Consider the following 72,089-nt stretch of genomic DNA (forward strand, 5'->3'; position numbering starts at 1 on the left):
ATCTTGAGAATAAAGACATTTTAGTTAGCATTGCTTCATGAACAATCACTGAATGATTAGACCAAAGATGCTACGATAAGTTAACAGAGAAATTATTCAAATTTTCCATTCTAACAAATAGAAGCAAGCCTGTACAAAGATGATTTGTAATGTTTTGTGATAAAATGGAAAAGGTGGCCACTAAAGAAAAGACATGAAGGAGGAATTATTCAAAGAGGAGAAATAGAATTTCTGCCACACTTCCAACGAGAGGCATGGCAGCAGAGTGAGAGCCGCACTGAGAAAATTCTTGATCTTTGGGATTCACCAAGGGTACAGTAGCATTTTGGTATGTCACTGGAATAGTTGTCCAGAGAAGATCAGCTGACGTTTCCAGCCGCTGGTGAGGCCATTGTTCCAGTCTCCTGGACAGACTCCAAGGTTTCTCCTCTGGCAGCCTTCAGGGAGCTGCCTCTGCCAGTTTTAAAGTGACCGCCGAGTCGCCATTGGACCCGGCGCCCGACAGGCTCCCACTCCCGCTCGGACTTTCCCGACCATCGAGGGGGCGCGTTTCATGCTGGGTGGACCTTAATTGGCCATCCAACATGAAATCGCGTTTGCAACGCGATCGCGGCCAGAAGCGGATTCCACATCCACTTCCGCTCCTGCCGACTTGGCGCACACGCCAAGCGTGAAATTCAGGCCATAGCATCGAAGAGGTACTCAAGGACAGAGGGAAATATGAAGTGACTCCCGCAAGTCGACGAAGCTTATGGCACTAAGTACAGCCCCAATTGTTGGTGCACTGACTAGCACACCCAAACCTAGCAAGACATGTGGAAGGTCTGGCCTTCTACATGCACCAAGGAAATGCCTGACTTTTCATCAATTCCGTATTGCATGTGGCAGAAAGGGCCACTGGCAGTTGCGATGCACTAGAGCAAAGGTTGATGCAGCTACAAAAACATATATATGAGATGATTGACAAACCAGAAAATGACAATAATGTGCATGATGAGACGAAGAGTGGTGGACACATGTTTCACACCGTCAATCTCATGGAAAACATAGATACCATCTCATTGTCCGAAGTGTTTGCCAAGATTCAAACTATCTACCCTAAGAAAGTTGGTAACTACTCCTTATTGGCCAAGATTGGCACAGGGCAGGTGCTAACAGATTGGCCCTGTGAATTCTAAAAGACATGTATCCACAGACATGGATGGCCATGGCGAAACCTACTTTTGCGCAACTTAGTGTATAACAGTTCACTGATTCCATCTGCAGGATCTATAGCCCTGGAATGCAAGTGTAATCAATCCTCCTGGGTGCCACAGATGTTCTATATTGTGGAGACTAAAGTCCTAGCGATTGCAGGCCTACCAGTATGCCGTGGCCTAGCACGAGTGACAATCCATGGAATCAGTCAGGCATCATTTGGCCGATGAACCTCAAAAACCACTCCTATCACCTCAGTTCATGACCTAACATAAAAATATCTAGAATGCTTCGACAAAATTGCCACAGTTTCCAGGGCGCTGCAATGCTACACTTGCAGGAGAATGCAAGTCCATCAATTGACCCGTACATTTTGCACAAAGCAAACGTCAGCAGTTACATGAAGAAACGGCAAAAGATTCCACACTTCAAAATCTGTATAAAACTATCACTGAAGGATGGCCTGATTCAGTTCAGCATGTCCACAAACACGTAAACCCATTTTGGCCTTTACTGGGATCAGCTAGGAAGCACCCAGGGAATAATTTTTAAAGACAGGCAGGCCATCACACCGGAATCTTTACAATGCGATATCCTTCAACAACTTCGTCACTCACACATGGGCACAGAATGGATTGGCTGTATATGAATAATGACATTGAAGTTGTCATCAAAAAGGTGCGAGACATGTCAAGGGCATATACCCAGTCAGTGCAAAGAACCACTAATTCCACATGAACTGTCCGAACTTGTACCTTTCATGTCAGTAGCAGTGATTTCATCGTCATTGTTGACTACTTTACCAAGTACCCCATTTCCCATTATTCGACAATTGTGCAACATGCAGAGGACGACTGTCGCGCACGTTCTAAGTGCTATTTTCAGTTTATTTGGTGTGCTTAGAGAGATCATTACGGATAATGGTCCGTAATTTATTGGTAATCCATTCGAGGATAAGTGTGAGAATTGGAATATCAATCATACTACTCCTTCTCCTCATTACCCAAGACCTAATGGCCTCGCTGTACAAATGATTCACATGGTGAAACCCATAATTCCCAAATGCAGGCAGACCAAGCAAGATCTACATATTGCAGTGTTACATCTGGGAGTGACACATTTAACTGCAACTATTCCATCACTGGCCGAACTCATGGTTGGCAGGCCAGTGTGTACCAATTTACTCACTCTTGCCCATACTGATCTCTCAAACACTAGAAAGCCATTTTTAAAGCTGCAAGACAAGATGACCAACATGCACAATAAAATTTCAGGTACAGAATTGCCAAGTTGACAGTTGGGAGAAGTTCACATCCAGAATCCCATATAAGGTACATGGCAACCAGACAAGGTGACGAGGATTTGTTCAGACCAAGGTCCCATGAAGCCATTACACACAAAGGTGCAACAGTGAGGTGTAACTGAGGGCAAATCAGATTCATTCCAGCTCCTCAACCACCGTACAGTCCTATTGCATCAAGGACAAGGTCCAAAATGCAACTAGGAACAATCTAAGAATTACAACTCTACAGATCACTGAGTGACTAAAGAAACCTCCAGACAAGGTTACCATTACAAGATCTGCGTGTACCAACAGATTACCTTCATGCTTTAGAGACTCATAGTTCTAGAGTATAGTCCTATACACTCATGTAATGGTAACTAAACATGTAAATGTATTGGTCTTTGGAAGAGAGAAATTATCTTTAAAAAGAAAGGGGAATGTTGTAATATGTGTTTAAGGGGTAGCAGCATTGCCACCACTGGAAGGGAAGTGTGTCATGTGATCCAGGCTCAGTTTCACTTTGGCATGTGAGCAGAGCACAGCACACACAACTCTGCTGCTGATTTCTTCTATCTATGATTAACTGTTCTTATGTGCCTAGTTTTAAAAAAAATGACCCCAAAACGCATTTACCCAACCCATTATGAGTGCTTAGTGCTATTTATATCATTATAAAAACGTGACAGTGGAGTGAGTGGATTCCATGCTTCTACTCAGCCCTGAAATTGTTGCTGCTTCACTGGTGTCGCTTGTTACTTAGGGTCTGTGGTCACTGCTGTACGGACTCTGGGTCTGTGTCTCAACTTGCACCCGCTGCACTCGCGATGTTCTGATGGCTTGGTGAGCTTGAATCAGTTCTTTTCATCCTTCTTTCAAGGATCTTTTTACTTGCCTTGCCTGTAGCTGCTTCTTAAAGTATTCTGGGGCCTTTTACTCACTGTCTCTGTTATGTTTGCCGTGTTTTTGGGGTCTAGACACAGTTCTTTGATGTTTGTCTATTCTCCCAAAGTAAGCTGCTTGAGACTGTAATTTGCTAAAACCATTACTCTTTATTTACAGATACTATATCCATACCAGGACCTCTGCATGACATTGGAACTTCTGCTCCTTCCAGATGTCTGTTACTCAATCATGTGAAATTACATCATCACTAAATCAGAGCAGGCTCGGGGGTCCGTATGGTCTCCTCCTGCTCCTATTTTGTATGTTCTATGTCCTCAAAGTACGTACAATATGCTGATGGAGGCCATGGTCTGATTTTCATTGAGCCTCGAGGCTTCTGCACTCAGGAGCATAAACCCGCTTTCCAGGCTAAAGCTTAGGGTTGTCAATCTTCCAGGACTTCCCTGGAGCCTCCAGCAACACAGGATTCATCTCCGGGTCACTGCTACAATCAACCTTCGAGAAAGTCCTCAGGGACATTGAGGGCGAATAGTGTTTTTTCCCCATTTTCTTTCAATACATCTGTTTATCAATTATAAAAGTATTTGAGATGGGGGGGAATAGCTGGCAGCTATGAAACATCCCGCTGGTTAATGAGGAGTTATTTTTGCATCCCAATTGATGTTGGAAGGTGGGGCATCACTATGATAGACATGTCAAGCAACTAATGGCAGGAATGTAGGGGCAGGGCATTGAAGCCAGGAGAGCATGTGATGGAATCTCCAGGAATACATTACTCAAGATGTTTACAGTAAAGTCACAATGAACATGAGGTGTCTGACAGAATCGGGACAATTCAAATGGGGCTGGATAAAGGTCACTAGGAATTCTTCAATATTCACAACGTACGGGATGTTGCAGAACAAAATCACCCCCAGTAATGTTGATCTTTTACACAAAATTCCTTTGTTCATGTTGAATCCTCGTCGCCAGTTTGTTGGGTGGGTCCTGTTCGCATGCTTGGTGTAAGGGGTGGCCGATTTGGAACTAATGATGGAGTTGAGAAGAGGACACTTCATAGGTAGAAACTCTGGGCAGAATTTTGCCGTCGGCAAGCAGGGGGCGGGGCCCACTCGCTGAAACAGGATGGCGTTGGGTGGAACCCCTGACGTCACCCCGCCCCATTTAAATTTTCAGGAAGGCGGGGGCTCAGCAAAATCAGCTGTGTGCCCGCCGACCTGTCAACGGCCAATTGAGGCCATTGACAGGATCATTTAAACAATTAAAGGACCTGCCTGTCCAACCTTAATGTTGGCGGGCAGGCCAGGAGCCCCGGCAGCAAATAAAGAAAACATGAAACCTCATCCAGCGGCAGGATGAGGTTTCATGCAGGGTGTTAAAAATTTTAATAAAGTTATTCTGTGAATTATGAACATGTCCCAACTCATGTGACATTGTCATATGAGGGGGACATGTTAGGGAATTTTCTTTCCTATTTTTAATATTTTTCAAAGTGGAAGCGATCTCCCTGAGGCTACACTTAGCCTCAGGGAGATATGCGTTCTTCCATGTGCATGCGTGAAAGAGCGCATTCTCGCTTTTAGGAATTACCCCCCCTGCCCACACAGGAAGCGCATAGCGCTTGCCGCCGGATGTCACACTGGGCGGGCCTTAATTGGCCCGCCCACGTAAAATGGCAGTGCGGCCGGCTTCGCTGGCGGGGACCGGCTCCTTGCCCGCTGGAGATTGGGTTGGGCCCGCCGGCCCGACAGGCAGAAAATTCTGCCCTCTGTATTTATTTACGAAGGTGCTCAGCAGCAGCTAAACATGTGCTAACACTTCAAACTCTATCTCTACATTACTGCTGCTACTAACTACTGACTACAGACTACTAACTATAGAGGTAGCCTCCACTACTCTGCTATTGGGCACTAAGATCCTGTGATCTTCCATTATAACATTCTTCTTAAAGGTATTTTGCACACCAGATTACCACAGTTTACCATGTAAAAAGGCCCCAACCTATTTGTATATAAAGATCAAGAAGAATATGTTCAGTTCACTGGCTAATTGAGGGGCATAGTGTTGTAATGTGCCTTTAAGGGGTAGCAGCATGACATCCATCGATGAGAAGTATGTCATACAATCCAGTTTTAGTTTTACTTTTGCCTGCAAGCAGAGCACAGCACACATAGCTCTGCTGCTGATGTCTACCTATGTATAAATGTTCCCATATGCCTAGTCTAAATAAATTAATCCACAATGTGTTTACACAATCCCTTCTGAGCGATTGTGTCTCATTATCATTACAACAACACGATGGTGTTCAGCGGTCAAAAAGCCTGGCAGCAAGATTAAGTAAAGGTACGACATGGTGAACAGCCTTAGATTGTGCTACATGTGTGAGACGACCCTTGATGTTTTGGTCAGACCATTACAAAGTCACAGCATCGGAGAGTGTTGCAACATAGTGTACTGACTGTCCAGGAAAGCTTTGAAGGCACAGCGCCGAGCTAGTGCTCAAATAAAAAGCTGGTAAGCAGATGGATCCCTTGTGGTGAGATTGCAGTGCATAGCCTGTTCGTTCTGTGAGTGGGACAGCGCATCGAGAGGACCAGCACTGGGTTAGCTCAGTTGGGAAAATCGAGTGACCAGGGTGTGGGCTGGATCGATAGCGAGCGAGGGAGAGTCAAACAAAAACAATAAAAAGTCGTAAAATCGGGCCAGAGAAGGTTGCAATTAGAACAGCCAGAGCTTCAGAAAAACACACAAAAGCAACTACAGCGACACTCATCCCAGATACCATAGGAGAAGGAAGGTCAAAGGGATATTGTCAAAATGTCCACTAAATTCCCCAGTTTGTATGGGGATGCAGTTGAACTACTATCAGGATTCGAAATGATTATACAGTGTACAGAGCTCTGGTTTCTCGATTCAGGCGTGTCTGAACCAGTCCAGCAAGAGCCCTGTTTAATTCTCTTTCATTCTGAAGAGGGGGTCACACGGACTCAAAACGCGAACTCTGCCATTCTCTCCACAGTTCTTTTTTTGAAGCCCATTTTCAGCACTATATTAACAAAATTAGTTACAAAAAGAAAAATAAAAGGAAAACGTGTATTTATATAGCCCTTTTCATGACCTCTGGATGGCTCAACATGGTTTTACAGCCAATGAGATAGAACTAGGGGTCACTGTTTAAAAATAAGGAGTCGCTCATTTAAGGCAAAGATGGGGAGAAATTTTTGCTCTAAGAGGGCTGTGAGTCTTTGGAACTCTCTTCCTCAAAAGGCGGTGGAAGCAGAGTCTTTGATTATTTTTAAGGCAGAGCTAGATAGATTCTTGATTACCAAGGGGGTGAAAGGTTATCAGGGGGAGGCAGGAATGTGGGGCTGAGGTTACAGTCAGATCAGCCATGACCTTATTGAATGGCGGAGCAGGCTCGAAGGGCCAAGTGGCCTACTCCTGCTCCTGATTCACATGTCCATCATGCCAGGCACCACATTTAAAGTGCAGTTGCGCGCGCACCTCCCTATGCTTCCAGCCCAGGACTGCCACATGGAAGACAGAACGGCCCTGAAAGGCAAAAAGACTGCAGCCCCCGCTTCAGTGAAGTGCCCCTCAAGCGCCTTCTGAACGCCGTGGAGGCCCGTCATGATGCCCTCTACCCCCGCTATTGGCCTCAGGCTGGGCAACTGCATCAGCAATCCAGCCTGGGAGCCAGTGGCAGCGTTGGTCAGCGCAAATGCCCTGCAAAAGAGGACAGCCACCCAGTGCCCGCTACAGGATGTATGGTCAAATCCATTCCACCAGGGTAACTCACTCTTCTCATCACTCTCAGCTCACACACTCACAAACCCATCCCACATCCACAGGGATCAAACACCTCAAGGAGCAACACCACTAACTCTCACACACACCCTCACATCTCCATCAGGCTCATATCCTCTGGGTCTCGCGCCCTCATCCCGTCCATGTCTCCGCTCGCCACACAAACATCCCACGCAGTGCCATGTGTCCTGCTCATGCCCTCGCCATCTGTTTCCATGCAGCAGAATGTCCTTTAGGGAAGGGCATCTGCCGTCCTTACCTGGGCTGGCCTACATGTGACTCCAGACCCATAGCAATGTGGTTGACTCTTAAATGCCCCTGAATGAGGGCAACTAGGGATGGGCAATAAATGCTGGCCTGGCCAGCGAAGTCCCCGTCCCGTGAGTGAATTAAAAAAAGAAGCCTGCTCACATCAGCAGGGAGAGGTCCCAGACCGGGGGTGGAGTGGCCCATATTAGGCCCCTCACTCACTTTGAGGAGCGTGCCATTGCACTGACCAGTGAGGACGTGGGCCATGCCTGCGGTGACGGTGAGGTTGGTGGTGAACACCCTCACGAGGTTCCTGCACCACATCATCCCACTCTCAACCCAACTGTGAGTGCTCTCTCTCCTGCTTTTGACTCTGCTGCCATGCACTAATTATCTCTACTTTGGTTCACAGGGAGCTCTGCCAAGTGTCTGACACCCTCAGCCAGTCATTCCCTCAACTCCATCCAGATCCTCACCTCCAGCCATGAGGACACCCCCTCCATTGACGAGCTGGAAATAAGCAGCCTGGAAGACGCGTCACAGCGTTTACCCACACCCTGCACAAGCGCAGAGACGCACACCTCGATGGGGCTTAGATCTAGAGCAGGCTCAGGTTCACAATCTGGTGGTCACTGCAGGGACACGCGTCCGAAACAGCAGGAGGCAAGTTCGTGCAAGCTCCCCGCCACTTGGAGGACTGTTGGGGAAGAGGCATCTGTGAGTCAGATAATGAGCCTCTGGATTTGGCCTTCCAAGTCATCGTGGGGAGTAAGCAGAAGGCAGGGGAACATCACGCACAATGTTGGAAGCCCTCAACAGAGTGGCACGCAAATCGGAGGAGTGCGTCCACCTGCTCTCTGATGAAGTGATGCCCACATGTGTGTATATGGAGGTCTCCATGGGGAGGATGGCAGACATCACGGATACCCTGATCCAGAAGAACGTGGAGATGTGCGCAGACCTGCACTCCATTGTGGGAGCCATGGGTGATTTCATGCAGTGGCAACGCAAGAGGGAAACGGGGCACCTCGATGTCGTTCCAGGTGCTCCTTCCCTGATAGAGTCAGGCCAGGCCACCTGGGCAACCAAAGGGAGGAGGAGTGGCATCTGGACACCCCCTGAGTCATCCACTCAGGAATCTCAGATGCTGTCCTCTCCCTCCAAGTGCCCTTTGTGACCTACTCAACCACATCCTCTGTCCCCACAGAGGGAGCAGCTGGCCAACGAGTGATTCTGGAGGGAGAAGTGTGTGTGTGGCAGGGCCTCTCTGAGTCTCATGCCACGTACACAGATCCTTCATGTATCATACGCACCTCAATGTCCTGAGCATTTCCAATGCTATCTGCTGGGGTTCACTTTCAGTTGCCCATCTGAACTGATCTGCATCTCCGCCCACCCAATAATCACACTCCCATGCAGCACCTGATCTTGCCCACCATGGTTGTTGTTTAGCTTTTGATTTAGACAGCATGGTCTGGATTCACTTTCTGGATTCAGCTCCCCTGTTCCATCCCCTCCTCCAGTCACCCATTTCCTTTCCCCCATCGCTGTTGACCCCCCTGGCATCACCTTCCATGACCTACCAGCCAGAACCCTTTTCCTTCAGGGATGTCCTGATGAATGTGCATGTTCCCTTCCTTCTCAAAAATCCCATCCCCATCCACATTCACCTCCCTAACCTCCTCTTCCCAACCCCAGGGTCCATGTCTACCTCCAAGTCCCCAACAACCAATCTTGCTGTCCCTTCTATTGCTACCATTGAACCCTCACCCTCCCACCCTACCGCCTCACTCTGCCCTCGGTCATTCTCACCATTCCCTTCCCAGGCAGCAATCATGGACTCATCAGAGCCCTCCCTTGCACATTCACCTGGACATACCACCCCCCACCACCCCCACCAGACTCCTTCCCCACCTTGGAACCACTTCCCCCACTTGGAACCCCTTCCCCCCAACCGGGCTCCCCCCACCCTTGGTCCAAACCCCCCTGCCAAACTCCACCCCCGCTTAGTCTTTCCCCCTTCCTGACCTGTCCAGACAACTTTACTTCTTCTGCTACCCTTAGTCCTTCCCAAGACTCTCCAGGCTCTTTCCTCCAGCTTTACTTCTTCTGCCAGCATTATTCCTTCCCCCTTCCTGACTCCTTCAGACACTCTTACTTCTTTCTCCACCCTTAGTCCTTCCCCTTCCAGACTCCTTCCTCCACCCTTACTCCTTCCTGCAGCCTTACTCCCTCTCCTCTCTGCGCTCCTCCCCCCTGCCAAACTCCTTCTCTTACACTTTTCACCCCCCTTACACCTACTCTTCAGTTGCTGCCTTCTCCCCTGTTACCCTCTCCTCCCCCAATACTTCCTCCCCACTCCCAACCTCCCCGTCGACACCTTCATTCCCCCCTCCCAGCCTCACTCCACCTGACACCACTTCCTCTCCCAGTCGATCCCAGACCTTCCTCTCCCACCACCCTCTGCACAACCCACCCCCAGCCTCCTCAAACACAGCTGACTTTCCTCTCCACCCGCTTGACCATCATCCATTGTGAGCAGACCCTCAATGGTGACTTTCCAAATTCCGTGGGCTGCTTCACAGCAGAGCCACATCCATGAGAATCCACCCTAATGCCATGGATGTTCCTCCAGTGTGCTGTTGCTGTCGGACTGCAGCATCTTCTGCTCCTCGGATGTCTTTTTAAAATTCATTCACGTCCACATGCTGGGCCAGCATTTATTGCGAGAAGGTGGTGGTGAGCTGCCTTTTGAGCCGCTGCAGTCCATGTGGTGTAGGTACGCCCACAGTACTGTTAGGGAGGGAGTTCCAGGATTTTGACCCAGGGACAGTGAAGGAATGGTGATATATTTCCAAGTCAGGATGGTGAGTGACTTGGAGGGGAACTTGCAGGTGGTGGTGTTCCCATCTATCTGTGATGTGAGCAAAGCCCTGGCGGTATGTCCCGACTCCTGCACATCACACTTGTTAAGGCGTGTTCTGCACCAGCATACAATCACACCGACATGGATGGACGACCCAGTGGGGGATGAGTCCTGCGGGCTGGCCTGATAATGATATGCAGATGTATTACAAATAGGTTCCCGACGTCTGATGATGGGAACGCGGCCCAGCATCGATTGGCTGAGCAGCTCATCGCAAACTGGTTTTATGACGGTGTGAAACCAGTTTTTGACCTTTTCGTCATATTGTCTGTTCACACTACCAAACACATCCGATGCAAGTGGGCACAGACGATTCCACCCAATGGTGGAATCTTATCGTGCAATGGACTAGTAAAATGATGACTGCCAACAGTTGAAACTAAGTCTATGACTTTGTATTTTTGGTTGATGGAGCAATGATCTTCCTTGGATTTCAATTAAGGTGTTGTTTTGGTCTTTGTTTCATGTTGCGTGGGCCCTAATTGAGCACACATGTCAACTCCATGGGAATATTATTCATCTAAAAGTCGATGCTTACATTTTTGCCTTAAATATTGGTCTCAAAATGTGAATTTTACACAGGTATTTATGGTAATCTGTTTTGCATCATTGACTGGGGGATAAATATTGCCAAGAACACCAGGAATAACTGTTCTGATCTTCTTCGAAATAATGTCATCGATGTTTTACATTCACCTGGGGAGGGCAGACAGGGTCTCAGTTTAGTACCTCATCTGAAAGATGAACCCCCACCGCCAATAGTGACATCATGCATTCGGCCCTCACGCAGTCATTCAGGCCTACACACATGCACGCATTCATGCACACACACACATACACACAGACAGATGTCAGAGATAAGGAGAGTTAGAGTCCAATAAAAAAGGTGAAACAATATATGGCTAAGTGTCCTTTGATTGTCTTTGAGGCGTATATTTTAAATGTGGCTGATTTAGGTTAACTGGTTTCCTGGATATGGTCAAATGTGGAAGATGTCGTAATTATTATGAGATCTCAGTTCGCTGGTAGTTTGGCTTCTCAAACGCTTATTCCAAAGGAGAAAGAGGGAGAGAGCCCAGCTTTTAGTCTGTTTCCACTGCTGAAAACTTTCTTGCAATCTCTCATCAGTGACTACAGCATGGAATTGAAATACCTCACCTATTGTGTATTTCCAAGGGGTTTTGGGTGCTGACTTGTGCATGAGTAATATCAACCTGTAATTTCACCTGCTGACCAAATATATACTGAACTGTTTAAAAATGATTTTTTAAAGACAAGAAAATACACTGACTAAAGGTGGCTGCCACAAGTCACCTGATGTCTGGTCTCACCAGTTGTCCAGCTTCTGGAAAGTTCCGACATGAAATTACAATTCAAACCCTACAATTTGAACTGAGGCAGACCAAACTGCTTTAAGATGCAAGGCCACATTCCAAGGTGAACCTCCGGGGGTATAAGAAGAGAGAGACAATTCCTATAATCCAGGCACACATTGAAATTCGTAACTGCCTAAGGAAGAGACATTAAAATGCAAAGTGCTGGATATTGAAATAATGGCTGCCACAGGCAGACCCACGCAAAACCATAGCAACTATTGCTTATAAAATTCAATTAATTATTAAATGTGCAAGGAGAAAGCTAGTATCAGATAATAGTATCTGGTCCAGCATACTTGGGATTCCAGGCTCACAGCAATATGGTTGACTCTTAACTGCCATCTGAAATAGCTTCACAAGTCGCACATCGAATCAAACTGCTATAGAGAAGTTGAAGAAGAATAAAGCTGGGTGGACCACCCGGCATCGATGCAGGCACCGGAAATGAGAAAGGCATATTCAATCCACAAGATCAACTCACCAAACCTCCTTTGACAGCATCTTCCAAATGCTTGACCTCTGCACCTAGAAGGACAAGGGCAGCAGGTGCATAGGAACACCACCACCTGCAAGTTACCTTCCAAGCCGCACACCATCCTGACTTTGAACTAGATCGCCATTCCTTCACTGTCACAGGTTCAAAATCCTGGAACCCACTACACCATGTAGACTACAGCAGTTCAAGAAGGCGGCTCACTGCCACCTTCAACAGGGCAATTAGGGATGGGCAAAAAATGCTGGCCTTGCCAATGACACTCACACCCCATGAACAAACTGAAAAAAAAAACAGTGAATTCAAAAAACAAACGGAGTGATATTGGTACCCATTGAGTCAACCAATGGGTTGTAGGTGAGACAGGGCTTATGGAAGTGATGGGTAGCCAGTTAAGGTAAGTGAAAGCCCAATTATGGCCAATTAACACAGGCCAACTGGAATCTTCTGCAGACCGCCCGGCCTCTTGGAAGAAAATCGGGAAACTTGTTCTTTAGACAAATTTTGAGGCCCTCCTCACTTACATGACAACAGATGCAGGTCATCCTCTTGAGAGGTTCCCCACCCTCACGGGTAGTCTGGCAACTTTGGCTATTTTTTAAAAAAATTTCATTTTCTTTAAATTTTTGAGATGTTAGGATGGAGGCGCCCTCTCTCTCGCCCTTACCTGCAACTACAGGCTGCAGGTCATCCTATTGGCCCTTTAGTTCTGAAAGCCTGTCCACTGTCCATAATTGGACTGCAAGAGCACCCTCTGGCCTCTAATTGTCCAGTTCAGGGAAAATCACTGCTAGGTGACTGCTCCCAACGTTTTGGCGGTGGGGTTTGGGGGTTGGGAGGGGAAGCGGAGAGCGGGGGAGTGGGCAGGGGGAGCGCGGTGGGGTTATGATTTCCATTTGGTCTTGACCCAAAACCCAAAATCCTGCCCCAAGACTCATAATCAAAACTCTACCAAGAGGCTCCTGTTAAAAGCAAGGGCTATTTCTCCAGCAGAATGCAGTGTGTGGAGGATAGTCACAACTCATACATTATGTGGCCTCCAGGTGTGACCGATGAGGAAATAAACTAATCATCTCCATTTGGCTTGAGTGTGTCACTATACTTAGCCAAAATTTCATTCATATTGCCCTCACACTGAATTCTCAATCCAAGCTAAAATCAGTTCTGTAGTAAATAATCACATGCTCTATCCTTTACAATAAAATGTGAATAAAGATTGCTTCCTCTTGAAGGTATATATGCTTTTCCAATATATGTAGTTCATTAACCTTCAAAATTAATTGAGCTACAGCAACAGAAGCAGAAGTGTGAAGCCATCACAAGGTTTGGCAGTAATTAATGTTAATGTGCAATTAAAGATTTGTCTATTTTCATGCATGCTCTGTGATGGATGAAGATTAACAATTGCCTTGTTCTGTCTTGTCTCCTACGTGTTTCCTGTATATCTATATCTATCCATCTATCTATTATCTATCTATCTCTATCTCTACCTATCTCTATCTGCCTATCTCTATCTATATGCGCAAGAGATTCTCAAGGACATCAGGTCATGCTGTATTTGCTAAAGACACTACTTGCCGATGCATCTTCCAAAACTGTGCCCTGACCAAATGGACTGCATCCATCATAGTGTATATAGCGCTGTGGAAGTAAGAAGGAAGTGGATGTCCTCAACACATGAAGAAGCAAAAGTGTCACCCGTCAGTTTCTAAATATTAAAATGTAGTAAAATAACTTTACATCTAACACTTGACTTCAACATTTAAATAACCATGTTTCTTAAGCAGAAAATAAGTCATTTGTTTCTGAAAATACTTTACTATGTACCTCTAATGTGGGTCAGAATGTTCTTACAGTTGGTTTTCATTTTCATTCAGTTATTGGACCATAAATCACACTTGGAGTGTACCGTGCACTGTTCTGGCCTCCGTGCTATTGAAAAAAAGGCACTGTGGAAAATGCAAAAAAAATGATTCACAAGGACGATAGCAGAATTGAGAGGTTATAAGTATCAAGAAAGACTTTCCTTGGAGAAGTTCCCGATCTGGGAGATGTGAGCCTTTATTGCAAGGGGGTTGAAGTAAAAGGGAAGGAAGTCTTTCAGCACCGAGAGAGGGCTCTGTTTTTTAAATTTTATTTAATGAATGCAAATCCCCGAAGCCAAGTGATAGTCTCCTCATTCGCTGAGTTTAACGTGGTTAGTTGGCAAACTTAGCCGTACAGGAGACACTCCTCGATAATGCGCAACATTGTTTATGTCTTTCCGCAAGTGCATAAGGGGCTTGTACTGAGGCCCCAGCGCTGGAGGTTAGCTGCACAGTGGCCCTGGACTGTCCTCAACCTGTTTAGCAAGGACCATTCTCTCCAGGCAAAGCCTGCCTTTCGACAGATGGGGTTTGTCACAAGGGGTTTCTTCATGACTTCCCGTGTTTCCCATTTCTTGATCCAGAGGATGTCTGCTGGCAGATCTTGCTCAGGAAGGGTGCTCCATATGGGGCACTGAGATGGAAGGTGGGCAGTAGGTAAGTTGAACAGATCATCATGGAGCGGTAAGTGAGGTTCAACATGGATGGTTTCAACCAGCTTGCCGGTTTTCATCAGTCAATGGTGGATGTTTGGTGGAGTGATGTTTGAAAGGACAGGAAGCCAAGGGAGGGGTGTTGAGCAGAGAGTTCCAGTTATGAGGCATGTTGTTACATTCAGTTGAGTGTCAACAGGATGCGTGTGTGATGACCTGTGCTAGACAGATGCACAGTACTCCATTGCGGAGTACGATAGGGCGAGTGCTGAGGCCCAGATAGATCCAGCAAGCTTTGTTCGTAGGTTGTTTCTGGTTTTTGCCTTTGCTGCTGTTGTCCCAGAAGGACAATTAATGGCCGCTTAAGGCCCTCCTCCCGCTCCTGGTGGTACTTTTCCTGCAGCACAGGAGGCCCATGCCTATTGTCCAAGCTGCCAGAGGAAATCTGGCAACATTATGACCACGTGAGCTGGGGTGGGGCTGGGAGGGAGCACATCCTGTTCAGGCACCCTGTGCCCATTGGTGCCATCTCCTGCCCAAGCATTCACCCTGCCATTCTCCTTCCCGCTGCCCCGTCCATCATGGTCCCCCCTCTGCCCCTCTCACCAGGATCTGTCAGTCTGGCCCTGATGAGACTCTGGACTTAGCCAGCTCTCTGGGTAAACAGGTCTCTCTAAAATTCCTTATTATATTTATTACTGACTATTCCCCTAAGCTCTGGCCCCGCATAAAAATGGCAGGACCTTCTTCACATCTTCCCTATTAAACCCCTTCATTATTTTCCAGACCTCTATCAAGTGGCCCCTCAACCTTGCCTTTTCTAGTTCGTGCATTAATTGGATCCCCTGTGCAGTTTGAAGGCTGGGCCCTCGCTGTTTTTCTCCAGTACCAAGGAAAGTCCCGGGAGGGAGGAGGTGGGGTGGTGGGGAAGAAGTGGCATCCAGGAGGAGTAGGCCTAGGTAGATTCCTTGAGACAACGTCCCTACCTTTTCTGAGTCTGTAAAGAGAAAAGGATGTGAAATTTTGCTCTCGAGCCGGCTCTATAAAGCCTGAAAATCAAAAGAAAATATCAGACAGATCACTTACAGCGTGTTCCGTGTGGCACGTAAAGGCACTAGCGTGAGCCAGTGTGAGCCAGGAGCATACAGAGTAGTAGCGGATCAAGGTATTAAAGGCTCTAATGCTGATTTGGTGCACGCTCTGTCTTTATGGACATCGCAACCCTGTTAGCATCCTCTCTTATTCACTCCCAGCTGAAGATGCTCTCAGCTACATGAGGGACTCTCTATGTGCCGGATTTAAAGGATTAATCATACAATCTTCAGGTGAGGTTCTTTAGGCTTTCTTTTGCTGGTGCAGGGTTAGTGGAAGCATTGTGTTGAGTGTTATTGGAAGAGTATTGCAAACTTTTTGGATTTACGAGGGATTGGTGTTGGATTTTGGCAAGGAGGTCAGAGGAGTTGGGAGGCCTGTCAGCAGAAAGCTTGCTTTAGTAATGGGGGCGATAGTTGCAGTCTTGGAAATGTGGTGTGACTTGGAAATGGAGCATAGACTAAAGAAAAGTAAAGCAGTGTAGGAGGTTCACAATAGTACGGCCTACCCACCAAGGCTGTTTAGGAAGCTGTTCTCCTATCTCCACTTGAGCCAGGAAAAGGGTCTGAGGTGCCTTCATTTTACTAAAGAGATAATGACTGATTTAGGTCACCTCCTATAACCCGGCCTATAGCCATGCAGTAGAGTGAGGACGGCAGTGCCAAAGCACGTACAAAACTGTACTATTCACCATTCTTCCTTCCCTGTAGTGTCTGTCCTGAAGGCCTACCCTGGTGAAAGGCTGTGAATCTCATTGCAGGAGGCTGCAGATGGCTTTTCAGGATGACCTCGAGCAACTCTGAGCCTTGAGGACCCGGCTTCAGACTGTACCACCCCGGCCTGGGCAGCAGCCGTCTATTCTGGCTGGTTGACAGGCAACAGCAAGGGCACTGGAAAACTGGCAGTGATGGGAGGGTGAAGTCTGGCATCCTAATCGGACACCAATCACTGCATCACGGCCATGTTCAAGCTCTACGTGAAACCCTACCCCACAATGGAGCTGGACTCCTCCATGCCCCTTGACAGTGACTTGAGGCTGCCTGGCAGACCTATCAATGCACCCAGAATCTCTGTATGCCTGCCCGTCAGCATTCTTCTGTACACCTGTCCATCAAAGTCCTTGTCCGCAGCGAAATGGTCTGCGACCTCATGCTCTGGAGAGTTGGCACATAAACCAGCTTGGCTGCAGCCCACTCATACCCAGTGACTCACCACATGCAAATCCCAAATCTGTATTAGCCGTTAAGGTACATAAACGCCTATAACTGAGCTGGTGGCTGTGAGTGTCACATCAAGTGATGGTGCTTCCTCATCAGACGTCTGGTGTTATTCTCACCCACCTGAGGTTGCACTGACTGACCAGGCAGCAAATCTTGGGTATCTGAAGTCAGAAAGTTGGAGTGAGGGAGGGAGCTGAGGGTGAGTGCAGGGGGGTGGGGGTTGGGTGAGGGGGGTGGGGTGGTGGGGGAAGCAAGCGGTCTATGGTCTCACCAGCTGCATCGTGTACTTCATGCCAGCTAGCAGGATGTGAGTGAGGAGGAATTTGAGAAGGTGCATAAACCAGCAACATTCCATTATCCTGAAAGTTCTTGGCAACAATGGATTCAATGGACTCAGTCATAGTCTCCACCCTGATGTGGAGCTCAGCATTTTCTGTTTTAGTTTCAGATTTCCAGCATCCGCAGTATTTTGCTTTTATGAAATTTACAAGTTCAGCCTTTCAGGTGGTTTCCTGATTCAGGTGGAAAGTTGCAGTTCCACGACTTCAGATTCTTTTTCAGGAACCACGTTCTCCTGAACTGCATGAACATCAGGTACCTCGGTGGACACTTGCAGTCCTGTGTCTTCCACTCTGACAGAGACATCAGATATGTCAGTCCTTGGTTGAGCATCTTCAACAGGAAACACTGGCTCAGTAATGGTTACAGGTGGAACCATATCTTGTTGTGGTATCTCTCTTTTTCTTAAAAGGTCCATATGCTTACGGGGATCTGACCTTCCACTTCCACGTGGTATGGTAATGGTCCCATCACTGAACTTACTTTACCCGGTAACCACTTTGGTCCTCCACCGAAATTCTTCACATATACCATTTCTCCAACAGTAAGTTGTCTCTCCTGGCTATGCAAGTCATGCGCAGCTTTTTGGTTTCCTTGACTGTTCTCCACCTTCCCCTCCAAATTTGGAAATATTAGGCTCAGTCTCATCAGCAATTCGGCAGGTGTCGTTCCTGTCGTCGTGTGGGGGGTCGTTCTGTTGTGAAAAGGAAAGTGTACAAACTTGGTCTCCAACCAATTACCTGTTAACTTCTTCACGCCCACTTTAAAAGTTTGAACTGTCCTTTCCGCCAGTCCGATTGATGATAGATGGTATGGTGCAGTCTTCACATGGGTGATACTGCTGAGGCTAATAAATCATTGGAGCTCAGTACTTGTGAATGCAGTGTCATTATCGGATACAACTACCTCCTGCAGTCTGTGGATGGCGAAGCTCTGGCGTAGTTTCTCTATTGTAGTGCCTGATGTTGGTGACTTCACCTCATAAACCACTTGGAGTGGACATCTATTATCAGTAGAAACATGGTCCCAAGGAAGGGTCCGATGTAGTTGATGTGTAACCACACCCAGGGTCTACCCAGCCACTCCCATGGCTGCAATGGAGCAGCCACCAGCAACTTTTGCAGCTGCCGACATTGCACACAGTGCTTTACCACATTTTCAATATCACCATCCATCCCCAGTCCCCATAGGTAGCTGCGTGCTATGGTCTTCATTCAGGAGATCCCTGGATGGGCACTGTGTAGTTTGACTAAACGTGGCTTCCTTCTCTTTGGAGGAACTATTACCCGTGCACCTCACAATAGAATGTCATCTTGACTGCTCATCTCCTGTCTCCAGTTGAAGAGTGGTTTCATTTCATCGGAGACTGGCTTCTGGGACCAACCATGTAACACTTGGTCTTGCACTTGAGATAAGGCCGTTTCCCGACTTATCCAGTCTTGGATCTGTCTAGCATGTGCTGACGAGGAACCTAGACAATTTAACAGTAAAACAAGTTCCTGTGGAACTGGGACGTGCATCATTCTCTTGTAAGGGCAGGCAACTCAGGGCATTGGCATTGAAAGTGTGAATCCAAGGCCTGTGTACAAAGGTGTATTCATAAGCCACCAAAATTAGGGCCCGTTGTTGTATTCTTGCTGAGGCTATGGATGGCATAGCCTTTTACTCACAACAGCGGTTTGTGGTCTGATGCAATCGTTAAGTGCCAACCATGCACATATTGGTGAATTTTATTTACACGATAAATGATCGCCGGACCTTCCTTTTCAATCTGAGAATATCCTTTTTCAGCTGTGGTAATACATGTATACATTGCCTATTGGCCGCTCTGTGCCATCATCCATTCTATGAGGTAGTACCGATCCCACTGCACTAACAGATTAGACGAGTGTAACAGCTATTTTTCTTCCCTGAAAGCTTCTTTTTGGGGTGCCTCCCAAGACCAATGTCAGCCCTTTCTTAAGAGTGAATGCAGAGGGTCCAGAACTGTAGATAAGTTAGGTAAATTGTGACAAATTCCTGGGAGGCGTCATCCAACTCTAATTGCTGATATGCATGACTCATGTCAAGCTTTGTATACGTTGCCCCTCCTGCTAGCTTGGCTTACAGGTCTTCAATTTTTGGAATGGGGTACCTGTCCGGTTTGGCTGCTCTGTTGACTGTTACTTTATAGTCCCCACACATTTGGATGCTTTAGTCTGGTTTAAGGACAGGGACTATGGGTGCTGCCCATTCTGAGAACTGAACCACTTTTATGACACCCGATCTTTCTAGCCAGTTCAGCTCAATGTCAACCTTCTCTCTCGGAGCGTATGGCACCAGTCTTGCTTTCATGAAGCAGGGGGTTGGGTTGCTTCTGGATCCACAGGCCTGCAGGCCTTACATTTTCCCTAGTTCATTTTTGAAGACAGTGGTATAATTCTTAAGCAGCTCTGGTAGCCCACTTGCTCTCAACTGGAAGATTTTGGACCAGTTTAATTTAATCTCCTCTTACCAATCTTGCCAAGAAGGCTTGGCCCTTCACCTACTGCCACCATCACAGGTAACTGTGCGATTGGTTTCTATAATGGACAGTTACTCTGATGATATCTTTTACATGGATTTCTTCGCCTGGCAGATGTTTGTTCCAAATTTAATTGATGTTCACCGTTATTTAAATATCTGACAGTGTGTTCTCCAATTACAGTTGTGGGAGCCTTTGTGTCAACTTCCATTTTTAATGGCTTACCATTCACTTGTACTGTAACAAATATTGGCTCTGTCTTCCCAACTTTCATGTTAAACAAGAATAGAGGTCAGAACTTATTGTTTCTGGATCTTCTACACTGTAGATTTTATTGGGCTCCTTCTGTTGTTTGCAAGCCTGTTTAAATCTCCCTTTGCACAGTTTCATTATATGTCCGCTTCTGTGACAAAAGTAACATTCTATTCTTTTAAACTGCCAATCGCTAAAAGACTGATTGTTTCCACATCGATTAAAGTTGTTCTTCAATTTAGCTGTTAAATTATTCCTTCTTATTTTTAAATTAGCTGGGGCTGTTTCCTGCTTCACGACGGAATCTCACTTTCTCGCGCCACTTTTGGCTAGTTTCATGGTCACCATTACTGAGACTCGCTTGATACCCCAGATTTATGAACTGAAATTAAATTCCACCAGCAACCATGGTGGGATTTGAACCCATGCCCCAAAGCATTAGCCTGGGATCTCTGGATTACTACTCCAATAGACATTACGACTACGCCACCAGCCTATGAATCAAGATATGCTGTAGCTTCCTCTTAAGTGGGTTTTAAGTGACCAAGTACTAATTATTTATTGCGTATCAAACCCCTTCCTGTGTATCGATGAATCAATGCACCAACTGCGACACACTGAGAGTTGTCCTCACTTAGCCAACTCATGGTTTTGAGGACCCAGGCTAACATTTTAATAATAGTACAGTAACCTTAGGGAGTTGGGATGTTATTAAGCTCATCAGTCAGTGCGATATTTTTAATGTACAAACATGTCACAGAACTACAATAAACAGCTTGATTTCACATTAGTCTTCAGCTGGCTGAAATATGATCCGAAATATAATTAAACGCCATAAATATTATTTGTCGACTTGCATCGGCTTTATTTTATCTTTGTGTGCATCTGTTAACCTCCCTGATGCTTAAAAGTTCATGTCTCTTCTTAAAATGGTGGTATTTCTGATTTCCTGATGGCCTAGAAGGTAAAGTTAGCAGGGCGTGTGGAACTGAGACTACAAAGCCAAAAATTGTCAAGTTCTGCTAGTGATGTGTGCCCAGCTGATATCGAAACGTGGAGCTAGGGGGCTAGAATTTGTCTCAATATCGAAGCAGCAGAGAAAGAGAAAATCAGTCAGGGTTCTTGAACCTAATAAAAGTGTAGTAGCTGCTACTGAGAAGTGTGTGCATGGGCACATGCGCAAATATCCCATCGTTGACCAAGCTTCCAATGCATTAGCCAGAAGCTCGATGACACAGCATCCCTTTCGCGAGCAAAGATAGCCCTCGAAGTGTCCAATATGGCATGTATCATCTTCATGGCCTGTCCACAATGGAAGACTGCCGCACAGCATATTGATTAGGCCAGTGGTTCCCAAACCATGGGTCATGACAATAATTGGGATCATTGAAAATGTGAATAGGGTCACAAGTTTCCCCTTTCACTGAGGCTGCGCCCCACACCAGCGCTGAGGCCCAGGCGGCATCCAGCTGTGCCCTTGTCCTGCTTGCCCCTCAGTCTGTCTCTCTTTCCAAACCATTGGGCTCGTGCCCATGGAGGCTTCAGAGTCTCAAAGCCCAATACCTGTCCATGAAGCTGGTGGCAATGCCTCTGTTGTCGAGCTACAAATGTTTGAGACCAAACCCATCACCTGGCTTTGTGAAATGACCTTGTCTCCATCAGCCACCTCAACACCCTCAACTTGTGCTCCAGCTACTCCTTGGCCAAGCCCCATTAGCTGGAGCAGCTCAGATGAAGTAATGGATTGCTGAGTGCATAATATAAGACTATGGTGAATAACTTTATCCTTTCATGAATGTGAGCATTGCTGGCAAGGCCAGCATTTGTTGCCCATCCCTAATTGCCCTTGAACTGAGTGGCTTGCTACACGATTTCAGAAGCAATTAAGAATCAACCATTTTGCTGTGGGTCTGGAGTCACAAGTAGACCGAACTCAGTAAGGATGGCAGATTTCCTTCCCTAAAGGACATGAGTGAACCAGATGGGTATTTACAACAACCAATGATAGTTGGTAGTTGGTGAAAAGAGAGCATGGAGGCAGTAACCACCACCGAGAAGAGCATGCGAAAAGAGGACCTCGAGGCCAGCAGCACCAAGAAGAGCTAGAAGATTAACATAGAAACATAGTAACTAGGAGCAGGAGTAGGCCATTCGGCCCTTCGGGCCTGCTCTGCCATTCATTATGATCATGGCTGATCATCCAACTCAATAGCCTGCTCCTGCTTTCTCCCCATACCCTTTGATCCCTTTCGCCCCCAGAGCTATATCTAACTCCTTTTTGAAAACATACAATGTTTTGGTCTCAGCTACTTTCTGTGGTAATGAATTCCACAGGCTCACCATTCTCTGGGTGAATAAATTTCTCCTCATCTCAGTCCTAAATGGTCTCCCCCATATCCTCAGACTGTGACCCCTGGTTCTGGACTCCCCCAACATCGGGAACATCCTTCTGCATCTACCCTGTCTAGTCCTGTTAGAATTTTATAGGTTTCTATGAGGTCCCCCCTCATTCTTCTGAACTCCAGCGAATATAATCCTAATCGACTCAATCTCTCCTCATATGTCAGTCCCGCCATCCCAGGAATCAGTCGGGTAAACCTTCGCTGCACTCCCTCTATAGCAAGTACATCCTTCCTCAGATAAGGAGACCAAAACTGCACACAATATTCCAGGTGTGATCTCACCAAGGCCCTGTATAATTGCAGCAAGACTTTCCTGTTCCTGTATTCAAACCCTCTGGCTATGAAGGCCAACATACCATTTGCCTTCCTTACCACCTGCTGCACCTGCATGCTTACCTTCAGCGACTGGTGTACGAGGACACCCAGGTCTCATTGCACATTCCCCTCTCTCAATTTATAGCCATTCAGATAATAATCTGCCTTCCTGTTTTTGCTACCAAAATGGAGAACCTCACATTTATCCACATTATATTGCATCTGCCATGCATTTGCCCACTCACTCAGCTTGTCCAAATCACACTGAAGCATCTCTGCATCCTCCTCACAGCTCACCCTCCCACCCAGCTTTGTGTCATCTTTGTGACTGAGGAGAGTTATCCAATCCAGTCCAGCCCGTGGCTGCAGAGCGGCCACATCCTGAGAGAAATCAAAGTGTGACATCACACAAAAACAGGAAAATTGATTGGTTTGTGAACATTTTGCTCATTTATCTTCAGAACTTGTGTAATTTATTAGTCACTGTAAAGTTTTATTCATTGTAGTAAGATTTATTGCAGTAGTAAAGGTTATTGGGAGTAGCAATGTTTAATAATTATAAATTATAAAGAAAAATAAGGTATTTAACATGTAATAAAGTTGGCAGGGCAGCTGATGTGTTGCGACTGCAGAATATGGGGTTTCCTGGGTGCCAGAGTGATCTGGGGCAGTAAATGCTTACAGTTTGAGGAGCTTTGGCTCAGAGCCTTTGAGCTGGTGGCAGAGCTCCAAGTGCTGCAATGCATCAGGGAGGGGGAACGTTACCTGGACACATTGTACCAGGAGCCTTGGGATAGAGTCTTCTGATTTGGTCAGGGACAGGAGGGTGTGATTGCAAATGAGGCAGGCATGGGGACCCAGGAGGTAGAAGTGGAGGATCCTCAGCCTTTTCAATCCCCTAACTGGTTCAAGATTCTTGAAGGCTGTGTGGATTAAAACGGATGAGCAAACTGGACATGGCAACATGGTACAAGAAGCCATTCAAACAGGGGGAGTTCATAGGAATGTAATGGTAGTTGGGGACAGTATAATCTGGGGATAGGCGTAGTTGTCTCCAGCTGAGAGCGGGAGTCTAGACTGCATGGGTGCATGTGTGAGGAGTGGGGCATCAGCTCTGTGCTGGAGAGGAACATGCAGTGGGAGGAATAGTCGTGGTCCACATAGGTACCAACGACGTCGGTCGAACTAGGAAAAAAGTTCTGAGAGGGAGTATGAGCAGTGGGGGGGGGGGCGTCTAAATTAGAAAGCAGAACCTCAAGGGTAATAATTTCTGGATTACTACCTGAGCCACAAGCATAGGGTACATCAGATTAGAGAGCTGAATGCATGGCTCAAAGATTGGTGTGGGAGAAATGGGGCACTGGAGCCAGTACTGGGGAAAGTGGGAGCTGTACCACTGGGATGGTCTTCACCTGGATCGTGCTGGGGCCAGTGTTTTGGTGAGCCATATAACTTGAGCGGTAGAGAGAGCTTTAAACTAAATAGTGGTGGCAGGGGATCAAGTTTAGCAAGGTGTGATAAATTAAATAGAGAAGACAAAACAAGAAAGCAAGGTAGGAATAAGGGAAACGTGTGTACAAACCAAAGAGGTGCGCTAGCAGATAAGGCTAGAGGTTACAAAAATAGTAAAAGGCAGAACTAAAGGCTCTATGTTTGATTACATGTAGCATTCATAACAAAACAGATGAATCAACAGCACAAATAGAATCAGAATCACAGAATCTTTACAGTGCAGAAGGAGGCCATTTGGCCCATCGAGTCTGCACTGGCTCTCTGAAAGAACATCCCGCTTAGTCCCACTCCCCTGCCTTATCCCCATAACCTTGCACATTTTTTTCTTTTCCGTTGGAATCCAAATCCCTTTTGAATGCCTTTACAACCTTCCTCAGGTATGGTGCCCAGAACTGGACGATGAGACTGAACTAGTGTCTTTTTTTATTCATTCATGGGATGTGGGCATTGCTGGCTAGGGCAGAATTTATTGTTTATCCCTAATTGCCCTTGAGAAGGCAGTGGTGAGCTGCCTTCTTGAACTGCTCCAGTCCATGCATGTGTAGGTGCACCCAAAATGATTTTAGGTAGGGAGTTCCAGGATTTTGACCCAGCGACACTGAAGGAACAGCGATATATTTCCAAGTCAGGATGGCGAGTGACTTTGAGGGAAGCTTCCATGTGGTGATGTTCCCATGTGTCTGCTGCGCTTGTCCTTCTAGATGGTTGTGGCTGTGGGTTTGGACGGTGCTGTTTAAGGAGCCTGGGTGAGTTCCTGAAGTGCATCTTGTAGACGGTACACACTGCTGCCACTGTGTGTCGAAGGCGGAGGGAGTGGATGTTTGTGGATGGGGTGCCAATCAAATGGGCTGCTTTGCCTGGATGGTGTCAAGCTTCTTGAGTGTTTTTGGAGCTGCAGTCATCCAAGCAAGTATTCCATTACACTCCTGGCTTGTTTCTTGTACATGGTGGACAGGTTTTGGGGCACCAGCAGGTGAGTTACTCGCCACAGAATTCCTAGCCTCTGACCTGCTCTTGTAGCCACAGTATTTATATGGCTAGTCCAGCTCAGCTTCTGGTCAATAGTAACCCCCAGGATGTTGATAGTGGGGCGTTCAGCAATGGCAATGCCATTCAATGTCAAGGGGTGATGATTAGATTCTCCCTTGTTGGAGATGATCATTACCTGACACTTGTCAGCCCAAGCCTGAATATCATTTAGGTCTTGCTGCATATGGACATGGACTGCTTCAGTATCTGAGGAGTCGCAAATGGTGCTGAACATTGTGCAATCATCAGTGAACATCCCCACTTCTGACTTTATGATGGATGGAAGGTAATTGATGAAACAGCTGAAGATGGTTGGGCTGAGGACATTACCCTGAGGAACTCCTGCAGTGTTGTCCTGGAACTGAGATGACTGACCTCCAACAACTACAAGCATCTTTATTTGGGCTAGGTATCACTCCAATCAGCGGAGTACTCCCATTGACTCCAGTTTTGCAAGGGATCATTGACGCCACATTATATCAAATACTGCCTTTTTGTCAAGGGCAGTCACTCTCACCTCACCTCTGGAATTCAGCTCCTTTGTCCATATTTGAACCAAGGCTGCAATGAGGTCAGGAGCTGAGTGGCCCTGGCAGAACCAAATCAGTGAGCAGGTTATTGCTAAGCAAGTGCTACTTGATAGCACTGTTGATGACCCCTTCCATCACTGTACTGACAATGGAGAGTAGACTGATGGGGCGGTAACTGGCCAGGTTGGATTTGTCCTGCTTTTTGTGTTCAGGAAATTTTCCACATAGCCGGGTGGGTGCCAGGGTTGTAGCTGTACTGGAACAGCTTGGCAAGGGGCATGGCAAGTTCTGGAGCAGAAGTCCATTCATCCATCCATTTTTGCACCGCTTCTCCTGGTGAGAGTCGTGGCAGCAGTAAGCTGAGCAGGGCTGACCAGGCTTCCTTTTCCTCAGCCATAGATTCCAGCTCCTCCTGTGGGATTCCCCGGTGTTCTCAGGCAGGCCGATAGAGCTAATCCCTGGGTAAGCCTCGAGGCCGCCACCCAGTGCCCGGTACAGCTCCAGCAGGAGCCTACCAAGGGGCATCCTTATCAGATGCCTGAACCACCTAAAGTGGCCTCTCATGATCCAGAGGAGCAGCGACTCTACTCCGAGGCTCTCCCTGATTGCCGAACTCCTCACCCTGCCCTGGACAGTGCGCCTAACAACCCTGCGGAGAAGCCTCATTTCCACCGCTTGAACCCACAACCTTATCCCTTTGGTCATTACCCACAGTTCATGACCATAGGTGAGGATGGGGACGTAGATCAACCAGTGAACTGAGAACCTCGTCCTAAAACTCAGCTCCCGCTTCACCACCACGGGCTGCTAGAGCACCCACAGAACTGTAGCCACTGCACCGATCCGCTGGTCAAATCTCACGCTCCCTCCTGCCATCACTTGCGAATAAGATCGCGAGATACTTCAGCTCCTCCACTAAGGGAAGCTATTCCCCCTTCACTTGGAGAGAGCAACCCACTCTTTTTCGGGAGAGAACCATGACCTCGGATTTGGAGGTGATGCTCCGCATCCCAGCCGCGTCACACTTGGAAGTGAAACGTTCGAGTGCGCGCTGGAGATCACAGTCGGATGAGGCGAGAAGCACAACATCATCTGCAAACAGCCATCCTTAAGCGTCCAAACTGGATACTCTCAGTAATCGTCTGCACCTTGATATCCTGTCCATGAAAATCACAAACAGAAATCTTCAATATTATTGCTGGAATATTGTCAGGGCCCATAACTTTCCAGTGCCTTCAGCCATTTCTTGATATCACATGGAGTGAACTGAGTTGGCTGAAGACTGGTATCTCTGACACTGGGGACCTCTGGAGGAGGCCGAGATGGACCATCCACTCGGCACTTCTGGCTGTAGGTTAGAACATAAGAACATATGAAATAGGGGCAGGAGTAGGCCATTCAGCCCCTCGAACCTGCTCCGCCATTCAATAAGATCGTGGCTGATCTGCTTGTGTTTCGAATTCCGCATTTCCATCCACCTCCAATAACCTTTGATTCCCTTGTCTAACAAGAATCTATCCACCTCTGCCTTAAAAATATTCAGTGACTCTGCCTCCACCACCTTTTTAGGAAGAGGGTTCCAAAGTCACACAACCCTCTGAGAGAAAAAAATTCCCCTCATCTCTGTCCTAAATGGGTGACCCCTAAATTTAAAACAGTGCCCCCTAGCTCTGGACTCACCCACAAAAGGAAATATCCTTTCCATGTCAAGGCCGTTCAGGATCTTATATACTTCAATCAAATGCTTCAGCCTTATCTTCTGCACTGATGTGCTGGGCTCCCCCATCATTGAGGGTGGGGATATTTATGGAGCCTCCTCCAACATTGGGTTGTTTAACTATCTGCCACCATTCACCACTGGATGTGGCAGGACCCCAGAGCTTAGGTCTGATCCATTGGTTGTGGAATCGCTTAGCTCTGTCTATCACTTGCTGCTTATGCTGTTTGGCACGCAAGTAGTCCTGTATTGTAGCTTCACCAAGTTGGCATCTCATTTTCAGCTATGTCTGGTGCTGTTCCTGGCATACCCTCCTGCACTCTTCATTGAACCTGGGTTGTTTCCCTGGCTAGGTGTTAATAGTAGAGTGGGGGATATGCCAGATCATAAGGTTACAGATTGTGTTAGAGTACAATTCTGCTGCTGCTGATGGCCCACAGTGCCTCACGTTTGCCCAGTCTTGAGCTTCTAGATCTGTTTGAAATCTATCCCATTTAGCACGGTGGTAGTGCTACACAACACGATGGAGGGTATCCTCAATATGAAGACAGGACTTCATCTCCACAAGGACTGTGCAGTGGTCATTCCTACCAATATTGTCATGGACAGATGCATCTGCAGCAGACAGGTTGGTGAGAGTGAGGTCAAGTATGTTTTTTCCTCTTGTTGGTTCCCTCACCACCTGCCGTGATGGGATTCAAACCTGGGTCACCAAGGCATTACCCTGGGTCTCTGGCTTATTACTCCAGTGACAACACCACTGTGCCACTGTCTCCCCTTTATATAAGTTTAACATGATCTCCTTATTTTGTACTCAATGCCCCTATTAATAAAGCCTATGACACTATATGCTTTATTAGCTGCTCTCTCAACTTGCCCTGCCATTTTCAATAAGATATGTACATATACAACATGATTCCTCTGTTGCTGCACCTCCTTTAGAGTTTCTCCCTTTATTTTATAATGTCCCTCCATACTCTTCCTGCCAAAATGAACCTCCTCACACTTCTCTGCATTGAACTTCATCTGCCACTTGCCCGCCCAATCCACCAACATGCCTCTGTCCTTCCGAAATTCAAGACGATCTTCATCACAGTTGACAATGTTTTCAACCTTTGTATCATCTGCAAATTTTGAAATCATGCCCTGCACACCACAGTCTAGGTCATGAATATATATCAGGAAGAGCAAGTGTCCCAACACTGACCCCTAGGGAAATCAACTACAAACCTTTATCCAATCTGAAAAACAACCATTAACCATTATCCTTTGTTTCCTGTCACTCAGCCAATTTCTTATCAAACTGCCTAATTTCCTTTTTATTCCAAGCACTAGAATTTTGCCCACAAGTCTGTTATGTGGCACTGTATCAAATGCCTTTTGAAAATCCATACACACCACATCAACAGTATTGCCCTTATCAACCTTCTCTGTTACCACTTCAAAAAACTCCAGTAAGTTAGTTAAACGTGATTTTCCCTTAATGAGTCCATGCTGGCTTTCCTTAATTATCCTGCAACTGCCTAAGTGACTGTTGGTTTTGTCCCAAACTATAGTTTCCAGAAGTTTCCATTCCACTGATTTCAAACTGACTGGTCTGTAGTTGCCGGTTTTATCCTTGCATCCCTTTTTGAACAAGGGTGTAACATTCACAATTCTCCAGTCCCCTGGCTCCACTCCTGTGTCTAAGGAAGACTGGAAAATTATCATGAGTGCCTCTGCAATTTCTACTCTCACTTGGATGCTTCCCAACCAGTCCTGGGAGCTTACCAATTTTAAGTAAAGATAGCCTTTCTAAAAACTCCTGGTACTTTACCAATTTTAAGTAAAGATAGCCTTTCTAAAAACTCCTCCTTCTCAATTGTAAATTCTTCTAGTGTACCAGTTACCTCCCCTCTTACCTCAGCCTGGATAGCATCTTCTTCCTTTGCACAGAGAGATGAAAAGTACCCGTTTAATACCTCTGCTATTTCTCCTGACTCCATGTGCAAGCTCTTTTATTTATCCCTTATTGGATCTACTCTTTCTTTTACCATCCTTTTATTATTTACATGTTTATAGAAGACCTTGGGATTCCCTTTTATATTAGCTGCCATTTTTCATGCTCTCTCCATGCTTTCCTTATTAGATTTTTTTCACTTCCCCTCTGGTCCTTCTATATTCAGCCTGATTCTCCGCTGTGTTTTCCATCTGATGTCTGTCATACGTGCACTTCTTCCTTTTCATCATCACCTTTATCTCTCTCGTCATCCAGGGTGCTCTGGATTTATTTGTCCTACCTTTCCCCTTCAAGGGATACAGCTTGACATTGCCTGCAATACCTTTTCTTTGAAGGTAGCCCATTGTTCAGTCACTGTCTTTTCTGTCAACTCACTTGACTCGGATGCATTCTCATCCCATCGAAGTTGGCTTTCCCCCAATTAATTATCCCTGCTCTGGATTGCTCCTTGTCCCTGTCCATGGCCAACCCAAACATTATGTCCAGATGTGTATGATCTGATAGTCATTACAGAGACATGGGCACAGGATGACAAAGGCTGGAACCTGAATATTCAAGGATACATGAAATTTATGAAAGACAGGAAACTAGTAAAGGTGGAGGAGTGGCTCTGTTAATTAAGGATGACATTAGAGTAATAGAGAGCTGACCTTAATTCTGGAGATCAAGGCATAGAATAAGTTTGGGTAGAGGTGAGAAATATTAATCTAACAAGTCACTTGTGGGAGTGGTTCATAGGCCCCCTAACAGTAACCACACTGTAGGATAGAGTATACAGGATGGTGTAATGGGGGCTTGTGAGAAAAGAATGGTGATAATCATGGGTGACTTTAATCTACATAAAGATTGGACAAATCAGATTGGCAAAGGTAGCCTGGATGATGAGTTCATAGACTGTTTTGGGGCTAGTTTCTTAGAGCAGCATATTTTAGCACCAACCAGAGAGCAGGCTATAATAGATTGGGTAATGCACAATGAGCCAGGTGCCCCTAGGTAGCAATGATCATAACATGATTGAATTTCACGTTCAGTTTGAGGGAGAGAGCGGTGGATCTAAGGCTAGTGTTTTAAACTTAAAAAAGGGCAATTATGAGGATGTGAAGACAGCTGGTTAAAATGAACTGGGAAATTAGGTTAAGAGATAGGTCAGTAGAGATGCAGTGGCAGGCATTTAAGGAGATATTTCAGAATAAACTCAGATAAACCAGGGAACTACAGGCCAGTCAGTCTAACCTCTGTGGTGGGGAAACTATTGGAAGCAATTCTGAGGGACAGAATTAATCCACGTTGGGAGAGGCAGGGATTAATCAAGGACAGTCAGCATGGTTTTGTTAAGAGAAGGTAATGATTGAATTTTTCGAAGAGGTGACCAGGTGTGTAGATGAGGGCAATGCATTTGACGTAGTCTATTTGGACTTCAGCAAGCCTTTTGATAAGGTCCCACATGGGAGACTGATAATGATAGTAAGAGCCCATGAGACCCAATGCAATTTGGCAATTCGGATCCAGAATTGGCTGAGTGGCAGTAAGCAGAGGGTGTTGGTCGGGGGTGTTTTTATGACTGGATGCCTGTGTCCAGTGGGGTTCCACAGGGATCAATGTTGGGTCCCTTGCTGTTTGTGGTATATATAAATGATTTAGACTTGAATGTAGGAGGGTTAATCAGTAAGTTTGTGGATGACACAAAAATTGGTGGGGTTGTAAATAGTGAGGAGGATAGCCTTAGATTACAAGAGGATATAGACAGGCTGGTCAGATGGGCTGATCAGTGGCAAATGGAATTTAATCCGGGCACGGGAATACACGATGAATGGTAGGACCCTGAGAAGTACCAAGGATCTGAGAGACCTTGGTGTGCATGTCCACTGGTCCCTTAAGGTAGCAGGACAGGTAGATAAGGTGGTTAAGAAGGCATATGGGATACTTGCCTTTATTAGTCGAGGCATAGAATATGAGAGCAGGGAGGTTATGCTGGAACTGTATAAAACGCTGGTTGGGCCACAGCTAGAGTATTGCGTGCAGTTCTGGAATCTGCATTATAGAAAAGATGTGATTGCACTAGAGAGAGTGCAGAGGAGATTTACCACGATGTTGCCTGGGCTGGACAGTTTTAGTTATGAGGAGAGATTGGATAGACTGGGGTTATTTTCCCTGGAGCAGAGGAGATTGAGGGGAGGTATGATTAAGTTGTGGATGTATTGTACTTAGGTTTCCAGAAGGCATTTGACAAGGCATTATACCACATAAAAAGCTGCTGCGGAAAATAAAAGCTCATGGTGTAGAGGGTGACATTAGCATGGATAAAGGATTGGTTAGCTCACAGGAAACAGAGTAGGCATAAATGGATCATTTTCAAATTGGTAAATATAATGAATAGAGTGCTACAGGGATCAGTGCTGGGGCATCAACTATTTACAATTTATATCAATGACTTGGATGAAGGGATCAAATCTATGCTATTTAAATTTGCTGATGACACAAAGATTGGTCGGAAAGTAAGTTTTGAAAATGGCATAAGGAGTCTGCCAAGGGATATAAATAGGTTAAGTGAGCAAGCAAAAATTTGGCAGATGGATTATAATGTGGGAAAATATGAACTTGTTCACTTTGGCAGGAAGAATAGAAAAGCGTCATTTAAATGGAGGGAACTCTGAGGTGCAGAGGGATCTGGGTGTCCTGGAACATGAATCACCAAAAGTGAGTACGCAGATAAAACAAGGGATTAGGAGGGCAAATAGAACGTTGTTGTTTATTGCAATAGTGGAATAAAAAAGTAGGGATGTTTTGCTCCAATTGTTGGTGAGCCTGCTTCAATAGTACTGTGTACAGATTTGGTCTCCTTATTTAAGAAAGGGCATAAGTGCGTTAGAAGAAGTTCAGAGAACGTTCACTCGTCTGATACCCAGGGCAAGGGTGTTACTTTATGAGGAGTGGCTGGACAGGCTGGGCCTGTATCCATTGGAGTTTAGAAGATTGAGAGGTGATCTTATTGAAAGATATAAGATCCTGAGGGGATTTGACAGGGTGGATGCTGAAAGGATGCTTTCCCTTGTGGGAGAGACTATAACTACAGGACACTGTTCAAAAATAAGGGGTCTCCCATTTAAGAAGGAGATGAGAAGAATTTTTTTTCTCTCAGAGGGTCATGAATCTTTGGAACACTTTTCCCCAGAGAGCGGTGGAGACAGGGTCATTGAATATTTGAAAGGCAGAGGGAGATAGATGCTTGACTAACAAGGGAGTCAATAGTTATCAGGGGTAATCGGGAAGATGGAGTTGAGGTCTCATCAGATCAGCCATGATCTTATTGAATGGCAGAGCAGGCTTGAGAAGCCTACTCCTGCTCCTAATTCGTTATGTTCATATGTTCCCTCCTTATGTGGCTAAGTACCAAAGTTTGCTTGATAATGCACCTGAAGCACTTTGAGGAGGTTTACCACATTAAAGGTGCTATATAAATGCAAGTATTGCCATTGATGGAGGAGGGGGACATGAGGCAGTGGATTCATTTCACCTTCTGTCACCTGTGGTAAAATCCAGCACAGATGACAACAGCTGAAATCAGTACAGTGCTGTCTGGTGAAGTAGAATGGAGTAATAGGCAGAATGTGGAGTTGAGGCCACAATCAGATCAGCCATGATCTTATTGAACATGGGGAGGCAATGGCATAGCGGTATTTTCACTGGGCTAGTATTCCAGAGCCGCAGGGTAATGCTCTGTGGACCCTGGTTTGAATCCCATCATGACAGATGGTGAAATTTGAATTACATTAAAACAAAAACCTGGAATCATGAAACCATTGCCAATTGTCATAAAAACCCATTTGGTTCACTAATGTCCTTCAAAAAAGGAAGCCTGCCGTCCTTATCTGCTCTGGCCTACATGTGACTCCAGACCCACAGCAATGTGGTTGACTCTTAAATGCCTCTGAAGAAGGGCAATTAGGGATGGGCAATAAATGCTGGCCTAGCCAGCGACACCCACATCCCATGATCTAATAAAACAAAAGCAGGCTCAAATGGCCCACTCCTACTTTATATGTTTAGTTGCCATGGTCACCATTACAACCTTTATGTGCCAGTTTTATTAATTGAATTGAAATTCTACCAGCTGCTGTGGTGGGATTTGAACCCACACCCAGAGAGTATCAGCCTGAACCATGGCTTACTAGTCCAGTGATATTACCCTTATGCCACCATTTCCCCAATTGCTGTTGCGTTTTTGTCGGCATCTTGGATTGTATTAATTTTCACACCATTTTTATTGCATCAGTGGGATAGTATTGGAAAACAATTTGGGATGTGCTGGGTTAGAGTGCTCTCAGTTAGCAATGCCTGCCTGGAACAAATTCTAGGCCCATTGTCTATGCAAATCAGGGCCCAATGCCTGGGTCAGCGGGCTTATATGAATAGAGTCACTGACCTTTCGTTGCTCCTCTTCATCAAACTGCTTTGTTAAATCTTTCATTCGTCGCTGTCCAACCTCTCACTGCCATCCCTAACTCTTGATTCTTTTTTTTTCTATCCTCCATGTCCTTCTTAGCAGTTACAACCCATGGTTGAAAATTCTTCCCTATCCCCGATTTCCTTTGCTCCACCATTGGTGGCTGTCCCTTCAGCTGCCTAGGCCCTAGGCTATGGAATTCCTCACCTAATGTCTTTCCACCTTTCTACCTCTCTCTTCTCCTTTCAAGCTCCTTAAAGCCAACCCCTTTGACAGAGCTTTTACTCACCACACATTCTTATGTGGCCTGGTGCCATGTTTTAACTGAAAATGATCCTGTACAGGTTAAAGGTGCTTTATAAAAGATCCCATGGCACTATTTTGAAGAAAAGGGGGCTTATCGCCAGTTCCTGATTAATAATTATCCCTTAACCAACAGCTATAACAGATTATCTGATCATGGTCACATTGCTGCTTGTGGGAGCTTGCTGTGCACAAATTGGCCGCCATGTTTTCTACGTTACAGTGACTATGTTTTAAAAGGTATTTCATTTGCTGTAAATTGCTTTGGACTGTCCTCTGAAAGTTGCTATATAAATTCAAGCCTTTCTTCCTTCTTTCTTCTTCTATGAGCACAAGATGCTGGTGTTGTTAAAACCTCTTAGGAGAAGAATTTTTTTTTTGAGGAGGCTCCATTCACGTTGGAGGTGGCAAAAATGGTGGAGGGTGAGCGGAGGAGTAGGAAGGCTAGTGGGGTGGAAGATTGTGGATTGGAAGGTGAGGACGAGACCTCCTCTATTATCACATTGAATGGCAGAACAGACAGGCTCAAAGGGCCGAGTGGCCTACTCCTGATCTTATGACCTTATTGCGCATTGCGTCAACCTCGAGCACCAGCATCGAGGCTGTCAGCCTGGTTGGATCAGAGAGGGAGGCAAAGGGGCTACCGACAAACTGACGCTTCCAGCAATGCCAGTAATGATGGTGGCAGAGACAGTCCATAAACTGCCTCACCCGAAGGTTCAGCCTTACCTCTGTGAGAGAGGCATGGGCAAAGGGGTGGCTTTGAGAGATTACTGTTCACTGCCTGGCTCTCTCTGGTCCAGTAGGCTGCTACTGCAACAGGGTGGCTGGGCAAAGAAAGAAAGACTTACAGACCGGGTTAAAAGTCAGCAACCGGACTATGGAAAGACATGGACTGAGCAGAGACTCCATGCACAATAAAAAAAAGCATTTGAACTGCATCACCTCCAATAAAAATGCCAGCCCTCCAGCACTAACCCAGAGTTAACAAGGGAATTGAAGCTTAATTTCCTGGACACTGCTGCAAGCAACTTGGGAGAAGGATTATAGGGGCAATTCCAAAGAAATATTTAATCTTCATTTTCTTTGAACACTTCTGTTTATTAGTTGGAAATATATTGGAGATAGGGAGAGTGGCTGCTTAACTGAAGTGGAGCTATTAAAGGCAGGGGAGGTCAGGCACTGAAACCTCCAGGAATATGTCTGACCAGAGATGGTAACTATAATTAGGCATCATTTTTATTTTTGCCATTAGCTGTACACATATTTGTTCAAGTCATTGGCTAGGAATCTGTTTGTGCTAATGTTTGTGCAGGCTTAATTGTAGTGCTAACGTATCCTTTTGCATAATAATATCACCAGCGCTAATGATTATTACCAGGATAGTCGAGAGCTAAACAAACTCATAATGGAAAAGGCAGAATGGCTGTCAGAACTCCTCGTTGTAATTTTTAATGTTAAATGCTGGTTGCATGTAGTCCGACCTGGCCACAAAAAGGCCAGGTTCAGCACAGAGGTTATGCTTAACCTTTAGAAGACACCGGTTATGTGTCACCTGGAGTATCCTGGACACCACACCTTAGGGAGGACCTCATGCCCTTGGAGAGGGTGCGGGGAGGATTTCTTAGAACCGTACCGGGGATCAGGGGCTTCAGTTACGTGGGGAGAGCAGAAAACCTGGGGTTGTTTTCCATAGATCGGAGAAGGTTGAGGAGAGATTTGATAGAGGTGTTCAAAATAGTGAAGGGTTTGGATAGAGTAAATAATGGGAAACTGTATCATGTAGCAGAAGGGTCTGTGGTTTGATCAGCGGTTCTCAAACTTTTCCATCAGTGGAGGGACAAAAGACTCTGCGGACCACCAACCGGTCCTAACCCATTGCTTTCACTTGTCACCATCAGAAAACTTGTCAGAATTAATGGGATGATTGGAGCTGCTTTTGATGAGGCTCCAGTGATGTGATACCTGGTTCCGAGCTGCAGAGTCTCATGTTGAGCTCCACATTCAGCCGCTTCCTCTTCTTTGGTCCAGGTCTTCCAGTCTCCGGGTTGCTGCATGACCCTGCAGTCCGGAAGCACTGATTCTGTTGGGATTGCCCAGGAAGTTTGACCTTCCGATGGGAATTTCCCCTGCTCCCCAGGACCCTCTGAAAAAGTTTCCAATTCTTAGAGTCAGAGACTTTGGACAGTGCCGACTTACTTACCTGTTACCCAGGAATTATTAGACAGAAAAAATCCCAATCTAACTCCGAGGCAACTGTACAACAGACCATCCCACACCCCCACCATCACTCCCACTGACCCCCCAACTACTCTCCTCTGCCTCCTGACTACCCCCCTTTGACCCACTTACTACCTCCCAACTCCCCTCCGAGCTACCTACACATTCACTGACCCTATCCACCTCACCCATCCTACCCAGCTGTCACACTATCCAGCTGCCACCCTGCCCACCTTCCACCCTACCCAATTGCCAACCTCCCCATTTACCTCACCCACCTATCCACGTACACACCTAGGCACTCACCCATTCACTTACCCATTCACTCCCCCATTTACTCATACACTCATTCACTAACATGCTGAAAAGCTTTCAACACTTACTAGAATACGACAGCCAGTGCCATAAAAAGGGGCCAAGGTTTCTGCGCAGATTTTCTTTGCTGCTCTCAGTGAGGATTCCTTTGCTGAGGGAGTTCTTCTGCATCGTGGATCGGAAGTCGGAGCCTTTTCAGCATAGGCAGGTAAGGAGTTCGCACTCTGATCGGAAGTTTTGAGCCTTTGTTTCCAACCCCACAAGTGTTGAAAATCTGATCTCACAACTTTTGGGGGTGGGAGCAGGTGATTCAGAGCAGTTCTTTTTTTTCTTATTTGTTCACAGGATGTGGGCAGCTCTAGCCAGACCAGCATTTATTGTGTCTCTCTAATTGACCTTGAGAAGGTGGTGGTGAGACGCCTTCTTGAACTGCTGCAGTCCATGTGGTGTAGGTATGCGCACAGTGCCGTTAGGGAGTGAGTTCCAGGATTTTGACTCAGCGACAATGAAGGAATGGCGGAGATATAGTTTCAAGTCAGGTTGGTGAGTGGCTTGGAGGGGAACTTGCAGGTGCTGGTGTTCCCATGCATCTGTTGCCCTTTGGGGTGGTTGAGCTGGTTGTGGGTTTGGAAGGTGCAATTGAAGGAGCCTTGGTGCAGTGGATCATACACTCTGCAAGTGGGGAGTATTCCATCACACTCTTGACTTGTGCCTTGTTGATGTTGACAGGCTTTCGGGAGTCAGGTGGTGAGTTACTTGCTGCAGAAATCCCAGCCTCTGACCTGTATTTATATGGCTGGCATAGTTCAGTTCTAGTCAATGGTAACCTCCCTGGATGTTGATAGTGGGGGATTCAGCGATGACAAAGCCATTGAACGTCAAGGGTCATTGCCTGGCAGTTGTGTGGTGCAAATGTGACTTGCCACTTATCAGCCCAAGCCTGAATGTTGCCCTGGTCCTGTTGCATGGACTTCCTCAGTGTCTGAGGAGTTGTAAATCATGCTGAACATTGTGCAATCATTGGTAACCATCTGGAATGCACTAGCTGAGAGCGTGGCAGAGGCAGGTTTAATCGGGGCTTTTAAAAGGGAATTGAACAAACACTTGAAGGGAAAATATTTGCAGGGCTTTAGGGAAAAGGCAGGGGAGTGGGGTTAGCCGAATTGCACTTGTGAGTGTGGCATGCCATGACAGGCCAAACGATCTCTGTCTCTGCTGTAATCATACTATGATTATAAGAATTGAAAAATAAATCAGGCACAGAAAGAGAAATAAAGAGAGAGAAAAAAATTGGATTAATAGAGAAAGGTGAGATAGAAAAAAAGGAAAGATGAAAGACTTGCATTTATATCGTGCCTTCCAATGACCTTAGCACATCCCAAAGTACTTTACAACCAATGCAGCATTTAGAAGCATAGTCACCTTTATAATGTGGGAAATAAAGCACTCAATTTGCACACAGCAAACTCCCACACACAGCAATGGTCAGGTAATCTGTTTTTGTGATGTTGGTTGAGAAATAAATATTGGCCAGCACATCAGGGATAACTCACCTGATCTTCATTGAAATAATGGCGTGGGACCTTTTACGAAATACTGCCTTGGTTTAAAGTTTTATGTGAAGGATGGCACCACTGATCGTGCAGCATTTCATCACTACTGCACTGGAGTATTAACCTTGATTTTGTGCTCAAGTCCTGGAGTGAGACTTGAACCCACAACCTTCTGATTCAGAGATGAGGCTGCTGAAGTAGAAAATAAAATAAAATAAAAAGTGGAAAAAGTAAAAAATAAATGGTATATTTTTTAAAATTTGCAGCAATAATTTTAATGTTTAACAGTTAATTTTCAATGCCAGTGAGGTTGACTGCCAGTAATTGACACTTAATGTGTCATTAAAAAAAGTATTAGACTGAATTTGACAAGGCTTAACTTTCTTTGGTGAATTTATAATGTATCTAGTGCACAAGTGGATCAACTTCACACCATTCGATGCATTTCCCTAATGAAGCAGACAGCGAGATGCCATTTTCCCAAAGCGAAGAGTATAACAGCCCAATGCGGACATACGTTTTGGATTTCCATGTTTAACCACACATCTACCCTTCACCTGAAGTTCCTGTTCAATAGAGCTAGCTTGTAATGGTGGTAACTTGTTTTGTCTTACAGCATCTGATTTACAATCGCAAGGCAAACTGTAGGATAAATCATATTCCTGTTTGCATAATCAAAAGTTCTCTTCAGCGTGTTATGTGATTGATGCCAAGTCTATTCATAGACTTGGGGAGCAGGTGAGAAAGTGGAGTTGAAGCCCAAGATCAGACATGATCGTATTGAAAGGCAGAGCAGGCTCCATGGGCCATATTGTCTATTCCTGCTCCTATTTCTTGTGTGCTTATGTCCCTGGAACATTCAGCCTAACAGCATTAAGAGTGTGCAACACCCAGATAGCAGCGGTTCAAGAAGGTGGCTCACCTCCACCTTCTCAAGGACATTTTTGGGATGCGCAATAAATGCTGGCCTCGCCAAAAACTGTGAACGAATAAAGAAAAGGTTGAATAGCACGGGCATCTGGGCTAGAATGTTGAGAGTTTAAAAGGAAACAGGCAAGTACAGTTCAGAATAACAATAAGCATAGTGGTAAATCAAGGAGAAAGAGTTAGTGGATGCGAAGTGTGGATTTAACAGCTTGTATGTGAATATGACAATATATAACAGATTTTGGTACTTTATAGAAAAATAAAGTGCTGGTAAATGGACGAGATGGCCTGTCCTCTCACTGCATTCTCTGATTGTATCCTTTCTTTCTTTGCCAACTAATGGAAACGATGAATTGCTGTTAAGCTTAACACTCCGTATCAAGAAAACGAGAGAATGGTCCAATGCGTATTCATCAGGCACCTTCTCATACATTACGTGCCAACCTCTCAACACCCGTGGGCAATGTGTGAAATTTGCTATGCGCAAAGAGTGATATTTCTCAGTTTGATGCCTTTCTGCTTCATTTGGCTCCCCATGGTTTCGATCAGATTAAAGCTTTCAGAGAGTGATTGCAGTAATTACTGCACCCTGCTGCTGGAATCTATTATGCAAACAGATGCATGGGAAATGAACAAAGGGATAAGGCAGTCTAGACCACTAAGGATGAATACTTCACTGCCCCATGCTGCTCCAAAACAGGGCAAAAAAAAAACACCCCTACATGGGGTACAGCCGCAGCTAGCTGTAGGCTGAGGTAGCAGGATAGCTGAAGGCTTGATTGGCTGATCTTGAATTAAAATGTCAATAGATGGCAGAATTTTGGTCATAACATAGAGAATAAGTGTTTTGGAGCGTGATGGGTTTTGATTTCCTCTCTTTCCTCTATTTCTTTCCGCCCCTAAGACTGGTTGTTGGAATGATCTTGTCCAGTAGCAATTTTTCTTGACGTTGCACTTTCCCATCAGTCTTTTGTGCTAAAACAGAATTACCTGGAAAAACTCAGCAAGTCTGGCAGCATCGGCGGAGAAGAAATCAATCAACGTTTCGAGCCTCCATGGCCCTTCGGCAGAACTGTTCTGCAGTTCTGCCGAAGGGCCATGGAGGCTCGAAACGTTGACTGATTTCTTCTCCGCCGATGCTGCCAGACTTGCTGAGTTTTTCCAGGTAATTCTGTTTTTGTTCTGTTTTGGATTTCCAGCATCCGCAGTAGCTTTTAGCTTTTTGTTTTTAGTCTTTTGTGCTATTTTGACGCACTCCATAGCCTCTGAAAAGTAAGTGGGTTAATGGCTGCAGCGAAATAGCAGAGAACGGAATTTGATGAGAGCTTGCGGTCTATACAAGAGGCCAAGGGGGCCAAGGAGGAACATTGCAGAGCTGCGGGGAAGGGCAGGGGAAGTGGGGCCCGCTCAATTGCTTTTGCAGGGAGCTGGCATGGCTCAGCGGGCCAAATAGTCTCCTTCTGTGCTGTGACCATTCTTTTTTTTGTTAATTGATTCATGGGATGTGGGCTTCGCTGGCTGGGCCAGCATTTATTGCCCATCCCTAGTTGCACTTGAGAAGACTGTGGTGGCAAGCTGCCTTCTTAAACCGCTGCAGTCCATGTGGTGTAGGTACACCCACCGTGCTGTCAGGGAGGGAGTTCCAGGATTTTGACCCAGCGACAGTGAAGGAACGGCCGATATGTTTCCAAGTCAGGATGGTGAGTGGATTGGAGAGGAACTTCTAGGTGGTGGTGTTCCCATGCATTTGCTGCCCTTGTCCTTCTAGATTCTAGTGGTTGTGGGTTTGGAAGGTGCTGTCTAAGGAGCCTTGGTGAATTCCTGCAGTGCACCTTGTGGATGGTGCACACTGCTGTTACTGTGCGGTGGTGGTGGAGGAAGTGAATGTTTGTGGATGTGGTGCCAATCAAGTGGGCTGCTTTGTACTGGGTGGTGTCCAGCTTCTTGAGTATTGTAGGAGCTACACTCATCCAGTCAAGTGGGGAGTATTCCATCACGCTCCTGACTCGTGCCTTGCAGATGGTGGACAAGCTTTGGGGAGTCAGGAGGTGAGTTACTTGTCACACGATTCCTAGCCTCTGACCTGCTCTTGTAGTCACAGTATTTATATGGCTAGTCCAGTTCAGTTTCTGGTCAATGGTAATCTCCAGGATGTTGATGGAGGGGGATTCAGTGATGGTAATGCCATTGAACATCAAGAGGCGATGGTTTGATTCTCTCTTGTTGGAGATGGCTATTGCCTGACACTTGTGTGGCATGAATGTTTCTTGCCACTTGTCAGCCCAAGCCTGGGTATTGTCCAGGTCTTGCTGCATTTGGACATGGGCCCTTTCAGTATCTGAGGAGTTGCGAATGGTGCTGAACATTGTGCAATCATCAGCGAACATCCCCACTTCTGACCTTATGATGGAAGGAAGGTCATTGATGAAGCAGCTGAAGATGGTTGATCGATCATTTTATTATTCTATAATGAAACCCTGCACCAACACCATCCCATTACAGTTGGAATTATGCTCTGTTTCAAGTGTAGCATCCCGATTGTCGGGATTTTTGTTTATACAGTAATAGAAGCTTCCAGCATAGGGGGTGGCCATTCAGCCCACTGTGCTTGTGCTGGCAATTTGAAAGGCCTGTCCAATTAATCCCACTTCTCTTCTGTATCCCAATAAGCCTGTAATGTTCTCCCTATCAAGTATTTATCCAATTATTATTCCCTTTTGGAAGTTGCTATGAAATGATATCCCCCCATCTTTTCAAACTGTGCATTCCAGACCATACTGATTCACTGCGTAAAAAAAATCTTTCATCTCCCTCCCAGTTCTTTTGACAATTCAGGACCCTTTGGTTGCTGATTCCTTTCCCAGCGGAAACATTTTCTTCGTATTCACCCAATCAAAATCCCTCACAATGTTAAATACTTATTTTAAGTCAATCCTTAAATTTAAGTTGGACGTCTGTCCCTCAAATCTGTGCTGGCCCTTTCGAAGAGCTATCCTGTTAGACCCACTCACCAGATTTTTCCCAATATCCCTGCATTTGTTTTCCTCTTCAAGTAATTACCTAATTCTCTTTTGAAAGCTACTATTGCAATCATTTCCACCGCTCTTTTGGCCAGTGCATTCCAAATCACAACCTTTCATTGCATAAAAATAATTTTCCTCACGTTGCCTCTGGTCCTTTTCCCAATCAATCTCTGCCCTCTGGTTATGATCCTTAAGTCATTGGAAACAGTATCGCTTTAATTTAGTCTATCCAAGCCATTCATGACTTTAAACATCGCCATCAAGTCTTCCCTTAGCCTTCTATGCTCCATGCTCTGTAAGTGTAACCCTTAATCCATGGAATCATTCTAGTAAATCTCTTCAGCACCCTCTCCAAAGCTTTCATGTCCTTCACAGAATCACAGAATCACACAGTGCAGAAGAGCCCTTCGGCCCATCGAGTCTGCACCGACACGTGAGAAACACCTGACCTACCTACCTAATCCCATTTACCAGCACTTGGCCCATAGCCTTGAATGTTTTGACGTGCCAAGTGCTCATCCAGGTACTTTTTAAAGGATGTGAGGCAACCCGCCTCCACCACCCTCCCAGGCAGCGCATTCCACACCGTCACCACCCTCTGGATAAAAATGTTTTTCCTCACATCCCCCCCTAAACCTCCTGCCCCTCACCTTGTATTTATGTCCCCTTGTGACTGACCCTTCAACTAAGGGGAACAGCTGCTCCCTATCCACCCTGTCCATGCCCCTCATAATCTTGTACACCTTGATCAGGTCACCCCTCAGTCTTCTCTGCTCCAACAAAAACAACCCAAGTCTATCCAACCTCTCTTCATAACTTAAATGTTTCATCCCAGGCAACATCCTGGTGAATCTCCTCTGTACCCCCTCCAGTGCAAACACATCCTTCCTATAATGTGGCGACCAGAACTGCACACAGTACTCCAGCTGTGGCCTCACTAAGGTTCTATAAAACTCCAACATGACCTCCCTACTTTTGTAATCTATGCCTCGATTGAAAAAGGCAAGTGTCCCATAGACCTTTTTCACCACCCCACTAACATGCCCCTCCGCCTTCAGAGACCTATGGACACACACACCAAGGTCCCTTTGTTCCTCAGAACTTCCTAGTGTCATGCCTTTCATTGAATACTTCCTTGTCAAATTATTCCTTCCAAAGTGTATCACCTTCCTAAAGTGTGGCCCCCAGAAGTGGACATAGTCCACCAGTTTGGGTCAAACGAGAGCTTAAATAGGTTTAACATAAATTCCTGGTTTTTGCAATCTGTGCCTTTATTTGTAAAGCACATGATCTCATGCCCTTTAACAACTGCTTTGTTAAGCTGTTCTGTCACTTTCAAAGGTTTCTAAACAAATGCATCCAGGTCTCTCTCTTCTTGCACCTTCTTTAAATTTGTGCCATTTCACAGGTATTGTCTGTCTTCATTCTTCCAACTAAAATGTGCCACCTCACGCTTTTCTGTGATAAGTTTCAACTACCATTCCAACAAACTTTCTATGTCCTCCTGAAGTCTATTACTAGTTTTCTTTTTTAATATAAGTATAAAATCATGTGCTTGATTTACATTGGAGCTAATTTGGAAGGCAAACTATCAACCAGATGTATCATCGCCTCGTGTAGACCTCCATAGTGATAAACCAATTCATTCGGGGACAAGCAAATGTTATAATTAGACTTTTGCTTCATTAAATTGCAATCACAGTTACTTTGTGTTTTATCACTGAGACAGTGCCTGTCGTCTCATGGAGCAACACTGGTTCAGTTGTGTGGTGAATATGTGAAGCTTTAAGCAGCCACAGAGTTGCAAGGGGTCTTAGATAATATCTGAATTGTATGCATCATCCTAACATTAATTTACATTTCACATTTCCTCTCCGCCATCTTATGGGCCTTCGAACTCTCCAAAGAAACCAGATTTCAAAGTGTTCGCTGATGCTGAAGGAAGTGATTTGTTTCATTACCACAAGAGGTCCACAAGGTGAGGAACATATTGCTTGTTCGTCACTTCACAGAGAGCTTTAACATTAAATCTCACATTTATGCTAGCTGTTGCTGTGGCCGCAGTTGCATCACTGTGCCAAAAGACTGGCATTGGTGGAAAGTTGAAAATGGTGCAGCAGATGTGCACCTTAGAAGGATCGACTAAAATCAGGGATCAGAGTGTTTTCTAACTGATAAGAAGCCAAGGCGTTTGGAGGAACAGAAACACAGACAGAGCAAAAAGCTAGTGGACAGGTACAAAAAAAATGTTAAAAGGCTAGTGGGAGGTTGGCCTTTATCTCAAGGACATTTCAATGGGCGGAAGGTTAAGTAACAGCTGTACAGAGCTCTAGTCAGACATCATCTGCAGCATTGCATTCAGTCCTGGGCACCCATACTTCAGGATAGTTGCATTCGGGCAGTGTGAAACCGGGCCTGAAAAGGTTAAAGTGTGAGGACAGTGTCGTGTTCAGTTGTTTGATGTTTGATTTTGTGTCTGTTTTCTGCTCACTGTGTATGATTGGTTAAGTCTGGATGTGGTCACTCAGACAGAGAGAGACTAAACTGATGCTGCATGGCTGCTGTAAGCATGGGAGCAGACATTTTAAAGCATTGTAAATAAAGCAACTGCACACAAAGAAACTAGCGTATCACCTCATCAGCATGTCTCTGAGGCTTAAATGCAATATAAGGCTTCTATTCCTTTGAGTGTAGAAAATTAAGGGATGATCAAAATGAAGTGTTCAAGATGATTATAAGTATTTAATAGGGTAGATATAAAGAAACTACTTCCTCTTGTGGGGGAGCCCAGAGAAAAGGGGCAGAACCTCAACATTAGAGCTTTTCTTTTCTCTCATTTTTCCTCATTCTATCATATTTGGTTTCTCTGAACATCCATTTTGTCAACTCCAAACAACCATTTTGCACAGTTCAGATGTCACTGACAATTTTTCAGAACACCCATTTTCTACTAAGCAGTTTTCAGCTTTTAACCCTCCCTCTCCCTGTGATTTGTGGATTTGTTGGTTTTCCCCCCTTCCACTTGCTGTTTTAATCTTCCTAAAATATCTGTTCATCTTTCAGCCTTCAGCTCTTGTTTCGAGTTTAAAGATAGCAGTGCTTTCTTAATGTCTTTCTTAGCGTGAGGTCTTTATTGAACTGATGTAAAATGGCAGCGTACAGAGAGAATGCCGCATGGCAGAGGTCACATGACTACAGCAAGCCAGATGGAACATGTAGTACTGTTATGTTTCAAAACTCTAACATCCCACTTTTCATAATGAACAAAAGATCCAATCAACCCTGAAGCAGAATAAGAAAGGGACTTGAATTCAAATAGCGCCTTTCATGACCTCAGAATGTCCAAAGGTATTCTGCACCTCATGAAGGGCAGAATAAATTACAATCGCTGTTGTAACATAGGGAAACACGGCAGCCAATGTGCATAAAACAAGGCCCCATTGGCAGCAATGAGACAAACAAGCAGATAAATTGTTTTCATGATGTTGGTTAAGGGAGAAATGATGCCCAGGTCACCAGACGAATTCTCTTGCTCTTCTACAAAAAATTCCCATGGGGTATTTTTAAAAGCTCCTGTGAGGGGCAGATTGGGCCTCACTTTAACATCTCATCCAAAAGGCATGTTCAAAAGGCCAGCAGGCACATCAGCCTAGGTTATTACCTGCTCATGTTCACAGAGTGAGACCTTATGAATGAGAGACAAGTGTATTATCACTGAACAAAAACAGAATTACCTGGAAAAACTCAGCAGGTCTGGCAGCATCGGCGGAGAAGAATAAAGTTGACGTTTCGAGTCCTCATGACCCTTCAACAGAACTGAGTAAAGTTAGGAGAGGGGTGAAATATAAGCTGGTTTAAGGTTGGGGGTGGGGGGGGAGAAGTGCAGGTGGGGGGTGGGTGGGTGGTTGTAGGGACAAGCAAGCAGTGATAGGAGCAGATAATCAAAAGATGTCACAAACAAAGGAACAAAGAGGTGTTGAAGGTGGTGATATTATCTAAGAGAATGTGCTAATTAAGAATGGATGGCAGGACACACAAGGTACAGCTCTAGTGGGGGTGGGGTGAAATAAGACTAACAGGGCATAAAAGGTATAAATTTAAAAATAATGGAAATAGGTGGGAAAAGAAAAATCTATATAAATTATTGGAAAAAACAAAAGGGAGGGGGAAGAAACGGAAAGGGGGTGGGGATGGAGGAGGGAGTTCAAGATCTAAAGTTGTTGAACTCAATATTCAGTCCGGAAGGCTGTAAAGTGCCTAGTCGGAAGATGAGGTGCTGTTCCTCCAGTTTGCGTTGAGCTTCACTGGAACAATGCAGCAAGCCAAGGACAGACATGTGGGCAAGAGAGCAGGGTGGAGTGTTAAAATGGCAAGCGACAGGGAGGTTTGGGTCATTCTTGCGGACAGACCGCAGGTGTTCTGCAAAGCGGTCGCCCAGTTTGCGTTTGGTCTCTCCAATGTAGAGGAGACCGCATTGGGAGCAACGAATGCAGTAGACTAAGTTGGGGGAAATGCAAGTGAAATGCTGCTTCACTTGAAAGGAGTGTTTGGGCCCTTGGACGGTGAGGAGAGAGGAAGTGAAGGGGCAAGTGTTGCATCTTTTGCGTATTATCACTGATCCTAGACACCAAATATATATGTAAATTATCCTAGTCTGTCTTTTCCTCTTTACAGATGCCGATTGATTTGCTATGATTTCTTGTCATTTTTTCTAGTTATTTCAGTCAAGAGTCAAGAATACTATCTCAAGGATTGTCTACATGAGGTAGGTAAGCCGTTGAGTTTCCTTTCTATCACTTAGTTCATAGCACTTTTGCCCTCTAAGTCAGAATGTCATGGGTTTAAGTCCCATTCCAGAAACTTCAGCACAAGTTTCCAGGCTGACGCTCCAGTGCTGTAATGAGGGAGTGCTGCATTGTCAGATGTGCCGTCTTTAGGTTGAAACGTTAAATGAAGGCCCTTTCTGCTCTTAAGTGGATGTGAAAGATCCAAATACACTATTAGAGAAGGGCAAAGGAGTTCTCCCTAGCATCCTGACCAATATTAATCCCGCAATCAACAGCACTAAAATAAATAATCTAATCATTATCACATTACTATTTGTGAGAGCTTGCTATGTGCAAGTCGGCTGCTATTTTTTTGACATTACAACAGTGGTCCGCTACAAAATACTACAGAAGTAGTTAATTGGCTGTAAGTTGCTTCTGCACACCCTGGGATTATGGAAGGCGCTATATGAATGCAAATCTTTCTTTTCTAACTTCAGTGAAAACCCTTAAGAAATACTATTCCCCCAAGAGTTCCACTTTTCTCCTGTGAAAGTTTGGGTGAATTTCCATGGAAATTACTGGTGAATGTTTTATTTTCCCCAATAACAGAAAAAAAGCTGTAACGGGATTTGACAACAGAGTTATTCTTTACACCAAATATCAAAAGTAGGAAGGAGTCAGATGAACACAGGATATGTTCACATGTCTGCTTGATCTCAGCCTCTTCTACAATTGACCCTGCCAGCTGTCCTTTCCAATATCCAATGGCTGTCAAATGAGCTTCAACTCCTGGCTCGAACAACCTTCCTAAGCAGCTCATTTCAACTATTGGCCTTAGTAAGGGACAGGGAAATCATTTCCTCTGGTGGGAGAATGAAGACAGAAATTTAGACCTTGGCTCTTTTGGAATTTTTTGTGCAGAAAGAGCAGTGAGAAACCTCACCCCACAAAAGGCTCCGGATGATCGTGCCATTGAGGTATATCAAGACTGAGGTCTATATATTTTTTTGCTAGGAAGGAGCGTAAGAATGGAGAGGTCAAGGACAATTCAAACAAGAGCCTGTGAAGATGTAGTGTACATATAATTTTAATTACACTAACTGACAACAAAGCAGCTAACATTGTTATTAACCCATCCTTCTTAGCAGCTGCAGGCTGAGATAATGTCTTTAAAAAATTTAGTAAGGATGCATGATTGAGGTGAGCTGCTCATGGTCGATAAGCCTTACACAGCACAATGCCCTGTCTCTTAAAGAAATTAGCCTGTTGAGTTAAGCTGCTCATGGACTGATCAGCCCTACCTCCTTCAGGCTAAACTCATCAAGCTTGTAATAACCAACTAACTTTATCCTCTCAGCCTGGAATAAAAACTTCACATCTTTATCAATTAGAAGATCATTATAAGTAGTAGGGATTGTAAAGAGATCAGTCATATTGGTGGAGCTGCAGAGGCAAAGAGGATGCTGGTCAGGTTATGACTCTCCTCAAGGAGAGAATGGTGTAATTAGTTCTAATAACTATCGCATAAATATTGCAATTGTCTTAATTTGTGCTCAGTTTGATGATCGCAGTATTAAAAAAAAATCTTGGTGTTAAGGTTTCAGTTATCACAAGGACATGGAGGACAAGTAGGCAAATAGGGTTGAGGTACAGATCAGCCAAGGGGTCTTGTGGCACGATGGCTAGTGCTCCTGCCTCAGGGTCAGCAGCTCTGGGCTCATGTCGCACTCCAAGACTTGATGGCCAAGGAAGATGCATTCCTAATGTGGGCAAGCAGGTTGAGTAACAACCTGCAAATCCTTCCAACACACGCCAATGGCAGGCAGTAAAAGCTGGAGAGATCTCTGGTCACCTGGGTGATGGGAGGAAAGTTGGAGCCTCTACCAGCACTATCCACAGCTCCAGACCATGACACGCATGTAAAAGTGCATGTTGCCACAGCAACTTGAATGATCTGTAACATACCATCACTGCCACAGATCAGACATGATCTAACTGATTGGTGGGAGAATGATGAGGGACCGTTCCTCTTCCTATGTAATTTCCTAATTGCACTTGAAATATTCGATGATGCATATCAAGTTGTTTTCCAAAAAATGGCAGAGCTGATTAAAAAGTCTAACAGAAGCAGTTGAGTGAAAGGTTAATGTTTCAAAGTAACAGCAAATTGTGGATTGTGCCTATTTCTAGGCAAATATAATTGAACAGAAAATAGAATTATAACCCACTGTGAAGATAGAAGTCATTCCTAATGCAGGACAATTTTACTCCGTATTAACAATGCAATGAACAATTGCCTTGAACAATTGAGTTCAGAATGTGCAATCCACAAAATGATTTGCTCTATTTAGGAAGCCAAAATTAATGGATGTGAATACTCTTCAGTATTTGTTCTTGGGTTAAGCTACCAGTGTCACAGTTACTGTCCTTTCCTCGTTGTTTCGAACAGTTGGGAGTCCTCTCTGTGAGTTTTTGAAATCCGGATGTTGAGTGTTCCCACATGGTGTTTAGGTCAGGAATTCCAGGATATCTACCCAGCAGTGATGAATGAACGCTAACACTTTTCCTAGCCAGGATAATACGTGATTTGGAGGAGAACTTGGGGGGGGGCATGATGTTCCCACGTTGCTACACCGCCTTCTTGGTGGGACAGGTTATGGGGAGGGAGGAGCTGTCAAAGCCACAAACCAAACAAAAATGCAGAAACCTTAGGCCAGATTTTTAATTTCTAGCAGGGTCAGGGTCAGAATCGGGTGCTGGCATGATTTAAAAATCGAAGTCCTGTGGGGCGTTCCTGGATCTCGATGCCTCCAGGATGTGCTCCGATTTTCAAAAGGAGTGGAGGATGGAAGGAATGGGGAGCCTGCTCACTTCCGATTACGGGCAAATTAAGCTCCTTGAGGGGCTTTTGAACAGAGAGACTGCAGTTATCGGATGTGAATTTGGTAAACCCGAGCAGTCTTGTGCATATTAGCGCATGTCTATCAGGTTCAAAATGGGGCAAAGTGAATTGCTCTTTTATGCAGTGAAACATCTTAGGATCTGGAGGATCTTGCTCCGGATCATGCACATCACCTCTTATTTGGTTGTATGGACACTTTCTTATGCTTTTATGCTGCTGGCCCTTTGATGCTCTGCCTGCGCGCTTCGGCAAACCCCCGGCAGGCCACATCATGGCTGCCACCTGCCTTTGCCACTCACGCTCTGCAGGCAGCTCCCATCCCCTGGAGATGCTCAGCCCCTTTAATTGCACACCAAGCTCGCCTCCTGCTCAGTTAGGACATTTTCATTTCAACATGTCTTAAGTGAGCGAGGCAGTTCTGGCACAGGGCAGAGACCCAGAAATTACCCAAGCATCAGGTTCCTGGTTCCGCTTTGAAAATCTGGCCCTTTTCTTCAGTAAGCGAATGGTCAATCTGAAACAGACTCCTTCGGGGCACGGTGGTTCATATTGATCCACTGGTATGCAAATTAGAAAGGTTTCAATCAGAAAATAGTATTTTAGGATACAGAGTAATTTATGATATGATGTGGCGTCAGTGCATCATTGCTTGGGACGAACAGGTGACTTTGAACCTATGGTTCCCAAAACTCTCCACCTCTAAGGGTTTTCCTTGCCTCATGTCTTAGTCTTTTGAAAATGGTCTGGCAATAATTCCATGGGCAGAATCTTCGGCTCAGTGAGTGGGTGGGCAGGGCCTGCTCGCTGACGCATGAAATGACGCGGGGATACACCGGGTGTGTGTCCCGACGTCACCCCACGCCATTTAGATTTTCAGTTCGGCGGGTGCGCAGCCAAATCAGCTGCGCAGCCACCGAACTGTCAAATGTCTATTAAGGCCATTAATAAAGTCATTAACATGATTAATGAGGAGTGGGGTTTCATGAGGGTATTACAATTTTTTATAATATGTTTAAATTAAAAGAAATTGACATGTCCCAGCTCATGTGACAGCGGCACCATGAGTGGACATGTCAGTCATTTTTTTTCCCCCTCTTTATTGAAATTTTCAAACCAGAGCCGATCTCCCTGAGGCAGCACTTTGCCCCAGGGAGATGAGTGCGCTGTTTCGTGCGCATGCGCAGAAGAGCGCACTCCCGGCTCAGGGAATCCCCCCCTGCCCTCCTGCACAGGGAGCAACGAGGGCTTACTGGCTGACGTCATGCTGGGCGGGCCTTAATTGGCCTGCCCATGTAAAATAGCGGCGCGCCCCCAATCAGGGGGGCGGGGGGGGGCGCCGATTGGGAACCCACCCGTTCACACCCGCTCCCGCACATCCCCATCCCCCCCCCACCCCCCGAAGAGGGGTAAAGGTTGCCCCATTCTTCCACATTGACATTCCTCATTTAGCTGTCCACAAAATTTTACCAAGGGCAGGATTTCTCGCTTGGCGTGCGGGTGCCCGCCTGAGCGTAAAGTAGTGCGCGGTGACATCGGGCAAGCACTCGCGCGATATTTCGGTCGGCAGGTGTGCACAAGAATTGGCAGCGCACCCGCCGCCAATTAAGAGGCCTATTAAGGCCACTAATGTATTAATTAACCTGGATTTTTTGCTGCCCGTCCAATGTTACGGTTGACAGGCAGGCGAATTGGGCAGGCGGCCTTTGGGTTTTATCTGGAAACCTCATCCAAAGACGGGATGAGGTTTCCGATATTAATTTTTTTTTAAATAAAAATGTTTGGGCAGAATTTTTACAATCTATATGTTTAGGTGGGCGAGTCCGATGTGTGGACATTTTTTTCCTGCATTTTAAAACCTGTATCTGATGGTTTTAAATTCTTCAGCTCCCTGACACAGCTCCCGGCCTTCGGGTAGCTTTCATCGCGCACTCCCCCCCACCCCGCGCCCACTCTGACTTCATCAGCCGCCCTCCTCCCACCCCCTGCCCTAGGCAGCGCTGAGCCTTTCAGTGCGCCTTTCACGCTGACTGGCTGTCAACTGGCCAGCCAGCCAGGAAATCGCAGCCAGGGGCCATTCACAGGTGGTGGGCTGTTTCCTGGCCGCTCCCAGGCCTGCCCACCGCACCCACCCGAGGACCTCAAAATTCTGCCTTGAAGGTTACCCAGGCAAACGGAACACAAAAGCTTAGAAATTACCATCAGGGAGCTGAGCAGATGAGCATTTGAAGTGTTTCAGCAATCTGAAAGTCTGGTTAATTTACATTTTATATTCTTAGGACATCATGAAATGCTTTGCAACCAATTGGATGGGAATAGAGGGATATGGGCCCCGGAAGTGCAAAATGTTTTAGTTTGACGGGCAATATGATCGGCGCAGGTTTGGAGAGCCGAAGGGCCTGTTCCTGTGCTGTACTTTTCTTTGTTCTTTGTTCAATGAACTACTTTGTTGAGTGTGGTCACAGTTGCCCTGTCGGCAGCATCTAATCCATGCATGAACAGCAGTGAGATAATGTACAGTTAATCTCTCTTGGTTGCGGGGTGAATGTTGGCCAAGATTCTGTCCTTGCCTAAAACTGCTACAGTAACTTTTTATGTTTATCTAGTTGGGTGGACTGGGCCTCGGTTTAGCACTCCACCAAAAACAGATTGTTTCATTATCACAATACTGCAGGTACTGGAGATCTGAAATAAAAACAGAGAATTCTGGAAAAGCTCAGCAGGTCGGGCAGCATCTGTGGGGAGAGAAGCAAAGTTAACGTTTCAAGTTGAATGACTCTTCTTTGGAACTTTGGAGTTTTGGTAAGCGCCTTATTAAATACCAGGAGGGAAACGGAAAGCAAAGAAGATGAACAAGGTGAGAGAGACAGAAAGAAATCCTGTCAGAGGGAGAATCAGATCCTCTTCCAGGTAGATGTTCCAGGAAGAGAAATGGCAGTGAATTAAACACTGGAATAAAATCAAAATACAGCGAATACTGGACATCAAATAAAAACAGAAAATGCTGGAAACACTCAGCCCTGACAGCATCTGTGGAAAGAGAAGCGGAGTTAATGGCCAGGATTTTCCGGCCCATCCCCAGCGGCCGGTTCTGCCAATGTGGGGCCAGTGAGCCATTGAAATCTCCGTTCACATCGGCGGAACAGGAAGATCCCACAGGCGTGAAGGGCTGGAAAACTCCAGCCAATGTTTCGAGTCAAATGGCTCTTGTTCCTTCCAAAGAGAACCCGGAAGTTTAAACCTCTGATGAGCAACTCCCTGCTCCCCAGGGGCCTGTGTGAATGTTTCTGAATTTGAGCTGGAGTTGGAGACTTGGGCAGTTCTGCAGTACTAGGATAGTAGCTGAGGAAATGTTAGACAGTTTAAATCCTGGTCTAACGGTTGGGTAACTCCAAAACCAAACCCCCTGACCCTCCAACTACCCTCCCCAAACACCCGACTATCCCCCAACCACCTGACTATATCCTGACTTACCCTCAACCGCCCGCTATCTCCTGGCAATGTGAAGAGAAAAAGATTGGTGAAGACAAATGTGGGTCCCTTACAGTCAGAAACAGGAGAAGCAGAAAGCAATCCTTTTGAGTGTATGTGGTAGCAAGACATACAATCTCATCCACAGTCTGACGGCCCCGAATGCACCCAATTCTAAGTCTTCTAATGAATTAGTAGACCTCGTGAAGTCACATTTTCAGCCGAAGCCAATTGTAAAAAAGCAGAGGTTTAAGTTTAACTCCAGCATAAGGGCCCCGAGAGAGTCCAGCGCAACCTCTCTAGTGAAGTTGAAGCAGTTGACTGAGCACTGCAAGTTTGGTGACACACTCAATGATATATTGTGGGACCGATTAGTTTGTGGAGTTCACGATGACACCATTCAACGCCTTTTACTCGCAGAGGTCAACATCGATTTCAAGCGCGCCATGGAAATAGCACTAACCATGGAAAGTGCTGCGAGAGACCTGTAGGCTTTACAAAATGTACAACATGGCTCTGTTCTTCATGTGGGGTAGGAACTTACCGCCAGGCGTGGTGTGAAAACCAGAGGGACAACAGCGCAGCGAGGGACAATCTCTGCTACTAGAGAAACGAAAACGCCAAGCGGAAGCATTTCAGCAGTGACTCTGATCTTAATCTGTTATAGGTGTGGGGGTAACCATATGCTGGACACCTGCAGATTCAAGGAGGCAGAATGCCATTACTGCCATAAGAAAGGGTCGTGTAATAAAGCAATGTAAGGCGAAATCGAAACAGCCCATGAGTCAGCAGACCAAAATGATCGAACTGGATAACATAGCAGAATCTGAAGCTGCCAATACCGATATCTATTCCCTGACAATGTCACAGCAGTAAAAACTGGCAATATTTTTTTTTTTTTTTTTGTAAAAATATACTTTATTCATAAAATATCTTCAATCACATTCAAAACCATTTCAAAAACAACACTACAAGGGTACAATCCAGGTTAAACTTTTACAAAATGTATCACCAGGTGCATCAGTACAAACAATATTACAATCATTTACAGCCTTTCATTTTGATCTGTACAGCCCGAGGGGCTCTAAACAGTTCCCAGTCTCTCGGTGCGCTGTGGTAGAAAGGTCTTAGACAGCGACCCTTCCCCATTGCGCCTTGGCGGCAGCTGCCCCAAGCTTTAGTGCGTCCCTCAGCACGTAGTCCTGGACTTTGGATTGTGCCAGTCCGCAACAATCGGTCGGGGACAACTCTTTGTGCTGGAAGACCAACAAGTTTCGGGCAGACCAAAGCGCGTCTTTCACCGAGTTGATGATCCTCCAGCTGCAGTCGATGTTTGTCTCGGTGTGTGTCCCTGGGAACAGCCCGTAGAGCACAGAGTCCTGTGTCACAGAACTGCTCGGGATGAACCTCGACAGCAACCACTGCATCTCTCTCCAGACTTTCTTTGCAAAGGCACAATCCACAAGGAGGTGAACAACGGTCTCTTCCCCACCACAGCCACCTCGAGGGCAACGTGCAGAGGGGGTGAGACTCCTGGCGTGTAGGAAGGATCTGACGGGGAGGGCCTTTCTCACCACCAGCCAAGCTACGTCTTGGTGCTTGTTGGAAAGTTCTGGCGATGAGGCATTCTGCCAAATGACTTTGACAGTCTGCTCGGGGAACCATCCCACAGGGTCCACCCTCTCCTTATCCCTCAGGGCCTCTAGGACGTTACGTGCTGACCACTGCCTGATGGACTTGTGGTCAAAGGTGTTTTTCTGCATCAATTTTTCCACCAGGGACAGGTGGTACGGCACGGTCCAACTACTTGGAGCGTTCCGCGGCAGCGTGGCCAGACCCATCCTTCGCAACACCGGGGACAGGTAGAACCTCAGCACGTAGTGACACTTGGTGTTTGCGTAGTGAGGGTCTACGCACCGCTTGATGCAGCCGCACACAAAGGTGGCCATCAGTATGAGGGCGATGTTGGGCACGTTTTTTCCCCCTTTATCTAGAGGCTTGTACATCGCGTCCCTGCGGACACGATCCATTTTCGACCTCCAGATAAAGCGGAAGATGGCTCGAGTGATCGCCGTCGCGCAGGAGTCTGGAATGGGCCAGACCTGCGCCACGTACAGCAACAGCGAGAGTACCTCACACCTGATGACCAGGTTCTTACCCGCAATGGAGAGGGAGCGTCGCTCCCACATGCCCAGTTTCCTCTTCACCATAGCCACTCGCTCCTTCCAGTTTCTAACGCATGCCCCGGTCCCTCCGAACCATATCCCCAGCACCTTCAGGCCGTCAGCCCTGACAGTGAAGGGGACAAAGGATCGGTCAGCCCAGTTCCCAAAGAACATGGCCTCGCTCTTCCCACGATTTACCTTGGCTCCCGAGGCCAGTTCGAACTGGTCGCAGACGTGCATCAGTCTGCGCACCGACAGCGGATCCGAGCAGAAGACGGCGACGTCGTCCATGTACAGGGAGGCTTTTACCTGAGTGCCTCCACTGCCTGGGATCGTCACTCCTCTTATGCCCGGATCCTTCCTGATGGACTCGGCAAAGGGTTCTATGCAGCACACGAAAAGGACAGGCGAGAGAGGACAGCCCTGCCTGACTCCAGATTTAATCGGAAAGCTATCTGTTTCCCACCCATTGATTGAGACTGCGCTACTGATGTTAGTGTAGAGCAGTTGGATCCAATTTCGAATTCCCTCCCCAAAGCCCATTTTGGAGAGCACATCCCCCATGTAGGTGTGCGATATTCTGTCAAAGGCCTTCTCCTGATCCAAGCTGATGAGGCAGGTATCCACACCCCTGTCCTGTACATAGGCAATCGTATCCCTGAGCAGCGCCAGGCTGTCAGAGATCTTCCTGCCTGGCACAGAGCAGGTCTGGTCAGGGTGAATCACCAATTCCAGAGCGGATTTGACCCGGTTGGCGATGACCTTGGACAGAATCTTATAGTCCACATTCAACAGTGAAATGGGTCGCCAATTTCTAATTTCCTCCCTTTCCCCCTTGTGCTTGTAGATGAGGGTGATGATGCCTTTCCTCATGGATTCTGACATGCTGCCGGCCAGGAGCATACTCTCGTACACTTCTAGCAGGTCTGGGCCGATCAAGTCCCACAGAGCCGAATACAACTCCGCCGGCAGGCCGTCGCTTCCGGGGGTTTTACTCTTCTCGAAGGACTCGAGGGCCTTAGTCAGTTCGTCAGGAGTTAGCGGTTTGTCTAGGCTCTCCCGCGTACTGTGGTCTAAGACCTCCGTGATAGAGGACAGGAAGGACTGGGAGGCCGTGCTGTCCGTGGGCTTCACGTCATACAGACCGGCATAAAAGGATTTGCTGATCCTCAGAATGTCGGACCGTGATGACTTTACTGAGCCGTCTTCTTCCTTCAGGCTGCTGATCACAGAGCGCTCTCTGTGTACCTTTTGGAAGAAGAAACGTGAGCACGTCTCATCCTGCTCCACGGAGCGGACTCTGGAACGGAAGATGATCTTGGAGGCCTCCGAGGCAAAGTGCGAGGCTTGCTGGCCCTTCACCTCTTGGAGCTCCTCCTTGACATCGACCCCCATCGACTGCAGCCGGAGCAGATTCTGCATCTTTTCCTGGAGTCGGGACATTTCCCTCTGTTCCTTTCTAGCTTTCTGGGTGCCTTTGCGGATGAAAAACCTCTTGATGCTTCCCTTGATCACTTCCCACCAGTGTGTCAGGGACTCAAAGAGGGGTTTCACGGTTCTCCAACCTTTGTAATCCCTCTTGAGCTCCTCAATGTTCTCTGGGGTCAGCAGTTGCACATTTAGCTTCCATGCCCCCCTGCCCACCCTCAGGTCTTCCTCCAAGTGGCAGTCCGCCAGTAGGAGGCAGTGGTCAGAGAAGAACACCGGCTTGACGTCGGTGGATCTGACTGTGAATGCACGGGACACAAACAGGAAGTCTATCCTGGAACGAATGGACCCGTCTGGCCGCGACCAGGTGTATCTACGCTGCGCTCCGTCTGCAGGGTTGCTGAAGACGTCGTGCAGCTTGGCATCCTTAACTGTTTCCATCAGGGATCTGGACGTAGCGTCCAATCTGCTTCCGGCCCTGCCGGATCGTCCAGCCGCATCGATGATGCAGTTGAAGTCCCCGCCCAGAATGACCGGCCTGGAGGTCGCCAGCAGCAGTGGGAGCTGCTGAAAAACCTCCAGCCGCTCAGCCCCTTGTGCCGGGCCGTACACGTTAATTAACCGGAGTGGAGCGTTCTTGTACATTACGTCTGCTACCAGGAGTCGCCCGCCCACCACCTCCTTGACCTCGGAGACGGTGAAGTTGCCTCCCCGCAGCAGAATACCCAGGCCGGAGGAACGAGAGTCGTTTCCGCCCGACCAGATCGATGGCCCGTGGGACCACCATCGTGACCATTGCCTGTAGGAGCTGAGGTGCGGTATCGCACACTCCTGCAGAAACAACAGGTCAGCTTTGACCTTGGCTAGGTAGTCCAAGGTCGCAACACATCGCGTAGTAGATTTAATGCTATGCACATTTATGGATACAATCTTTAAACCCATATTAAAGCATTTATTCTCCTACCAAACCCACTGTCTCTGAGAGTCCCAGACCTTTAGTCTGCTCCTTCATACCCGTAGTGAGCTCAAATTCCTTCACTTTGGATGGGCTGAGGTAGATCTCCTTGGCCGTGTTCTGCTCCAGTGGCATCTGGAGGTTCACGTAGTGAGCGGGTTTTGAGATGACCTTTGCTGGAGAAGCTTCTCCAAAACTCACCCCCTCTGGGGGGTTGCTGTTCCCGGCTTCCTGGAGCTGGGGTGCGATGATTGCCTCACTGCTCCCAGATTCCAGGGGCTGTGGTGCACTGGCCTCCTCAGGTTGCAGGCAAAGTTGGGGTGCGCTGGTCTCCTTGTTGTCTCCAATTTTCTGGAGCTCGGGTGTCTCGTCCTCCAACGCCCTGGAGCTTTGCCGCCTCTTCTGTCGGTGCCGCTCTGGCACTTCATCATCCGAAGAGCTGCTGCCCTTGTCATCCGTGTCGGATGGGAGACGCCTCTTGCCGCTTCTCTGGGAAACGCCTTTGCTTCTTCTTCGCTCCCTCTTACTTTTCTTGTTCTTCACCGTCCGCCACTCCCCCTGCTGCTTTTCCACTGCTGCCTCCTCCTCCATTGATTCGCTGTCCTGAGGACTGGAAGGTTCAGGGGGTAGTGCTGTTGATTGGCTCTCTGTTGCCTCAATCTCTTTCTCCACCTTGTCTCTCTCTGTGTCCTCCTTTGTCCCGTTGAGCTCCCTGGGGGCCTTGGTGGTTGGAGTGACACGGAACATTTCTTCTGCTTCCCCCTGGTCGGCTTTGGCTGCCTGTGCGTAAGTACGGCAGCGTTTGGGGCAGGTCCTGTAGAGGTGACTTGCCTCGCCACACAGGTTGCAGCACTTGGCCTGTTTGCAGTCTTTTGTCTGGTGCCCTTCCTGTTTGCAGATCTTGCAGAGGGAGGCGCTGCAGTTGGCCGCCACATGACCAGCCTTGCCGCATGAGCGACAATGCTTGGGTTGCCCAGCGTAGACCAGGTAGCCACGGTTTCCCCCGATAGCGAAACTGGAAGGAGGGTGGAAAATGGCTCCCTTACCATCGGTCTTTAGCGTGACCTTAAACAGGCGTTTGCCTGTCCAGATCCCCAAGTCGTCTCGAATCTCAGTGCCGCTCCCCACCTTATCGAAGTACCTGGTGAGGAAGGTGACCACGTCGGCGACAGGGACGAAGGGGTTGTACACATGCACCATCACCTCACGTTCCCGTTGCGACGGCAGAGAAAAGTGCGGCTCCGCCGTCAGGATCTTCATCTCCGGCAGGTCTCTCTTCTCCTCGAACACCCTCAGGAGCCGGACGCAGTCTGCCACTTGCTTGAACGTCACGTCAAAATAACCACCTTTGCGGGAGTCGTGCAGGGTGAAGATCTCCGTAGCTTGGAAGCCGCACGCCTTCAACAGGATCCTCCTGGTGAAGAAGCCCCGATCCATAGGTGATCCTCCTTCGTCGCTGTGGTTCACCGTGACTCGGACGGTGATAGGTAACCCACGGTAAAACTGGCAATATTACCGTCACAATCCAAGTGAATGGGAAGCCACTAATAATGGAGGTTGACATGGGAACCTCAACCACAGAGGTGGGAGAGCACACATTTAAATACCTAAATTAAGGTACACAGCCAATGAATCTGGAGCAGACAACAGCTCATTTGGAGACATACACTGGAGAATCCATGCAGGTGAGAGGCATCGCCCTATACCTGTGGCTTATAGGCAACAGACAGCCCAGCTTCCAGTGATCATAGTGACATGTGAATAACCTAGTCTTCTGGGCTGAGACTGGTTACAAAGAATTAAACTTAACTGGTCTGAAATATTTCAAGTGAGAACAAGAGAAGTTCCTGAGCTGTTAAGGAAATACAACAGTTTATTTTGTGACGAATTAGGAAAGATAAAATACTTGCAAGCAAGAATATATGTAGATTCACAGGTGACACCTCGTTTCTGTAAGGCCAGGCCTGTGCCTTATGCCCTAAAGGAGAAGGTGGATGCAGAATTGTGCTCGTTAGAAAAGCTGGGCATTATCCAGCCAGTCCAATTTTTGGAATGGGCAATGCCCATAGCCAGAGTGGTGACCAAACTATACGCATTTGTGGGAACTCTAAATTGACCACGAACAAAGCAGCCAAACTAGATAAATATTCAATCCTGTGGATAGATGACTTGTATGCAAAGCTAGCTGGAGGGAAATCCTCTACCAGACTGCACATGAGCCAAGCATAGCAACAGCTAGAGCTGGACAGCACATCTAGAGAGTATGTAACCATCAACACGCACAAGGGCCTTTATCAATATACTCGCCACCCTTTTGAGTATCGTCTGCATGTGCAATCTTCCAAAGGATTATGGAAAGTCTATTGCGAGGACTTCGCCGAGTAGTAGTGTACCTGGATGATGTCCTGATCACAGGGTCAACGGAAGCCGAACATTTGGCCAACCTGGAGGAATTGCTAAGAAGATTCTTGGAAGCCTGTGCATGATTAAAGAAAGAGAAATGTACATTCCTAATGCCAGAAGGTACTTACCTGGGTCACAGGGTGGATGCCATGGGGTTGCCTCCGCTGGAAGAGAAAGTTAGGGCTATCAAAGTGGCGCCCTCTCCGTCCAGTGTAACCGAACCCCAGTCTTTTCTGGGCACAATCAACTATTATAGCCGCTTCTTGCCAAACTTGTCAACAGTGTTAGTACCATTACCCTTGTTGTTAAAAAAGGATCATCGTTAGTCATGGAATTCACAACAAGGAGAAGCCTTTGTGAAAGTTAAGGAGCTATTACAGTCATCATGTTTACTGGTACATTTTGACCCATTGAAAGAAATGGTATCAATATGTGATGCGTCTCCTTATGGTGTGGGAGCTGTGTTATCACATAAGGTGGAAGATGGATCAGAATGGCTATGTCTCCAGAACCCTCTCTGCAGCTGAGAAGGGTTATTCCCAACTTGAAAAGGAAGGTTTATCAGTGATATTTAGAGTGAAGAAATTCCACCAGTATCTGCATAGATGACATTTCACCATTGTGTCAGACCATAAGCCATTTATGGGTTTATTCAGTGAGGATAAAGCCATTCCGCCAATAGCCTCAGCAAGAGTTCAACACTGGGCTTTGATAGTGTCTGCATATGAGTATACCTTTATGCATCGTCCTGGCTTGTATATTGCAAATAAGGATGTACTCAGTCGTCTCCTGTTACCGGATAGCATTGTACATGCTCCAGTACCACAAGAAGTTGTGCTTGTACTGAATTTCTTGGATTCTTTACCTGTGTGTGAAACAAATTAGGAATTGGACAAACAGCGATCCAATCTTGTTGGGAGTCTGAGACCTTGTATTGCAAGGGTGGTCAATTTCACCAGTGCCTGAAGAGATGAGATCATTCCATGCCTGTAAGGCAGAGTTAAGTTGTCAAGATGAAATCTTGCCTGTTGTCGTCCCTTCACAAGGAAGAGAACCACTCTTGACAGAGCTTCACAGCACGTATCCAGGCATATCGAAGAGGAAAATGTTTGCGCCAAGCAATATTTGGTGGCCATGCATAGACAGTGATATTGAAAAGATGGTCAAGCACTATCTCCATTGTCAGGAACAACAGAAGTTGCCTGTTTCAGCTTCACTGCATCGGTGGGAGTGGCCTGGTCGACCAGGGTTAGGCTACATATTAATTATGTAGGACCATTCTTAGGTAGCATTTTTTTATTGACCATAGACGTGCATTCTGAATGGATGTATGTGTATGAAGTCAGATCACCGACATCAAGAGCAACTACTGAAAAGTTGCGTCAATGTTTTAATATACGTGGTTTACCGGAAGTCATCATTTTGGATAATGATACAGTCTTTATCAGTAGAGAGTTTCAGAGATACATGAGTTTAAATGGAATCAGACATATTAAAACAGCACCGTATCATCCCTCATCAAATGGTTTAGCTGAAAGAGCTGTGCAAACTTTCAAATCTGGAATGAAGAGGTTATCCGAAGGTACTCTAGAAACTTGACTTTCTCACTTCCTTCTCAAATATCATATGACACCTCATTCAACTATGGGTTCAACACCATATGAACTATTCATGAAACACTGCCTATGTACAAGGTTGAGTACGTGTTTCCAAATTTAGGGGGGAAGGTAGCGAAGAACCCGAGTAATCAGAAATTGAATCACGAAATTCATAGCAAAGCTCGAAGATTTACTGCGGGAGATACAGTTTATGTGCGGAATTTTGGAAGTGGACCTTACTGGGTTCCTGGTACAATTGTCTCATAAACTGCTCCCTTGTCCTTCCAGGTGAAAATGAAAGTCCGAATTGTTCAAAAACATATGGATCATTTTAGGAATAGAGACACCAGGGAGAGACACCATAGAGAGACATCATTTTAGGAATAGAGAGCCCGCGATTAACATCGAACCATTAGTCCCTGAGGTGACAGATAGAACCAGAATAGACATACCCAATGTCTCTGTAGAGTTGCCTAACCCTGAACTGCCACTTTCTAATGATGTACCTGATGATGCAGTTCTTGATCATGTCAATCCAGTGCAAGAACGTCAAGTGGTAGAGCTGTGCCGCTCTAACCGAGTAAAGAAACCACCTCAGGGACTTAATCTTTAATCACCTGACTTCTATATATGTAAATGTTGTGGGTTATTTGAATGTTCTCTGTAAATTGGAAGTGTAAAATAACTAAAGGGGGAATGTTACGGACTTGATTTTCTAGGCAGGTTCCTCATTAGAAACATCAAACTTTATTTACAGGCTGCACCAGCAGTTACATGCTTCCATCAAGCTCCACAACAAGAAGAACTCCCACTTTAAGGTTACCTGCGCTTAAAGCTGATTTGGTCACACTGTCACATGATATTATACAAAACAATATGTCTTAAAACTACAGTCACTACTTTCCTTAAAGCTATAATTACTTCATTCCTCCCCCTTTAAAATTTTTGTATGGTTTGTATTTACAAGAACATCTATCTTCATGACATTACAAATACATACAAGGGTCATGGAGCTATAATAAATTTGAATTTATAAATTGAGTTTATAAATTATTTATTAAATTTGAATTGAATAGATTTCAATTGGCTCAATTTGGTCTACTGTATTCGCAGCTCCCAAAGCAGTCTCCTCTACATTAGAGAGACCAAACACAGGCAGAAAACCTTCGGTCTGTCCGCAAGCATGACCCAGACCTTCCTGTCGCTTGCAAATTCAACACACCACCCTTCTCTCATGCCTACATCTCCATCCTTGGCCTGCTGCAATGTTCCGGTGAAGCTGAATGCAAACTGGAGGAACAGCACCTCATCTTCCGATTAGGCATTTTACAGCCTTCTGGATTTAACATTGAGCCCAACAACTTCAGATCATGAACTCTCTCGTCCATCCTCACCCCTTTTTGATCCCCTTTTTTCAAATATTTATTTTTAAATTTATATATATATATATTTTTCCCAACTACTTCTTTTATTATTATTTTAAATTTATTTCCATTCATTGTTTTACCCCCACCTTCTAGTCTATTTTGATCTTTTTTTCCAACACTGTCCCCTCCCCCCTACCTCCACCAGGGTTATCTGTCACTTGCGCATCCTGCTTTCTACTCTTAATGTCACCATTAGCACCTCCTTTAGCCAGTATCACCACCATCACCACCCCTTTGACCTTTTGTTTATGACATCTTTTGCAAGCTCTCCTTAGCCGCCACCTATCACTGGCCTTCTATCCAGCTTCACCTGTCCAACCCCACTTAAACAGTATATATTTCACCACGTTTTTACTTCTCTTTAGTTCCGAAGAAGTCATAGGGACTCGAAACATTAAGTCTATCTTTCTCTTCACAGATGTTGCCAGACCTGCTGAGCTTTTCCAGCAATTTTTCTTTCTGTTTCATGGCATTACAAGTTCAGTTTCTCAGGTAGTTTCCTGATCCGGGTGGAATGTCGCAGCTCCATGACATTCAAACCTCTTACAGGATCCACCTTATCTGGAATGCAACAACATCAGGTGTCTCTTTCGGCACAGCCAGTTCAGTGTTATCTACTCTGACAGAGGCATCTGGTATGTCTATCCCTGATTGAACAATTTCAACAGGGACCACAGGTTCTACAATGGTTACAGGTGGATCATCATCCCATTGGGGTTTCTCCCTTCTTCTCAAATAACCCACGTGTTTGTGGGTGATCCAGCCCTCCACTTCTACCTGGTACGACAATGGTCTAGTTACAGAAACAATTACACCAGGTAAGCACTCGCATCTTGGAAAGTTCTACAGCTTTTCCTTTCAAAGCCTCTTTAGCTTCATTCAGCTGATTCTTCAGCTCTTTACTAGACAGCTAGCATGACTGAGCTGGCCCTGTCTTGGAGTTTCTCCAAACTCCAGTCTTCTGGCTGTATCCAGCCATATACGACACCCAGGGCTTCCTGTGAGCTCTTTCCAATTACCAGGGCTTCCCCTGAGCCTACTTCGATTACCAGGGCTTCCTCTGAGCCATCTTAGATTAGCATGTCTTCCCCTGAGCCCTCTCCACTTACCAGGGCTTCCCCTGAGCCCACTTTGATTACCGGGGCTTCCCCTGAGCCCTCTTCACTTACCAGGGCTTCTCCTGAGCCCTCTTCACTTACCAGGGCTTCTCCTGAGCCCTCTCCAATTACCAGGGCTTCCCCTGAGCCCTCTCCAATTACCAGGCCTTCCCCTGAGCCCTCTTCACTTACCAGGGCTTCCTCTGAGCCTACTTTGATTACCGGGGCTTCCCCTGAGCCCTTTTGGATTAGCAGGGCTTCCCCTGAGTCCTCTTTGACTATCAGGGTTTCCCCTGAGCCCTCTCTGAGTTTCTTCTGCTGTACTCCCATTCTACTTTTGAAGATGGTCTTCATTTCTTCATGATGCTGAATGGTTGCACATTCCTCTTGCATTTGATCTTGAATGACAATCAACTGTCCTTTCAACGGTTTATTTTCTGGCTGTCCTCCCTCTGGGGCCTCTTATTGCCTTTGGCAGAGTTGCCCCCTCTCTGAGGTTTCTTGTTGCCTTCCGCAGAGTTGCCCCCTCTCTGGGCTGTCTTGTTACCAATGGACCTATAATGCGAGTTGCCCTCTCTCTGGGCTCTCTTGCTGCCTTCCACAAAATTGCCCCCTCTCTGGGGTCTCTTGTTGCCAGTGGACCTGTATTGAAAATTACCCCTTCTCTGGGGTTACTTATTGCCAATGAACCTATATTGAGAGTTGCTCTCTGTCTAGGATCTCTTCTAACTTTCTGTCCATAGTTATTTTTCTTGTATTTGCCACTTTAAATGTATTGTCGCTTTAAAAGCAGTCACCTTTTTTTTGCTCGGGCTATCTCTACAGCTGTCAGCTTTTCTGTGCTGTTTTTGAGTTTCCCTCACTTTTTGTGTTTTGGCAGGCTCACCGGCAAACATGGCTGCTATTTTTTTAAACTTTGTAAAACTTCTTTCCTGTTCGAAAAAACACCGCAGCGATTTTCTCCCTTTTCTGGGTGATTCTGCAGGTGCTTTTTCTTTTTGTTTTTTGCCTCTGCAGGTCCTATTTTTTTTTTAAATGTCAGGAATGCTCTGAGAGGTTTCTCAGCCATTTAGATCAGGGACCATTTTTTTTAACTTAAAACCACAGCGCTTCTTTTTCTTCTGTTTGAACTCTGCAACGTACCTGGTGAGTATATTTTCCCTTTCTTCTGTTTAAACAAAATACTCACAGTCACTGGGCAAGGGACAACGCTGGACCTGATCGCATCCTCATCTCCAGCTTATGGGCTTGATTATCCAGACTGGTTTCTCATTAGAAACATCAAGCTTTATTTACCGGCTGCAGCAGCAGTTACATGCTTCCATCAAGCTCCACAACTAGAAGAAGAACTCCCACTCTAAGGTTTCCCGTGCTTACAGGTGATTCGTTCCTACTGTCATGTGATACTATGTAACATAATAAGTCTTAAAGCTACAATCACTACATTCCTTAAAGCTGCAATTACTACAGGGAGGAAGTGTAGGAATTGAAGGTATAGCCTTTCCTATTGCCTATCGGGGGTCACGGGATTGTTCTTGGAGACTCCAACCAATGAGCTCTAAACGCAGGTAATCCGGGGGGCATGGCTTTCTAGTTGAGGACCTGGTTCAAGCATGGAGCTTCTGAAAAGCTCTATGTAATAAAGTTATCTGTTTCAAGTAGAAACCTGTCCAGTATGTCAAGTCATTACAGGTACCCAAGAGATCTAGTCAATTGGAAGCCATAAGACTTGCCATTATGCTGTTAAGAGGAAAGATATACTCAAAAGAACTTCCTATAGGAGTAGTAAACAGATACTACAAAACAAAATTAAATTGCAGAGCAGTTATTGATGAACAATATTAAGTTCTGTGGAAATAATTCTCCAGGCTATTTCTTTTACTGTTCCTATTTCTTCCTGATCGTTTATATCGACTCTGTCTCACGGGACAAGAAATCTTCTGTGAAGTTGTAATATTGTACCATATAGGAAGAAAAAACATAATTAGACATTATTTGCGTGATCAAGGATCACAAGCAGCAGAATTTTGCATAACACAATTGAAAAGGGGCATTAAGAATGCCCTTCTTGTACTTGGTATGCCAGAGTTGTGGTTTGTTCTATGCTAACTGTTGAAGGTCTATGGAACATCATTATAGGATCCCAGATGTGCCATATGCATCAGATCACCCAAGGACATGGCAATACAGATGCTCGCTGTCTTTATGGTGACCTTGTCTTGTCAGTTGAGCAGAAGGTAATTTTTTGACCACTTGATAGAAAGCATTGCACATTGTGGCAAAAAAGGAGATCCTATTTTTGTTTCAACATAAATTTGCTTTTTGTAAACTATGCAACCTAATACTGCTCAAAATCTTATTTGCCTTCAGTGCCCTGGGCAATGCTGCCCGTTGGAAGTCCCATTGTGCGTGAATGTACGTCTGTCAGGTGAGCTCATGATATCACCCACACGTGGAAATCCTGGAGCTCCTTCCTTAACTGCACTGTGGATGTACCCACAAAATCTGGACTGCAGTCGCTCAAGAAGATGGTTAATTACTACCTTGTCAAGGGCAATTAGGATGGGTATTAAATGTTGGTCTTCTTTGCTCCACCCATATCCCATGAATGGATAAAACAATTGCGGATAGGTTTACATATGAACTATGGCCACATACAAAGTGTTGTTGAAGGGTCATGTGGACCCGAAACATCGACTCTTTTCTTCTCCACCGATGCTGCCAGACCTGCTGAGTTTTTCCAGGTAATTCTGTTTTTGTTTTACAAAGTGTGTCCCAGGAATCGTCTTGCACATAGCACAAGAGTAATTTTCCACCAGCCTCTCCTGGCCTGGTGCATGCAGCATTGTGTATCAGGAAACAGAGCACGCCCAGACCAGATTATTCCACTCAAAATTGGAGGAATGCCAAAGTGGACTAATTCCACTTGTCCAGCCGGAAAGGAAGTGAGAAGATTGTAGGAAGAAAAATCACTTCCTTTCCTCCCTCTTTAGTTTGTTCCTGCAACATTCATCTCATCCTCTACAACCCAGGAGGCTATAATAGTCCAGTCCATGTGCATCAAGATGGACCAACTCAGGACCTGCATAAGGACATTGATGATAGGGAAGATCCCACTCCATCGTGTTTTTTAGTCCTGCTTAGGATCATTTTAATCTCAGGAACTGATCTTCCAGGGAAAAAATAGTGGACAAATATTTGCACAAGATTACATAGCATATACAACACACACTTGGTCCAAAAATTTCATGTCAGCCTTTATGCTCCACTCAAGCTTCTTTGAGCATAGCTGACGGTTAAAGCTGAATTGTTCAAATCCCAAAGGGAAACTTGAAACAACTGCCACAACTCATTTTGCAATTTGTATAAATTTTGAGATATGTGCCTTGAATTCAGTAGTAATAAGACCACCAAGTCTTATACAAAACTAGATTAAATATTAATTAACAAGAGAAATGATTTTAAATACATACATAGACCTAAAAATTACTACTATGATAACTTCTAAATCACCTACTTAACCTGACTCTCAGTTACACTTTCATTAAGGCAACAGTAAGACCACATAGATTTTAAAAGATGCAGGCAAGGTGACACACAATATCCTGAACCAATCAAATTCAAAGTGAGTTCTCTTAACCTTTGAAGAAAGCAGCTTGAAGCATAGGTGCTGAAGGCTTTTCACACTTGTTAGATCTTAAAAATACCTACCCTTTCACAAAGCCTTCGCTCCTTTATACATATTTTCGCCTTTGAATGCAAATTCCCATTGTTTCACGATATCTTTGTGCTTTACCTTCCTGATCATAAAAATTAATCATAGTACTAATTTTATCAGTAATCTTTGGGAAAAATAAACACACGAGGCAGAATTTTGCCCTTAATGGGCGGGCGGGTCCCACCGGCTCGGCGGCAGGCAGGCAGCCGATCACTGCTGCTGAAATGGGCCCTGCCGCCATTTTAAGTTGGAGGGCCAAATAAGGCCCACCCAGCAGGCCGCCCGACAGGAAACGCTATGTGCATCGTGTGCGGGGGGGGCGGTTGAGGGGGTGGAGGGTGGATTCCCCAACTGTCAGATTCCCCAATTGCAAAGTGTTGCCTCAGGGAGATCGCTGAAAGCCTGGCAAATATAAAAAAATAGAACAATAAAAAATTCATTAGCATGTCCCCCTCATGTGAAAATGTCACACAAGATGGGACATGTTAATGAAAATAAACAAAAACTTTATGAAACTTTTTTAAAACCACTATCAAACCTCATCCCGCCACTGGATGAGGTTTGTAAAAAAATCACCTACCCGCCTGCCCGTTGGGCCCGTGCACCGAGCTGAAGTTCACGCGAAGTTCAAAATCATCGACAATTGGCAAGTTAAGGGCCTTAACGAGGCCTTTAATTAATGGCGGGTGAGCATCCCGCTGCTGAGTACGCCCGCCGACTGGAATATCGCGATGCCGCGCGCTGACATCGGGACGCTCGCGCGACATTTTAAGCACTGGCATGCGGGCTCCAGCACCCGCACGCCAGCCAGAAGATTGTGCCCACTGTTTCTAAACTTCACCTGGCTAAGTACATTTCACTCTCTCCTTAGAAAGCAATCTAGCCTGGTTTATTTAAAAATGCAAATGTCCTTTTACTTCTTACATTCTAAACATCCCCCATGTTTACCATATTTACATCAAAGCTTTCAGACCAGATGCCTTTAATCCAATTAAGTCTCTCACATACGTACACACACACACACATACACACAGAGACACATACAGAAGTATGTGTAGAAGTACAGAAAATTTATACAAATTGCTAAATGAGTTGTGGCAGTTGTTTTACAATAAATTCCAAAAACATTATGAGAATTATTATATCTTCCTGACACTCCTCCCATCTTTCTTAACCTCAGTCCACCATCGCAACCCTCGATTCCCTTTGCCCTCATACGCTTGTCTAACTTCTTCATAAATGTACCGATACTATTCACTTCAGCCATTCCCTGTGGTATCGAGTTCAACCTTCTCACCACTCTCTGGGTAAAGAAGTTTCTCCTGAATTCCCTATTGGGTTTCTTGGTGACTATCTAATATAACAGTTATGCTATTACCCACAAGAGGAAACATTCTCTCTGTATCTACTCTCTCAAAACTTTTCAGAATTTTGAAGACCTTTATTGTGTCACCCTTCAGTTTCCTTTTTTCAAGAGAGAAGAGACTCAGTCTCTCATCAAGGAAGAGACACTGCGCATTCGGTGGAGGGGGCACAGGTAAGTTGCTTTCTTCTGGCTAGCTTTCAGTGTAGAAGAGCTCCAGTGCGGCTCAGGCCAGCGGTTTTGGGGGGGTGGTGGGGGCAAGTCAGCACAGACTGAAAGAAGTACACAGGCACTTTCTGGGGGGTGGGGGTGAGTTGAGGGGGGGAGGGTGGGATGAGGGAAGCAGCCACACATTTGGAAAAGCTTATCAAAAGTGGGTTTTCTTCCTCATCTGAGACTGTTCAGCTGCAGCTCCATTGACACACTCAGAATCAGGCCCCTGAAGCTTTTCTGCCCACTCAAACAACACAAGAAGGGCCACCAAATGCTCCAGAACTTTTCACCCCTTGGGCACAGGTTGCAAATTAATGTGCATTTTAGGGGGCACCAGAACAATTGGCAAACTGGGCAAGTTGTAGAATCCCCTTGTGAAAGGGCCATCGTGCAGTCACTGGTGGAGGTGCTCACAGCCCCTTGCAATGTCTTTATTAAGGTTTGGACCAGTGTCCATTATGATTCAAGCTAACAGGGAAGCCTTGCAGTGTGAGTTAGGAGAATGCCTGTGCCTGAGCTGGGAGCACAGCATGCAGTCCAGTGGCCGAAGCTGCCGCCAATCGGTCAAGTGGGGTGGGGCGGAGGTGGTTAGGGTTTTGGACAGCCATTGAACGCACTACACTGGCCATCCAAGTGGTGGCCAATACTCTGCTGCATGTGTGAAGGGGCCTTCAGACTTGACCAAGAGAGGTTCTGAGGACACAAATGCTAACCTGCGCATCTTTCTCTTTGATCCTGCAGGAGGAGAACTTCAGGATCATGGAGCCTGGTGATTTAGCGGTGTGTCTTATGGCTTATAGAGACCAGAGAAGACTCAGAAGAAGAAGAGAGCGGCAGAGATGCCTGGCTTGGCAAAGAGAGAAGCACATCCCTCAAGATGGAGGGGTGACAGGGCCTGCTGTTCACGCAGCTGAAGATCCACAGAGATCCGTCACCTATAGGTGCCTCAATAGACCCAAAATCTATAGACAGCACTTGTCATTCCTGTAGATGACCGAGAACCAATGTTACCGAAGACTGCTCATGCCTAGGGAACATAAGTCACCTGCTGCAGGACTTGGCATCACGGGGACATGGGTGGCAATCGCTGCCAGTGGCTATGAAATTTCTACGCCTTTGGCTCCTTCCAAGGCTCCACAGGTGACTGTGTGGGATCTGGCAAGGCTCCGCACACAAGTCTATCCAGGGGGGTCATGGGCGCTATTTTCACGAAAGCACAGAACTTTGTGCATTTCGCCCGGGACCAGGCAAGCCAGGAAGCAAGATCGCTGGGGTTTGCGCAGATCTCTGGCTTTCTATAGCTACAGAGTGCCATTGACTGCACTCATGTGGTGCTAAGATCTCCGTGGCAACAAGCAGTCAACTATGTCCACCGCAAGGGCTTCCAATAGCTGAATGTTCAGCTGGTGTACGGCCATCACAAACACACCCTACAGGTCTGCGCACGATTCCCAGGGAGTGTCCACCACTCCTACATCCTTAGCAGGTCTCAGATCACTGACATCTTCCAGGGTCCACAGGGGCTGCAGAGTTGGCCCCTCAGGGACACAGAGGATGCGGCTAATGATGCCTGATGATGGTGGCCTCAGACTGCAGCAGAGCGATGGTGTAACAAGGCTCATGCCGCGACCCGGGCTTTGGTGGAGCAAACGATAGGCATCTTGAAAATGTGGTTCTGGTGCCTCGAAGGTTCCGATGGAGCACTGAAATACAGCCAACCATTGTCACTTGCTGCGTGCTCCACAGCCTGGCACTGCAAAGGGAGGAGGGCCTGGCTGAGGAGGAGATGGAGGGGCTGCATGTCTCCTCCAAAGAGGACACGTCGAAGGGGATGACAGCGATGAGGTCCTCAAAGGCGAGGATGCTGGCAACGAGGCCATTGCACTGGCCAGATGGGGCAGGTGTAGTTGGGAGGCCCTCATAGCCCCAATATTCGTGGTGGATGATGACAAGATGCAGTGAGGACAGCCCTGAAATCCTCACATTGCACCTATGAATGTTTGACTCCTGTGTGGCTGATGGCAGCTCACATGCCCTCAGTGCTCAGGCTCATGTCATGGAGATGCAGCGGAGGCCCTGATACTTGCTGGATTCCAGGAGGAAGATGACGTCAGGCAGTGAGGACACTCCATAG

Source organism: Cetorhinus maximus, chromosome 7 (assembly GCF_964194155.1).
Source record: "Cetorhinus maximus chromosome 7, sCetMax3.hap1.1, whole genome shotgun sequence".
NCBI classification, from domain to species: Eukaryota; Metazoa; Chordata; class Chondrichthyes; order Lamniformes; family Cetorhinidae; genus Cetorhinus; species Cetorhinus maximus.